We start from the raw sequence: 70,695 nt of genomic DNA on the forward strand, positions 1-70,695 counted from the left end.
AGCTCCCGAACGGGCTGTTTCTGTGTCTGTAGCTTTAAATATGTAAATGAGCTGTGTCTGACCACGCCCCCCTTCTGGAAGGGCTCGGGTGGCTGCTTGAAGGAGTTCTCGGGGGGGAAAGACTGAAGAGACCAGATTTGAAGAATGCTGGAGACGCAGAAAGATACGTTGAAAGTGTTTTTTCATGAACATGCAGAAAGACGGAGGGATGAATGAGGGAGGACGAGGACAGCAGAGGGACATGTGGACACAACCTGGAGACACCTTTTGTTTGTCAGATCTGTCCCTCTTTTCTTCTGTGAAGTTTAAAACTCAAAGGGCGGGGAGAGGAGGGGATGTGCAGCTCTCCTGTGACTCATCGGTCTGGAAATATCGGGTCACTCTCCCCTCGAGCTCATGCACGGGTTACTCTGACTCAGAGTCGGCGTGCACAACCGTCCCTCGGCCACGTAGACGTCCTGCGTGATTCATGACAACGTAATCTGGGTTTAATCTGCCGTGACACAAACTCAAGCTCCTCCTGATGCAGAAGACTTTCTCAAACTTTACTCCAACATGGGGTCGTAGCGGGGTTCATATGTTTGTCCCATTCCTGCATGTCACCCCCCCTGACTCCTGATTCCTGACTCTGTCTTCTGTCCTATCTCTAAAATAGCAGCAGAAACTCTTATTCAGTGATTTCGTGGCTCTCTGTAATTCCCTCGCTTTCTCTCCGTCAGAACTTCCTCTTTCTGCCTCAAAAAAAAAAACAAAAAGCAGAAACGCAGACTCATGAAGTCGTGTCAGAGCACACGGCAGATTCTCCATGTCCACTCGTTTCCTCGCACTGGCTCAGAGGAGGTGCACGCTGGGTTTCGAGGAGCTCGGGGAGACGACAGCTGTGTCTGCATGAACGCTGGCTGAGAATCAGCCGGCTCCGAGCCTGACGTGACATCACAAACATTTTTTAATACAAAGTGCGAGACAGAGCGGACCGATTTACGCCTTCCTGTCCTGAGCTTTAACACGTTTAAATTAAATCAAAAATCTTGAAAAAAAGAAAGAAAAAAAAAAGGTAATCTTTATGAGTGGAAATAAAAGCTCAGGGCCAAGTTTAAGTAACGACTTAAAGATGCAACATGTGAAAGCGTCCCGGCTTCATGATGCAGAACGATCTGATCTGATCACAGGACTGACTCTGCTCTGTTGTCATAGCGACGTGTTTTGTTACTTCGTCATCATACAAACACTGTTGTTGTTCCTTAGTTACAAAAACGAGCAGAAAGTCACATCATGTCACTTCTTCCTGTTGAGGAATGAGTCCTTAGAAACCCTTCTAACAGCTGCTGCTGCATGAACTTCCTCTGCAGTAAATCCCCCGCTCTGTCAGCTCACACACACACACACACACACACTCACACACACACACACTCACTGGACCATGTGTGTGTATGAAGCCGCTTCATTCCCGAGGTGGAGATGAGGCCAGATTGCATCATGTAAGATCCACGTTCAGTGATTGAAGTCGAGAGTTTGACAGAGGACAGCTGAGGGGAAGAGAGGTTTTGGTCCTGATGGACCCGCCGGGAGGGGGGGTGGGTCTCTCACAGTCCATGTGCAGGGTGAGAGGGGCCGGCCAAGCTCTCACCTGTGTCAGTACGGAACAAGGTGGAGGTGATAAGTGACACGTGTCAGTCCTCATCAGTGTGAGTCTGCACTCTTCTGTAATCATGGAGGGAGAAGTCAGGACAACGACGGCTACGACTCTGAGTAGCCGTGGATTGAGGCAGTTTGTTTGAGACCTGTGATTGGACAGGGACCGTCCCGTCTTTCATGCTGTGCATCACGAGTCCCCACAAAAATCTCTCTAAACAACTCAAACGTCCCGGGTTGGATAGTTTCACACCTCAACAAGAATCCTGCAGAAAAGGTGCAGGAGGGTCACGTGTGTGCTGTGACATCATAGTTCACCGCCACCTTCTCAAGTCCTTTCTCTCTGTGGAAGTGTGTCTGGACCTTACTTACTGTATGCTTTAAAGTTAGCTTAATCATGCCTAGCTTAGCGGCATAGCCTAGCTTAACGTTATAGCCTAGCTTAGCAGTATAGCCTAGCTTAGCGCTATAGCCTAGCTTAGTGTTATAGCCTAGCTTAGCGGTATAGCTTAGCGCTATAGCCTAGCTTAATGTTATAGCCTAGTTTAGTGTTATAGCCTAGCTTAGCGGTATAGCTTAGCGCTATAGCCTAGCTTTAGCGTTATAGCCTAGCTTCTGTTCAGAACTTGAGTGTCTCCTTAAAGGAGCCACGCTGATCTGCACCTCAAACAACCGCCACTGCACGAACTACTCCTCTCTATGAAACGTCATCGTGTGCTTAATCGTATCACGAGGACGAGAAGAAAAGTCAGGAAGAAAAATCTGATCTTTGACCTTTGACCTTTGTGAGGCAACAGAGCGAACAACAAGGTGAAGCAGAAAGGTACGGACACAAAAAACACTTTCTGCACACGCATCAAAGTACAAACACATCTACTGCACACACACCAACCTCTCTGTGACACACACACACACACACACACACACACACACACACACATTATGTTATTATATGTACAGATTAACACCCCCCACCTGTTTGCACTGCCGGCAGCGACATCTGGCCTCCAGCAGTGATGATGATGATGATGATGAAGCAGCAGAAAGCTGAACCTGATATTTGACTCTGTGTATTTCTGACTCTTTGTGATGTGGACAAACATCTGTGTGTCTCTGCCCAGACTATTCATAGATCCACCACTTCAACACTGAAACCAGGGGCCTCCCATGTGAAGCAGCAACGACGTGCGGACTGTCACACGGCGGCACCATGAACACACAATCCATCTGCTCGTTCCTGCTTCGTCCAGCCAAAATAACATTCTGCAAAAGGCCCCGAAATATTTCCCAAAGTGCAAAAACATTCGAGCTAAATCTAAAACTACAGAAGCAGCTGCAGCGTGTTTTACAGCACGCTCTTTGGGTCTCCTCGTTTCCCACACTTCCCTCTGCTGCCGAGGCCAACACTTCTACAGGACAGACCCCTGCTGCCAGAGAGATGCCCCCTTTCTGCCAAGTGGGAAGCTTGTTTTAGAGGGAGGGGGATCATGTGTTGTGTCAACATGGTCCCTCCGCTCAGTGCCAGCTGCCCGGCGTCCGGCCCAAACCCGAGAGGTGTACTCGGAGCGAGACTGTGCCCACAGCTTCCCTCCGCCAACTGTACTGAAGAAACAAGACGGGCCGCCTCCGTGCCAGCTTCCTGCCGTCACATTAACACAGTCTGGCATGCGCTCACAGTCGGCTGGCTGGATCCACCGACTGTGAGCTGCAGCCGTGCACAGCTGTCGGGGGCCCGACGTTTCTCATTTGAGCGCTTCGAAACGTGAGACTTCGTGAGAATATAAAAGTCAAAAAGACTGCAGCCGAATCAGCTCGGATGCAGAAACAGGCTGTGAAGGAGGGGAGGGGGCGTCGTGATCTTTACCTGCAGCTTATTGGACGAGTGTGGACCGCTCAGATTAACACAAGTACATGAACAGGAAGCCCGTTGAAATGTTTCGTGCAATCTCGTTTGAAGCTCTTTAAGTTTCTAAAGTGATCTCTCGCTCTCTCTCTCTCTCTCTCTCTCTCTCTCTCTCTCTCTCTCTCTCTCTCTCTCCTGTCTGAAAAAGGCATATAAAAAGCTCAAAAATAAACCTCAGGAAAAAAAAAAGAAACTCCTGCAAACCCGTGAGAGACACAAGATCCTGAACATGCCTCGAGTGATGCACTTTTTTTTTTTTTTTTTGCTTTTGAATGGATGTGCAAAGTTTTTCGGTCAGATGAGCGTAACACCGAACAGCTTGTGTTTCCACGCCTGTCAGCCTCTGTATCTGTCCGCCTGACGGCCTGTTTACTCATCTTCAGCTCTGTGTTTCAGTGTTTCTGAAACTCCATAATAAACTCGTCAAACCGGCACCTGCCGCTCCTGCTGCTATCGAGCCATCATGGAGGCCCAGACAGAGGGGGGGGGGGGGGGGGGGGGGGGGCTCTGACATGAGACCACTTGAGCCGCACCTGCTGCTGGCCCCGTAAGAGGTCACACCCTCCTGTCTCCCTCCGCCACTGGAAATAGACCCTGTTGCTGCAGAGGTTACATAAGTGTTTGATTGTTGAGAGGTTGATTAATGTGCACAGAAGGTAAGTGACGTGTTGGATCTATTTCAGTGCGTCTCGCTAAGTGTGTGTGTGTGTGTGTGTGTGTGTGTGGGCATGTGATTGTGAAATAAAGGCCCAGCTCATCATTTTTTGTTGCACGATATTGGTCAGAATAACTTTTCTTTTTTTTTTCCTTTTCAAGGTGCAGAGGAGAGACGCTTCCTCGAAAGATCTCTGCAGCATGCTGCAGGGACACGTTGACTCGAGTAGGAGAAATATGAGTCTGAGTTTGTCTGCACTTCATGCAGATTCTCATGCAACGTATTTTCAGAAACTTTTAGTGACCACACTCAGAAAGATGATCTGAGAGCTTCTCCTTCTGTAACCCGAAATAAAAGACCAACATCTTTTAGAACTGCCGTTGACAGGTCGAGTTTTCCTCAAAGATTTTGCATAATTTGTTCTTCTCCTACTCTACAGCATCATTTTCCTTTGCATGTCGTATTCTTGCTTTATTGTGTCCATCCTGGTGACTTCTGTTCTTTTTTTTCCCCACATGCATTGTTTTAATAATTGCAATGAGAGGCACGTTTGGTTGCATGTTTGTGTTTCTCCAGATTAGCCAGCAGCAGTCGGACGTCGTCTGCTCTCTGCAGCAGAACAGAGAAACCTGTTCTTCCTGCAGGGACTTGATAACAGATAAAACGTGCGTTCTGCAGAATATCCAAATTTAATGTGATAAAAAAAAAAAAAAAAAACAGCTGCTGTGTTAAACTTTAGATAAACTCTTCCGCTCTCTAACTCCCGCCCTGCGTCACTGACACGAGCTGACAGCAAACGTTGCAGTCCAAAAGAAAGAGCGGAGTCGAGTGTTAGTAAAAGAACAACGTTTGGTACTTTAATATCTCTGGCAGGAATTTGCTGTATTAAATACACGTGAAGCTTTCCAGATTTCTCCAGAGAGGATTCAGTTTATTCCAGTTAATCTGAACGTCCTGTTAATACCGAGGCAAATAGAATTATTATTTACACAAGATACAAAAATATATTTTACACAAATACAAGACAATAAGGAGCTCTATAAAATTACAAATATATTCCTATTATAAAAAGCTTTTTTTTTTTTTTTTTAAATACTCTTCCAGCTCAGGGGTTGGAGTGTGATTTGACAGTAAATGTTCCAGTGACTCTTTGCAGCGTTTCATTGGCTCCTGTGAGTCCGCCGCATCACGCTGCGTCCTCAGGTTTCCCGCTCCGCTAATCTCGGCGTCTCGGCGTCTCCGCGGCCCCTCGCGGTATCCAGGTGGTTGAAGTGAGCAGACGGCTGACGGGTTAAATTTAGGAGCTGATGGCTGCTTGGACGTCGCTGTGATCCAGCTGTATCCTGTTGGGTGGTTTTGGGTGTATGCTGCTCGGGGGAGCGGGGAGGGGGGGGGGACATTCTCTCCCTCCTTCCCTTCGTGGCTGCCCTCCAAGACGACTCTGAGGCCTCCTCGTCACATGCCTGAGAACGGAGACAGACAGACCTGATTAGAACCGGACTCTCTGGCTCCTCGGCTCTATTCTCAGAGCGGCGGGCTCACTTTTTTTTTTTTTTTTTTTTTTTTTCCTTCTTTCTTTACGAACCGGGTCATCGTAAACAACGGTGGCCCTAATAAACACACCATCCTGCAGAGCTGCCAACAGGAGGCTGGCTGACGTCCCGCCCCCAGAGCTCTTTCACAGACGAGCCGCGTGAAAGACGGACATTCAGCGGCAGAGCGGAGGGCGAGGAGAAACACGGCAACAACTCCCACTCTCCTGCCTCATTCCATTCCTGACATTTACAGTCGGCAGCAGCAGCACACATTCCTCAAACTGGGATGCAAGTTCAAACACTCACAAGCCCCAAAGTACAGAAGTCCAAAACAAACGAGCCTGGAGCGTCTGTTATCAATGACGCCCTTCATGTGCTTAAACAAACATACTGCACATATCTATTTATACGCAGAGGTGGCAAAGTGCTCACTTTCCTTCCTTTCTCCTGTTGAAGTCGCCGTGCTTGTTGGACTTGAACGTCATCGTATCTCAAAGTAAAAGTTTCCCCCTGAAGGCTGGTTTTTTTTTTTAAAGTTAAAAGTTTTTATTGGATAGAAGACCTCGGCCCCCCTCGGGCCCCTCGGGCCCCGTCACCGCCTCCTGACTGTTTCTAAGAAAGCTGAGGGGCGGGGCTGCCGTGTCACTTTATGAGCGGTCATTAGCATAGCTGACACAGGGGGGGGGGGGGGGGGGGGGGACGAACGCTCGTGTTAATCCTGAGCAGCGGGCGGCGCCAGCACACACGCTAATTCATCAAGAGTTCCGACAGCTCGACGGGCATTTAGCACTTACTCTCTAATGTCCTGTCGAGGTCGGCGATGAAGTCCTCCAGCTCCTTCGTGTCGCCCAGTTTGGCTGCAGGGGGGAAAAAGAGACAAGAGCAAAGATTGAAGTCAAAACAAATCTTCAGTTTAAAGAGTAAAATGTGTGTTTGATCGTCTTTGTTTTGGAGTTTTTCAGAGGATTTATTGAAGTGTCAGGTGTAAACATGAACGTCAGCCTCGTCCCCTTTAGCTCAGGAAACATCAGGAGAGTGGGGGAGAATGAGCACGCTTCATCCTCCCGTCCACATCTTTAAACATCAGAATCACTAAACGGGACGAATCGGTTTCTTTTTGCATGTCATGAAGCGTGATGAGAAACTGATCCTGAAGCAGGAGCACGTCGAGCAGGTGGACTCTTTGGGGACGAGACGAGCCAACGTTTGCTAAAAAGTTTAGACAGAGACGAGAGTCTGAAGAAGACGGAGTGTCGCTCACGTTTTGGTGACATGAGGGGGGGTGAGGAGCTGGCCGGGGAGAGCACGGTGGGGGAGTTGAGCCGCTCGTCGCTGAAGCTGAAGCTGTTTCTGTTGAGGGACTCTGCACCTGTCAGAGAGAGAGAGAGAGAGAGAGAGAGAGAGAGAGAGAGAGAGAGAGAGAGAGAGAGAGAGAGGACACATTAGATCAGGTAAGTGTCCACCTCTCTGTGAACACAAAACACACATCTAGAATCTGTGTCAGTGGAGCAGCTTCAGGGTGTAATCATCACATTCTCCTTCCTCTCCAGCCTGTCACACACACACACACACACACACACACACACGTATGCTTATAAACAAACACACTTTGACATCAGTGCAAAAACAAAACTGGGGCATGTCATGCGCTCACACTCAGAAAAAATGAGAAGTGAATTATTTAATTTGCAGTCTGTAACTGCAGGTCAGAGGTTCGACATGTGACAGTCAGTGACGCGTGCCCCCCCCCCCTCCCCCCCCTGACACGTTTAGAGTCTGATACCAGGCTGCACTTTCTATCTCTTCTGTAACGACCCAGACCTTGAACGCACGCTTACATAAGTGAGCTAATGAGCAGTTTGAGCGTGCCAGCTCAGATTTGATGCCACCGCGTCACATATTTTCACTGTCTGTTTGTCTGTGACGATGTGGAGGATTTCTGCAGCGGGAGTGAAGTATTGAAGGCTCATTCATTCATTAAAAACACCGTTTTGAATTCTCTGTTCGAGGTGTCGACGTCGATGTCCCAGATATGGATGATGTGATTTGGAAGTAAGTGTGTGTGACTAAAAGTCGATTAGGCAGCAGTTAAAGCTGTCCTCGCCTCTCTCACTCCTCGGCCCAGACCCGCAGCAGATCTTAACAGGGTCTCAGATGTCGACCACTTACACCCCCCCCCTCCCCCCAGACCTGTGCCACTCCCAGCACTCAACACAGCACACACAGCAGGAGAGAGGAGACGCCACACAGCGGGGCACACACACACACACAGTCGCAGCCTTTTGTTCTTTTTTTTTTTTTACTTGGAAATGAAGTCCTGCTGTTTTTGTTTTTGAACTGTTTTCACACACTTTCTATTTTCTCCTCTTCACTATCTCTCCCCTGCACTCTCGTCTCGGGTGGATCTCTCGGGCTCTGCCCATTAATCTGCACGTCCAGCAGTCGGCCCATCCATCAGGCTGCAGGACAAAAGGTGCGTCCCTGCGTGGGACAGATCCCCCTTCATCACACTGCCATGGAGAGGACGGAGCTCCTGCAGGAATCTGATCCCGTCAGATCAACACGCTCGTTAGACACATGTTCAAACACCTTCCCCTGCTATGATCACACGAGGAGCACGAGGGCTGCAGGATCTTTAGTGCTAATGTGCTCATTAGGTAAGTCCTACCTGCTGCATTGAATACTGCAGCACAGCCACAACTCTGTGCAATAAAAATCTCTCCATCCAGGTCTCTCAATATGCGTTTTTTTTTTTGTTTTTTTTGAAGAACAAGTTTGTAATTCAGACTTTTAAAAGTATCCCAGGCCTGTTTGGAAAATTAATCAGATCTTTTCCCAACTCTTCCCAGCAGACCTGCTGCGCTCACGTGCTCGGGAAACTCCAAAGCATGTTTTTCTCTCGAAGTCAGCGTATGATGCTATCACACATTTATGCAGCCTGAGGACTTTAAAAAAAAACAACAAAAAAAACAACCCTGTGGAGTAAAACAGCAATGTATGATTTGAAAAGTCGCAGCCACAATTCAGAGGCGGGTTTGCCACAGTATGCAGCAGAAGCTGAATATCATGGACTGAGATCAAGGAGAAGACCAGCATGCAGCCTGCAGGCCTACGTGCATGGATGCACGCGCAACAATCCGACCCGCTGCCCCTCTGATGACACGTGATGAGAAACCTGCATGCAGGGGGGGTAACAGCTACAGAGGAGGAGAAACACGGAGCTCAGGTGAATTCACAGTTTTTGATAAACGTCCTCAGTAGAGATAGAGACGCTTTAGAAACATCAGACATCGAGAGAGGACATTTCTGCAGAGCCTGATCTCCATCCTGGATCCCTTTTGAAGTCACGTGCTGAAGTCACCAAGAATCATTTTTCTACGGATCCTGAAAAAGTCTCTGATGTCATGAAATTACCCAAAAGTATATGATTGACGTCATTTTTTCCCGCCACATAAATCGACTCTCCCTGCTGCCTGGTTAAAGGTTTGAAAGTTTAATTGAAGACACACACACACACACACACACACACACACACACTCACTCTCTGAGTCGCTGATGCCGCTGTCGCTGACGCTCGCGCAGCTCCTCCTCTTCGCCGTCTTCAGGTGCTCGTCGTACCTGAAGTGACGCTTCTCCACCGGCGACGTGAAGTCTTCGATCACCGCGTCGAACTCGCACAGCACGTCGTCCAGATCCTCCTCGTTCACGAACTTCGCTGTGAGAAATAAGTTCGCGTCACAAACCCCCATAAATAAACTCCGTGTTTTAAACCCGACAATATGTTTTCATAACGTGAACAATCAGGACCATAACGACCTGTTTTATTTGACTTATTGGAATATTGATTAGGCCAAAAACAATCTCTGATATATAAAAGCAAACAAAACCTTACTGTTTTGTTTTAAAATAAATATTTCTCTTTTAGTTAAAAAAAACAAATAATGAAACAGAAATAATCAAAATAAATAAATACCTTTGGCTCTCAGTTTTGGAGACTTCATTATTCCAGTGATTTTAGATTTCCCGGTCTTGAAACGGTCTTAGTTTGTTCTTGAACGTCCCTCAGAGTAAAGTCCAGCTGTGCTTTCTACGAACCTCCTGGAAGTCTTGAACTGACCCCTCTGAGTCCAGGACTGACGCTTTTAAAGGAGCCACGCTCAGAGAGGGGGCGGGGTCAATCCGAGCAGAGGGGAGGAGGAGGAGGTGGTGTGTGTGTGTGTGTGTGTGTGTGTGTGTGTGTGCGTGAGTGTGTGTGTGTGTGTGTTTGCGTGTATTTCTGTTTGCATGTGTGCTTGTGTGCGCGCGTGCTCACCTCAATATTTATAGTCTCTGATAGTGACCGGTTGGGGTTACACTCATCTGACGTCACTCTCATGTTTGTAAACATCTTATGTGTCAGTGTCCAGCAGGCTGTGATCCAGATATTTATAATCACGAGCCGGTATGTTCATCATTCATCTCCGGGCACACCGTGACTCAACGAGCAAAAACACTCTGATTGACACTTTGATTGATTGATTTCTTTTAATCACATCCGGGAGAGATGAAAAGTGAAGAGCAGGAACTTTAAAGTGCTGACTCTTAATTAAACAGAGACCAGAGGAATTAACTTCATACTGTAGCCTATAAATAAAAACATTTATTTTGAGATCATCCAGCTCCCAAATGTCCTGTTGTTAAAAATAATTATGATGCATATATCTGAATATTCATGATCCTTTGAATACGGACTTTTATAAGTGAGTTAATGTTTGTAAAAGCTCGATGTTAATTTGAGATAATGTCATTTTTCTCAGGCTACATTTCATTTAATCCAAAGCGTCGTAAATCAGAGAGAGAGAGAGAGAGAGAGAGAGAGAGAGATAGAGAGAGAGAGAGAGAGAGAGACAGAGAGAGAGAGAGAGAGAGAGAGAGAGAGAGAGAGAGAGAGCAACACAAGATTTGAAACCTGAAAGTCTTCTGCCTCTGTGCAACACGTTTCTTCTCCACATGAGATCTTATCATGAGGACAAGAAACATCCTTGAGTGTTTGTCGGCTGACCTGCAGCAAAGGTGAGGCTGGAGCGACTCCTGCTGGCGATTTGTAGCAACTGCATGTTTCTACTGCACCGGTCATTCAGTCAGAGGGTGATTGTGTGGCGCTGTGACTTTTCCAACATGTTCAAGAAAAAAAATGCATTAAATTAAATTTGAGAGCTGTAAGAAAGCATTAAAACAGCAATCACAACGTCTTTGCTTGTTTCTCTCTTTTTTTAAATATCTTCGTGGTTGAAGCCCCGTAACGTTTCCCAGCTTCTGCAGGTGCTCCACCTGGACTCTGAGGTCGGACGAGTCACCGATGACTGTGTGCAAAGAAGGAACAACACTTCTTCTCTTTCCAGGGGAATAAAAGTATGACCTTGCACTTCATGCAAAACAAACCCCCCCCCCCCCCTCTATTTGGATGTATTTGAATCCACTCATTGCATGTTTTATGTTGCACTTTCTCGCCCCCAAAGAGTAAACACCCAATATTTGGGGTCTAAGATTTCTATTTTGTCGTATTAAAGCGAGTATCTACATCATTTAGTTTTTATTTGTGATGTATTAATAGACATTTCAAGTCGCCAAATTGGCTTTAAAACATATGTGGAGTCTGAGCAGGTGATTTCCTGTTAAAATGTTCATGAACAAACTCTCTGCAACGAGATGAAGCGTCACATTCTGATCACGTTGAGTCTTTGTGCAGACTCACAGCTGCTTCTCCTCTCAGCGCTCCCCAAAGCATCCAGACAGCAGCTCGTCCAATAAGACGACCACTTGATTTCTTCTTTCGCAGATCAGTAGCACGCCGGGCGGCCATGCTGGGACTCTCACACCTCCAGTGCCCACTTCGACATGATCAGCAAATGGATAAACACGGCATGTGTTTGCAGCTGCACGTGTCTGTTGACTCTGGAGGCCCCCCCCCCCGAAGCTCCTCAGCGGAGGTGCTAAAAGTGACGCCTCCTCACCATGAGAACATATCAGTGTGCACATCCTCATACTCAGGATACCAAAACGTGAATCACTGAGCACGACGCTTAAAATAAGAACAGCAATCATTTTTATTGACAAATAAATTACAGGATGTCTACGTACATATTTACACTCATTTATAATCATTTCTGATGTCAGCATAACTCGTATTTCAAACACATGACGCATGGGGTCGGATTACTAATAGTGCACTTACAAAATGAGTTTGGGATTAAACGTGTGCATCTGAAAACGTAACAATCTGTTAACTTGTAAAAATCGTTTTTTTTTGTTTTGCTGCAGCACCTAAACCTGACGTTAAAGGAGGGAATGCTCCTCACCTGCAGGACTCCTGATTCATGCAGCAGCTGAATGATGAGTTCAACAGATGCCCTACTACACCATCCATGTACGTATATTCATGCATACAGCACCCTTAATGAGTGACGTGCACGCACCACATGTATGCTTCAGTTTGCGTTGTTGTCTTTATGTGAGCGTGCAGAGCTGACCAGCCAAACAAACACACATCGTCATGAGGGGCATGATGATATAAAAAATACAAAAAAAAAGTGCAAATTCCTTTATTGAATTATTTCTTTACCCTCTAACCACCATGCTACCAGTATTTCTAAAGTGCCTAATAAATAATTCTCTTTTGGTTGATTTTGGCGCCCCCTGTAGACAAAGTGATGCATCCTATTCCTTTCTGTACACGCGTGTGGGTGGTGTGTTTCTTTTTCCAGATCAGAGGGAAATTTGTGATACCACCCGAGTAAACTCTTTGTTTTAACTTGCATTTATTGGGCGCTATATTTCCTGTATGACAAACAAAACTGCAGCGTGACGGCTGCCGTGTTCATACTCAACATTAAAGGTCAAATATTCTCCTCCTTTTTCAATCAGTCTCAGAGCTCAACATTTCTCACTCAGTGATTCTACTTAGTCTCGCACCCCTCTGAATTGTCATATTGTTGTTTTAAAGGTGTGTGTGTGTGTGTTTCACTCAAAGTCGCAGCCCAGCAGTTCTACCCTCATCATGATGGATCCCAGCCAGCTTGTCGGAACGATCCGGATGAATCGGGAGAAAATTGGAGGGTAGATGTAGTTCTTGACGTGGTCGTGGTTATCTGTATTTCCAAAGAACGTCTGCATTTGACGGAGAAAAGGACATTTTTAGTTTCCCTCTCCGACTAAAACTCCAATGTGGCACACTTCATGCATGTGATTTTCCTGCAGCTCACCTTGCAGGTGACGGCCTCGTCGTCTGTGTACTGCTTCCATTGGAGCCCGTCGTCGCTGTACAGCAAAATGTAGGAGACGACGTACCTCTGTTTCCCCAGAACCATGGCACCTTGTGTTACGATACCTGTAATCTTTTTCACCTGAGGCAGCTCCACCTGAAGCCACTGGTTCATGTCGTTAAACTGAGAAAGATCGGTGACAGACAGAAGGTTTCACTACAGATATTTTGTGTTTTTAAAGGTAGAGTCAGTAGATTTTTCCCCCCAAATAAAATGCAGACTGATACAAAAGTAATGACGCTTGATCATCCCTTCTGGGCCTCCGTACATGTGTGCCGGAGTCTGCAGAGATCCTGGTCCTCTGACTGGATTTCACTGCTCTGCTTTGTTTGAGTTGACTGTGTTTCCCCTCAGCCAATGATAGCGAAGCAGTGAGTTTAGGGGTGAATACAATTACGCAATTGGACGCGATTTAAACCGGTGAAAATTGAAGTGTTTAAAGCTTGTTCCAAAACGAGGGTGAATCTCGTGTTGGTCTTTCACCTGCGAATGTGGAGTTGGCCTGATTTCTGTAGGACAGGTTGATGCCAAACACCGAACGTTAGCTTCTGCTAGCTAGGGTGTGTTAGCTTGTTAGCTGGTACCAGCAGTAAACATGCACTGAGTGAGCTTCTGGAGGTAATGAGCCCAGGAGGAGGAGCCATGTTTAAATATTGTTGTTAAAAGCTGCAACGAAAAATCCTACCGACTCTACTTTTAAAGGTTTTAATAGGCTGAACGTAGAAAAGATCCAGTACTACAAGGAGAACAGGTTTGTTTGTCAGAACACTCTTATAGTATTTTTACATTTGCCTGCCACGCGTTGACGGTTCCCTGTTTGTTGAGACGAGCGAGTGAAGGTTTCCAGGGTCCAGAGTACCAGCTGGAGGCTGTGGAGCTGGCTGTGATTCGACGGTCTTCGATGTCTCCGGACTCCATCCCCAGAGGCACCGAGCAGCCTGAGAGAAGAGACGAGGGAGCTCGTATTTACAGAACATCGTATGACGTGAAAACAGTGCAGTTTGTTTTAACTGTTACGTCATACTTTTTTGTTTTTCACAGGCGTAATCTTGTTTACATCATTTGATGTCTCAAAGACTGAAGGGTTGAAAATATTGTGGAATAACTCGAGTCGATCGCCTCTGCCATCGGCTGCAACATAATCCTTAGCTAAAAACTAGTCCAGATTAATGGACTTTATCTAAATGGCCTTTTTTTAAATGATTGGCTCAAATTGTTAAATTAAGTGTTTGGCAACATTTCCGGGAGGATCCCTGCAGAGATAGACCTAGACCCCCCCCCCCCCCCCCCCCCCCCAAGTCACGAGACTTTACTGACAAAAGACAAAAATTCTACCTCATGGAACCACAGACTGTAAATAGTAAAGGACGAAGCCTGATTGACGCCACCCGTCTGTTCCTGCAGGGGGCGCTGGAGTCCCACGGATGGCGGTCTCCGTGCTGGAAATGCTGTCTCAGCCTGACTTTGAGTCAAGCTAACGAGCTGAGGCAGGTTTAAAGCCTCCTGATAAACTGTTGCTTTGAACCCACTGCAGCTGAGGTGAGGACCTATGCCTCCAGACTTGGGGCACGCAACATAACGGCTAGGCTATCCTACACTCCAACACAACTAAATGATCTGATAGGAGGAGGAGAAGACCTCCAAGTTCTGTTTCTTTGTGGTGAAATAGCTGCTTTTGTCAACAAAGTTTCAGCTCTTGTGGTCAAAAGGACCTTTAAAGGTCTATTTCTGCCGAGGCATATAGTACAGTATGTACACTGATGTCTTACCGTCGAGCTCACAGCCGTAGAACTCCATGCGAAGTGTTGCCTTGCCGTACCAGTGGACAGGGTGGAGCCTGATGAACCGTCCAATCACAGGAGGAAAAAAGATGTTTTCGCTCACCTTGTAGGCTTCCTGGTTCCCGGTGAACAACTGGAGAAAGAAGAGGCGGACACAAAGAAATAAAGAGGTGATCTGTGTCAGTTTGTTCTTCTAATAAAGAGGGAGATCAAACTCTTCCCACCTTCCGGAGGTCCCTGCTGTTGCCCTTATAGAAGATCCAGTTCCTGCGGTCCGTGCTGTAGGAAATGTAGTACTTGACCACATACTGGGAATGGAAAAGTTGTTTGGCTCCCTGCGTGGCGACCTTGCTGATCACAACTGGCCGCTGGAAGTCCACCTGGACAGGAGGAAGTCCACATGGAGCATGTTGTATTAAGGAACAAAAGAAACACAGTCAAACAAACTCAATCCTCCTTCAACACATACCTGAATCCAGCTGTGGTTCTGCTCTGTGCTCCAGGCGTTGTATTGGCCTGGATTGTTCAGTCTGGCGAGATGAGGTTCCCAGTATCCTTTAAATATGAAGACGTTATCATTCCTCAAGTGATATATCAGATAATGGAGCAATGATGCAATAATTGTACACTGATTGTGGATCCTGCAGGACCACGGGGAGTACGTTTACCTCTGGTGTTGTTTGCAGTGATCTGGTTGTCTTTCACGCTGCCTGACTCTAGACCCAGCGGACGGTAGCAGTCTAATAAGAAACATCGAAGTGAGAATAAAACCCTACATTCTGCAGAGCGACTTTTTTTTATTGTCTGTACCATTATCTAGAACCAGGAAGAGGGTCTGCATGCCCTTCTGTTGGTTGATGCCGATTTCTGTCTCCAGCTGCCACAGGCCGGGTTTGGATGGAAACATCTCCAGAGTGGCAAAGCCTCCTGCAAAAAGACAGTTTGGCGAAGACATTTCAGATATCAAATAAGATTAGCTAGAAACAAGCGCCTTGGACTTAGACCTAAACAGTTGTCTTGTTCACCTGGCAACAACGGGTACACAGCTTGTCTGTAGCTGGTGGTCTTCTTGTGGAGGAATGTCTGTCCGTGAAAGTGGACACTCTGGAAGTCTTTTGGAGAACCCATGTTGATCAGGTGCCACGCCACGAGCTGGTTGGTGTACATCCGCAGGCCTTTCAGGTTGTATGTTACCCCGTTGATGGCTTCAGAAAAAAAAAAAAAAACAGATTAAAAGATGTTTTTAGCATGTACTGTATATTACTTTTTAATTCCCCAGATGATCATACTTCAATGCATCAAAGAAAAGTACAATGCTGGCTATATCCACTTCTTTTAAAAAGTCTACAGGATGAACAATCTGTGTTTAAATTAAGATGTTTAAGGATTCTTTGCATTTCAAAACAGTTTTTGCTATGCTTTTATTTTGAATTGTTTATTTAGTTAATAGTAATTTACTTTATGTTTTGATACAGACCTGCTTTTTAAAACAAAAAAAAAGAAACTTCTAACTTTCAGAAGATCGGAGGTTACAACATTAACTTAGCCACTGAGAAAGGAACCTGTAATAGATCGAAAAACGTCAACGAAAATAGCTCAAAGGAACGGCAAAAGATGGAATTGTTTGATGCCACAAGGTTGAATGTAAATTGTGACTGAGACATCTGGGAGTTGTTGATGTCAAAGTAGACATTTAGGAGTAGCAGGTTGTTAGGTTGTGACTATAGGGAGACGCTGCGTAGGCTTAGCTACGGTGCGCCAAAAGGAACATAACAGCATGTGATTGATTATAGAAAAAGTAATGGGTTATTGCAATGTAGGCATTGACATGTTGCATTACAGTGGAACTTGAGGTTCTCCCTGAAGTAGGGGCTCATAGCTCTCCTTCGACTTTTCCTCTGGATCTTCTCGCGGTTCTCCTCGTAGTACCAGCTCTGGGATTCATCAAAGGTCATAAAGAGCAACACGAACTCCCTCATGTTTGGTAACTGGTTTTCCAGCGTTCCCTGTCGACACACCAGCAGTGGCCCGATCAAGCCAGAGTTGATATCCCTTTCCTTGAAGACAGAACAGAGTTTACTATCAGAAATGCGTGCACACACACACACACACACTCCACTGTTTTGAACAGACTTACACGTAGTTTATATGGAAATAGTTACCTCTTTATGATCTTGCAATATCTCTGAACGGATATATTTGTGATTGTTGAGACATGACTCAAGCCTGGCTAAAAATGTGGCTAGTTACTTTCAGCCGATTCACGTGTCCTACATTGTGTATTTTCAAGTTGCCACAAGGGGGCAGCAGAGCAAGAACCGATCAGCTGTTTTAATGGTTTTAATGCTCCTAGAAATTAACATCGTAAGTGAATAACCTGCTAAAAACAATGCTAAGTACTTACAGGATTAACACCGGAATAGTAGGCCCAGGTCCGACAGTGAGACTCGTCCGTTGTTGGTCCAACCGCAGACTGGACCTTCCACATATATGTGAAGGTGGTGTTGGGCTTAACCTCATCGTCATATTGATACCAGTACTTCGAGCCATCTTCATAGGAGAGACCTTCTGTCTGTTTGGTATAGGCAACGCCATTTGGATGTAGTGAAAAAGGACGTTTGGCATTGTTCTTGAACACAACCTGCAACACCAGAAAGACACAATCAAAGGTTCAGTTTGAAGGAACAGAAAAACGCCCTTTTATACTTGCCAACAGTTCAATGACTGGTAGAACTGATGCTACAGTCAAGATTCATTCTTACCATTATGCTTTGTCCAACCTCTGCTTTAATGACAGGTCCAAGAATGCCTAAATGCTCATCCATCTCCCCTCTGATTTCGGGTGTGCTGAAGCTGCTGTCCATGTAACCTCGGAAAACCACCTTGGTGAACTTCGTCTCTCTGATGTTAAGATTTGAACTGTCTTGCCTCCTGTGGAGATAACGCAACCGTATTTTAACATGTGGATGGGAAGCTGCGGTAGAACTCAAGATTTAAATCTGAACTCTTCTCAATTGCTAAAGGAGCTTTCCGTAAGTCTCACTTCTGTCCGTAGCCAGCATAGTCCCACTCAACCTCTTCTGCGGCGATGAAATAAGTTCTGACATTCGAGTCTGCGAATTTGAGGTAGTACTTGGTTGTCTCGTCCAGGTCGAGATTTTTGATGTCCTCATGATCACTGTAAGGGTCTTTGTAGACAACATACTCATATTCATCCGCTTTGGGATCTGGATCATCCAGCCCTAGATGATGCGGTTCATCTCCAGGAATGTACAGCTCATAGTCACTGAAATCAGGCCTCGGCACACCGATGACGACAGGCATGTTGATGAGTTTCTCCTCATCAGAGAAAGGATGAGGTATATTTGGTCGCGTCCCACGTGGAGACATGCCTGGATTGAATCCTCGCGGAGAGAATGGCAAACCCCTCCTTTCCTGAGGCTTGTATTCCTTCCTCCTCTTTGTTTTCATGCCTTGGCCCTTCTGGGGCCACTGTGCAAAGTTCACCTTTTTGGTCTTTTTTGGCTTTGGCGTTGGTTTGGGGACCTCTTTACCCAAATACTTCATCAGGTCATCAGGAATCTCCAATGGTACCACTTTGTGAATCCCATCATAAGTCCAGTTGTAGTCTTGCGTCTTTACAGGTTTTGTTTTAATCACTGTGGCATCGTTTTCTTTTAGGTAGATAACCACTTCTTCACTGCTTTCTGAAGACATTAGCTCCTCAGAACTACTGTTCCTGGATACGGACAGGTTCCCGGAAATCACGGTCTCCCTGGACAGACTTTGCGAAGATGAAGATGTCGTTGTGTTTGATTGGTCAAGGAGAGCTGTGAGATTAACCCATCCCTCCAAACTAATCTCCAGTGATACCTTTGAGGTCGATATATTCGCCGAGACATTCTGAAAGGGCACAATTTCTCCAAGAGTATGCAAAGTGCTTTCAACGCTGGAATTTGATGAAATATTGGCATTGTCTGAAGAATTCCCCTCCAGTCCATACTCTGGTTGTTCTGCGGTGATCAGGGAGTCATTGTCGTTGGTTTGGTTGCCAGTGTTCTCCACCTTCGACTCGAGGATGGTTGAGTTGAGTCCATCTACACCTTTGATTTCAACCTCTCCAACATCAGTCATTGGAACGGGCAATGAATGGTCTGTTCCATCTGCTGACACATTAGTCGCTGTAGCGTTATCCTCCACAGCCTTTTCCTGTCTTTGTGACACCGAGGTGACATTTCCATTTAGTGTTTCATGGATGTTGCTTTTGGAGAAATTGGATAGAGGCTCAGAGACAGAGGACACATCCCCTCCAGTGAGTCTCTCCTTGGATTTATTCGCCAAGACATTAGCGTGAAAAGTCTGGTTGTCCCCATTTCGGGTTAGATTCATTCCTTCAGCGTCCAAGACGGAACTTGAATTTTCATGTGATGTTACGGGGAAGTATGTTATTTCTTGCAATGATATTCTAAGATTGGTAATTTCTCTCACTATAGCTTCAATCATTGATGACAACATGCTCGTGGTATCATTTGTAGTAATAGTTTCATTCTTTTCCAATGTATACGAGCTCTTAAAATCTGTTGTGTTCTCCATTTTAGATGTGGTAGAATTGTGTGAAGTTGAACTGGCACTACTGATGTTTAAATTTGTCGTATTCTCACTGCTTTGGTTCAACACATTTTCTGTAATATTGAGTTTGTGAAAAAATGTCTCATTTTGTGCATTTGGCTTAGAGGCCTCGTCTTTATGCTTTGTCTTAGTCGTATTCAGGATATCCATATCTCCATCGGGGACGTCAACAACATCATAGTTGAGGAACGACAGGTCCAGCAACTCAACACTAGTGCTCGGAGATTGGTTCCTTAGAGACCTAATACCCCATTCTGCTGCAAACATATCTGTGTAGGCATCAGTTTCCACTGGCTTCTTTTCTTCTTCACGTTTTTCCTTCTCCTCTTCCTTCTTGATCTCAGCCAAGCTCAGAGGGTTCCATTCGGTAAATTTTGGACCCTTTTCTGGATCTTCATCGTACTCATACTGGTAATCGCGGTAGCACTCAACATCCTGAAATCTCACGCGCATCCCTTTCATTGTCTCATGGGAGTTCAGGGAAGCCAGGAGCCAGCGGCCTGGTTCAGAAGAAGCACACAGATTAATCATAAAATTTACATTTATTTAATTTGGTTAGATTTTTTTTCTAAAAACAGTACAGAATGAAAAAAAACCTCTTCCAACAAACCAAGGTTTTCCATGTTCATAGTGATGGTCTCTCCAGTCATGGGGTAAAGGCTAAGGAAGTCCTCTGTCCGCTCATTTAGCGCAAATGGATGTCCGTAAAAAGTAGCTGTCTGGATGTAGTCCTGCGCTCCAACACTGGACACGTGCCATGTCGCAACCTCGCCGTTACAAAAGCCCAGGAGCGGGCCGCTCTCAAACATGTAACCGTTGATTGCTGAGAGGAAATGTGGATAAACATTAGTCGTCTTTCAGCCAGCAAAAAATAATGTTTGAGGTCGACTTTGTTGATTTATTGCAATTGAGACAAAACCTACAATGCATGACGTTGGATTTGTAAAAGTCCGGGTCTGCCTTGTTGACTTTGGATCGGTCACAATATTGTTGAATGTTTTGATCCAGGTACCAGCTCTTGTTCTCATCGAACACAGCTAACATGGCGTGCTGCTCCTTGTCTGCTTTCAGCTGTGGAAACAAATCAATGTAATCAGCTAATGTTTGGTTCATTGGCTTTCTGAATATTTACACTTTTACTACACAGACTCACATAACTGCGACAGTTCCATCATCAAAAACACAAGACATCTTTCATGCATTAAAGTAAATAGCAACCTTTACCTCTATCTGTGATTGCAAGCACGAGATTCATGCAACTTTTGTTTAACAATATGACGTTTTTAATCATTTGTCAAGTTCCCAAATAAAGTCTTTAGCCATTCTAAAAGCTCTTAAATGTCACAATTCATCCAGAACATCAACATCTTTGATAGATTGATAATAAAAATTACAGTTGTATTAAAAAGAAGGGTTAGGGTCAAATATCCCCCCGCAAAAAAATAAATGTACTGATAATGGTTCTACTGGAAAAGTCATGAAGTCACAACAATCAGATTGGTTTTATCTTCTGGGGACAACGAAAGAAACACATTCCACCAAAGTGGCTGCCCAACAGACGTGGTCGAGTTTGATCGCAGAGTCTTTTTACCTGTACATTTCTGACATTGAGGGACTGACTCTTGCAGATGAGGATCGGCCCGATCAGTCCTGAGGCGATGTCTCGTAGCGTGTCCACCGCGCTGTAGTACATACGTGTCAGACATCGAGGGTCTCCTTCCAAAGGCTCATCCTCTTCCAGAACATTCCACACATACGTATGAGTCTCACCCGGCTGAACTCCATGAGACTGGTTACCTTGAGAACACGTTGAAATCAGCATTACTCGTCAGGTGAATTGTTTTAGAAAGTGAAACACACTGACGGGAGGTTTGATTACCTCCTGCTGGGTAGTTGGCTCCCTCTTCTGACTTCTTTATGGACAGTCCATGCGGGTAGATGCTGTAAGGCCTGGAGGCCATATTCTTAAACACAATCTGTAACAGGACAGAGGGATGTGTGAGAGCACTGTCTGCTGACAGAAGCATATAAAAGGACTAATGCCCCGACTACAATCAATAGATTTTATTAGATTTTTACATTTGAGACAATAAAGCAGAGTCCATGCATGTGAACCCCAAAGAAGCTTCTTAAAGTTTATGCAAGAGGCGCAAAAATTAATAGTATGAACACAAAATGTAAGAATTATTGTTTGAAAACCAAACATGAGGATATTTAAGCACTGCAGGTCGCCAAGTTTAACATAGAGTTGCAAGTAGTGGTGTTTTTTTCCAACTTAATTTGGACTCTAAATTTTAGAAATTCTATTATTTTGCATTTCATTTCTTGTCCTGCTTTTATTTTGTACAGTCTTAAGCTATTAGGTTGTTTACTTCCTGTTTGGATAAATACCTGCTTTTATTTTGAAACAGAATAAGGAACGTGTGGTAAATCGAAAGTTACAGCATTTACTTTACGAGGAAAAAAGACAGTCACTATGAAAGTGAATGAAAAAGTGGAACGACTTGTTTGAACTCACGACTTGTGACTCGTAAACTGAGCTGTTTTTCAAAGTCTAAATATTTGACTTTGATATGAACTCACCTTGATGACATCTCTGATTTGCGCCCTGATGACAGGACCCAGTATCCCCAGCTCGTTTTTCCTCTGTTTTGACTCCAGCTTTTCAGTGAATGACTCGTTTTTGTAGAGCGTGTAAACGGCCTTCTTGTACTTCTTACCGATGCGTGTTGGTGACTGCCTCAGGTACTGGACCTTAAAGTCCCTACACACACACACAAAGAACATTTTTTTTCACTTTCTGGTTCAACACTCGATCAGCTTGCATGTAAGAAAGATGTAAAATGTACATTTTGCTTACTCGTCAACGTGGTCATGCAGTTCCGGCGCATAGTCCCAGACGACCTCCTCAGCAGCGATGTAGTATTTCCACTCCCTGCTGTGTCGTTTCTGCACGATGCTCAGTATTCTGTTGGGTGGTGTGAAGCCATCACACTCTTTCACATCCACAAAAGCATGCATGCCCGCTGCAATAGCAGAAACATTTTATAGATTCCCTCGTTTAAAACAAAACAAAACAACCTCTCTCTATTAATTTACATGATGTTGTTGCTCCTACCCTCCATGTGCTTTGCAGTGTGAGAGGAGAGCAGCCAGCGGCCCGTGTGCGGAGCCTGCATGCTTGCCGTGGTGGAGGTGCCACTGATGAGTCCCACAGACGACACTTTATGTCCGGTCTGCTTCAGCACGTGTCCGTTCAGGTGCACAGAAAACACCTCAGGCTCCGAGCTCATTCCCAGCAGATGCAGGCTGACGGGGGCGTGCGCACACACACTGACGTCTGGAGAGAAAACACTGTCTGAGAATTGTTTGGTTTACACAGCACATCTGGGATCAGTCTCTGCACTGACTGTACAACACATGCCGTACGTGATACAGTGATCTACCCACCATCATTCAGAACAGTGAGGCAACAGGCGAGTATTCAAATACAGCAAAGTAACAGTGAAGCAGTTTTCACTTTGGATTGTGAGTAGTGTGATATCGAACTGAATGAGGCTTTCTTACAATCACGTATGATGAACCAGCTGCAGGCAAATATACCCAACATTGGGAACTTAACAAGCACTGAGACTATTATGAGATCTATTCCAAAAAGTGGATCCTCTCTAGAGTGGCTGCTCACGCAGGTCAGCATGTGGTGGACACTGTAGCTTCAGTGTTTAGCCAGCTCTGCATGTGGTGGACCCTGTAGCTTCAGTGTTTAGCCAGCTCTGCATGTGGTGGACACTGTAGCTTCAGTGTTTAGCCAGCTCTGCATGTGGTGGACACTGTAGCTTCAGTGTTTAGCCAGCTCAGCATGTGGTGGACCCTATAGCTTCAGTGTTTAGCCAGCTCTGCATGTGGTGGACACTGTAGCTTCAGTGTTTAGCCAGCTCTGCATGTGGTGGACTCTGTAGCTTCAGTGTTTAGCCAGCTCAGCATGTGGTGGACACTGTAGCTTCAGTGTTTAGCCAGCTCAGCATGTGGTGGACACTGTAGCTTCAGTGTTTAGCCAGCTCAGCATGTGGTGGACACTGTAGCTTCAGTGTTTAGCCAGCTCTGCATGTGGTGGACACTGTAGCTTCAGTGTTTAGCCAGCTCTGCATGTAGAGACACTGTAGCTTCAGTGTTTAGCCAGCTCTGCATGTGGTGGACACTGTAGCTTCAGTGTTTAGCCAGCTCTGCATGTGGTGGACACTGTAGCTTCAGTGTTTAGCCAGCTCTGCATGGGTCTGTAAAGCTTTCTGCGTTCTAACCTCTCTCCATGTTTCATCTCCAACATTGATCCTAGTTTGAGCAGCTTTCTGCTGCTGGAGCTTATTAGAAACATGCAGAGGATTTTTAGCTCGGGTACAATCACTTCTATCTGAAGCAGTTCCTGAATTTGAAGTTTTAATATTTCAACCCGACCGCTGTCAAATTAAACGGATCGCAAAGAGCAATAGTGACCTCTGAAACTATGTGAAGAAAAGCTACAAGAGCTTCAAGAACGAACACTGTGCGGGTGATGATATTTTTCAATAAGTGGACAAACCCACCAGGCAGAGATCCCTGAGTGTATCCGTTGATGGTGTATTTGACGTGGTCATCTGGGGAGTACCTCTTTGGTTTGTGTTTACTCTCGTTCTCGTGAAAAACCCCGAAGAGGAACGTGTATTCGTGGTGGACACCGACCTGCTTCCCTGAGTCATCCAGACTGCCTGCAGCGAGAGGGACAGAATCCAAAGCTGTCATTCTGACGCAAACAAAAAAAAAAAACCTGAAAAGCCCAAACCGCCACATGTTGCTGCTTACCAGGCTTGCAGATGAGTAGAGTACCGATGAGTCCCGAGTTGTAGTCCTCGACAACATTTTGGTGGGAGACGTAAGAGTAGGTGAGACAGGCGGGGTCACTCTTCTGTGGAGAAACCTCCGACGTCACCTCCCAGTTGTAAACGTGTTCGCTGTTGGGCTGCACGACGTCGTCCTCTTTCTCTTTTAGAGAGGTGTTGTCAAAGTAGTGAGCTCCTGCAAAAAAACAACAAATAAACACAATGAGTTTCATATTCAAATGCTTTAATGACTTTCCAAGCAAGCCACTCGACGAGCTCCTCTGCTGTTTATTTGGCTCCTCCAGCACATTTCAAAAGACCTCCTTTTTTTTTTGTATTAACAAATCATACTGTCTGTTTTTTATTCATTGGATCAATTATGTTTGTTTGTTTGTTTTAAGTGCAATAAATAAATAAATAAATAAGCAATGCCGAGGAGATTCAAAGTCAGATAGATGAAACTCTTAATGAAGCTGTTCTTTATTTTAAATCTTTGCACTCTGACTTTTTCATTAAGATCATATTAGGGAATCATTTCCCATATTTTTTAATGATGGCATGAAACGTCCTGTTGTTTCTCTTAATGTGAGTTATGAGGGGCTTAACAGTTCTTCCTGTTGGACTTCAGTATCGTCTGCTCTGCCTCTCCGGGTTAATCTTTGAGAACAAGACAAACAAAGTTGTTTGTTTTGTTGGTCAGTCTTGTGTAATTATCAGAATGAGTAACATGACGAAGACCAGCGCTGACCCTGACACACAGACGTGGAGAGAGTATAGACCCATGCACAGCTGAGCGGGCAGACACCCACCTTCCGACTGTTTCCCGTAAGCGATGCCGTGTGGGTGGATGCTGTGCGCTCCGGTCGCCATGTTTCTGAAAGTCACCACGATGGTCTCGCCCTCCTCCGCCCGCAGGGTGGGTCCGACCAGACCTGCAGAGAGACAGACACAAGGATTTGGTTTGTTAGGTGTCTGCATCACATGTATGTCTTATTACATCATCGTGAGACAGCAGGGCGAATGACTTGAAGGCTGACTCACTTCAACCACTCGCTCGTGTTCTGAAATGTTCACCAACGTGATTCCTTCTCTTTACCTTACTGATGTCTCTTTTAGCAAGAAACTATTGTGCAACTTAAAAAAAAACATTCCTGGAAAACCAACATGGCAAAGTCATTGACTGAATAGTGTTGTGAAAGTCTCACTCCAGACAGTGTTACTCACAGTTATTCACTTGGATGAGGATGCAATCGATAATCAGACAAAATAAACTCAGAGGCAACAACATCACAGCTTTTATTAAATAGTCGCTGAAACGTTAAAGCAACGATATGTGGGACTACGGGTTGGTCCGTTGTCGTGCAGACTGAAGGTCTCTAAACTCCATCGAGTCAACACACGACGACAGTAGAGACCCTCCTCACAGACGGCGTTCGCCCCGTCTGGTTCATTAATATCAACAGATTGTGTCCAAATCTGCAGCCGGCTGTTAGCGAACTGTTCGCATGTGGAGTATGTGTGTGTGTGTGTATTCATCTGTTGCCATGACAACTGTAGGGAGTGGCTAAATCGCGACATTGCAGAGGGTGTTTGTTGCACACTAAATAGTTGAGATAAGTTTGTTAGCGTCCAAACACATGAAGCTAACTGATGCATATCAAACGAGGAAAGCGGGAACTTTTTCAACGTAAGATGGACTTTACGTTTAATTTGGATGCAGACCGGTGACTGAGGCATCTCTGCAGGGATGTACTCTCTGCTTCTCTCTCTCTCTCTCTCTCTCTCTCGCTCGCTCTTTGTCTCTTCTTAGCGGCCTCTTCTTCTCAGCCTCTGTCGTCGTATCAAACAGAACAGAGGCTGCTGTGTGAACGAGTGCCGTGACGCCGCACGCCGCTAAAGTTACACAGTGAATTAAACAGGTGACGAGATGGAAGAGACACAATTCTCCCTGTTCAAACTTATCGTTCCCTTGAATCTACCTTTTAAACTTCTATTTTAAGTTGGGAAAAGTTACATGTCGTCGCTTTGATTCTGGATTTTGAAGCACGCAAACAAGGCAGACACTCGACCCGGTGCTCAGAGTCTCAAGTCAAGATGCTAACTGAGCTAAAAGAAAACCCGTCTGTGGATCAGGAACATGTATGCAGCTAAACCCTGAAGCTGTGTTTGTGTCCAGTAACCCAGAACACCCAGCACGTGGTTTTAGTCATAATATTTTTGTCTTGAAGGATGGTAGACTCGCAGACAGGGTGAGTATTTCTTTGCGGTTAGAGACAGACTCTAAACACGTGATAGTTACCTAGCCAGGAGGGATGAGTCTTGGCCCGTCTGAAGTCTTTCTCATACTCCCGAAAGACAACTTTCTTATAGGTGGGACCCAATCTGAAGCACAAAACAAGAATCAGCACAAATCCAAACACACACACACACACACACACGACTGCATATCTGTGACATGGACTTTAAGATTGGACGCGTTTGCTCAACTGTTTGTCAAAATAACGCTGATACTGTGTGAGGCTGGGGAAAACAGAGTGAGAAAGAAATGTAACGAGGACAATCTGGAACAAATGTTATCAGGTCACAGATACATTCAACAACAGAATGAGAGCAACTGTGGAACGACTGCGTCCAGAAATACAAATAATGGGACAGAAAAACGTTGTTTTTTTTTAAATGTTGCACGTGTCGTTTTTGGATTTTATATCATACATGTTCGGCTGGCGTCCTACCTGTGAGAGTCATTTCCAGAGTAGCTCCAGTCTATCTCCACAGCAGCGATGTAGTAGTGTCTCTCTCTGGGTTGATGCTGCTCGGCTCTGTGAGCGAGGAGAAGAACCAGGACGGGCAGAAGACATCGAGCTCCAGCCCAGAAACAGAGCCTCATGTCTGGGATCGGTCCCTCAGGTGAGCTGGGTCTCTGTTCTGTGAAGTGAAGAAGAAGAAGAGTGATCTGACAGAGAGGTCCCGCTCTGAGCTTTATCCGTTACTCACACACACACCGACACACACACACACTCATGTGCGTTCAAACAGTATGTCCCAGGGCAATGAACTGTGTCTGTGTATTTTCTCTGCCCACCCCCCACCCCACCTCTCTTGTAATTAAAACCTCCTGTATTCGGCTGTGAGTCATCCCTGAGGGTCCAGGGTGTGCTTCTTCACATCATCTCTGAGGGAAAAAAACAACACGATGGGGATGAGTGCGGGAATTTACACAGACGACTTCTCTAACCGCAAAGTTACCAGGAAGAAAAAAAAAACACACTCTGCTCGAAGGAGTCATGATCCAAGATTCAACTTAATTTGGAAGAGACACATTCATTATCCTTTCATACCACGGTACATGTGATGAGTGCAGGTTAAGGTTGTCAGAAATGTTCAGCAGCACTTTTTCAATACAACCTGTTTTAAAAAAAAACAATGCAAATCTGTTACTTTAATGATCAATAGCACCAAAAAGTACAGAAGCTGTAGAAATACGCACGTCGATTTCCTAACACCGGAGGGAAGGAGAGGAAGGAAGCCATCAAAAGTTGCAAGTAAAGCACATTTCAGCACAGACGCGTTGCAAATGTATTTGTGCAATTCAGACAACCTGCAATTTTGGGGGAAATTAAAGCGAAATTTACAAAACAGCGGATGTGTAGGACTATAGTCACATGGACGAACAATTTGACCACAAATAAAAACCTGTAATCTTAAACACGTCTGATTGTATCTTGAAGCTAATGCTTGTAAGGTTGAAGTTTATACACTCTTAAAACAACTTTACACGCTCAAGTTTTTAATTTTGAAATCATCCTCCAGCCTTTTCTGTTGTTTACGTCTTCTTATATTAAAGCTCAGAACAGTTGATATGCCTTTTTGGACGCAGATGAACCTGCTGGTTTGCTTTCAGCCTGACATTATTTAACTCTTATCTTCTTGACGTATTTTGGAGGATCATGAAGGAGATACGTTGCGAATGAAAAACTCCCTGCAATCCTCTGTGTGGCAATTAAATGAGAGAACTTCCAAAAGGTGGTGATCGTTTAAAATGTACTGTATCTCTCAGACGAGTCCTTGGCATCCAGAAGCGTCAATTTAGCAATCCTCATCCTGATTATCGCAATTCTCTGTCATGTAGGAGTTTCTTCTTCTGACACCTGCAGTTCATCCAAAATACAGCCGAGAGAGTCGTCGTGGTACCGAGACGAGCCGGCACATCTTCCCTCCACTGACCTCCCTTTAATTTTTATCAGAGCTTATTTTCATTTTCAGCATTTATTTGTTTATTTTAAACACGTGCGCAGAACTCGACCTTCAAAATCTTACATGTATCGCTGTTACAGATGCATTCAAAGGTATTTCCTCCCATGCATCAGCTATCAGAGCTTGACAGGTGGAAGTCATCCTTCGCTCGGCGTGGTCATCCTCCGCTGGGCAGGGTCAGGTCAGGTTAGGTCTTTCTGTTGTTGTCACCTTGCCCAGGATGTGGACACAGCATGTTTTTAAAGCAGTGGTGTAATATTGCAAATGCTAATCAATTTTATGAAAAGAAAGATGCTCAAATCCACATTTTTTCTGTTCTGAATTCTTTTAAAATCAAAAATTAATAATGTTATTATTTGTAAGGCCACACACAGCTGCAGCAAACCAGATTTTATTTGGAGGGGGAAAAAACCTGAAATTATTCCAAAGAAATTTAAAAATGTTTAAACTTTATGCTTTCTTGTTGAACCTGTGGGTGATGTGGCGACACCCTACACTTCACTGAAACCTAAGTTCATCCCCCACGCTTCATTGATGAAAACCTGATAGTCAGGTCATACTTGTTGAATGATAATTCAGCCAATCCGCTTAAAGATGAAGCACAATAAAGTAACATGCATTCAAAGACCAAAGAAGTGTGAATCTTAGCAACTATACGTTTTTTGATTGAAAACAAGATTTAAATTGGTACAGAGAGTCTGTCATATATATATATATATATGTAGTAATCTGTAGAAATATATACTGTATATATGAATAAATAGTTAAATTAAATTATAATCATTTTTAATACTTTTTATTTCATTTATTTTCATTCTTGTATTTACAAAAAAATAACATTAACCTGCACACCTCTGTTTATTGAATAATTAATCTGTAGATATAAAAGAAGTTAAATGAAATTATTATTCTTTTTTGTACTTAAAAAAATATTGAATCTTTCATAATCTTTAGTATTTGTACGTATTTTGTGTGTTTTATTATTAAAAAGCTTTAGGAAAGTTAACGTATGTAGTTCACCGTTTCACGCTGAGCTCTGGTGCTAATACGCTAATCAGAAATCCGGGGGTCTGACGTCATCGCGGCACCTGTGCCAGTGCGCCTGCGCAAAACATCTAGGAAGCAGGAAGAGCTGCTTGAAAACAATGCTTCAGAGTCGTAGGAAGGAAAGCTACAGGTGAGTGTCTTTTAAAACATGATTTCTGTGCATCTTGTGAGTATTCATGTCATTTTAAAGTGAAGAGAAGGATGGTGATTTATAAAGTGAAAGATGTTTTTATTTAGAAATATGACAAAGAATCAGGAACAAAGATGCTAATGTAGCTCTGAGCTAACAGCTGTTGTTTGATTGTTTCCGGACCAAAACTCCCCAAAACCTTTGACTTCTTACATTCAACCTTTGACTTCTTACATTTAACCTTTGACTTCTTCTTACGGTCCGGATTTAACCGTGAAGGAAGCTCACATGTTGTCAGAGAGTTTTCAGGTTTGTTATCCTTTAAATGTCAGAAACACAAAGAGTTAATCATTCCATCTACAGCCCAACTAAAAAGATCATTAATTTAAAAGTTAGAAAATAATCCCTCTTTTTTTTTTTTTTAAACTAAAGCTCAAAAACTTTGTATTTGTATCTTTAGATGAGATAATCCTTTATTCATCTCACAGATGGAGAAATTTAAAGTGTTACAGCAGCAAAGCAGAAAAAAAAATCACATAGTGCAAAAATTAAATTGGATAAAAATGTACAAAAATAAAAAAAATACTTTAAACGAGCGGTAACCCCTAATCCTTCAAGATGTAAATGTACCATTCTCCGATTCCGACTAGCTGGAGAAACACTGTAAATATGTTTGCATTTAGTAAAAGCTTTAAAAACAAAGAATGATTAAATATCAGGAGATTTTGAATTTTTTTCTTTTTATCGACATTCATCTGAACCCACGATTAAAACTGGTTCGTCCTGAATTTACTGAGGATCTTAATCCAAGTCGAGCTGACCTTGGCATTGCGCTTCGATGATGCAGGTGTTCGGAGTGAATAAAGGAAAATAATTAGGACAGCATAACTGAGCTGTTATAGTCTATAAACAGACTAACACAAATTAGATTTTAAGCCCAGAGTCATTGTCAGCTCCTGAATGTCCCGCTGAGCTCCGACTTTAAAGATGTTTGTGTAGAGCAGAGACGAACCAGTTTCTCCACTTCTCTTTGTGACTCAGATCCTGTCAGCCCCTGATGACCTACATACTGAGCACAAACTCTTTGTTTGTTTTTTTTCTGTGTCCTGTCAGGTAGCCATGGTGTGCTGCACGCCGTCCCCCAGGCCGTGCTCTCGCTCGTTGGCCTACACGTTGGCCCTCGGCCTGGGCTACGTGATCGTGGGGACCAGTCGCGTCCTGCTGCTCAAATTCTCTGCAAACGCTGGTGATTATCACAGAGCGGATATTTTTTTTTTAATATCATAAACCTTTTCTGTAAACCTCAGATGTTGAGTGTGTCTTTTTTTTTGTTTGCAGACAACAAGTACGACTTCCTCCCTGCGTCGGTCAATCTGCTCGCTGAGCTGCTCAAACTGATCTTCTGCCTGGTGATGTCGTTCAGAGTCATAGTCCGAGGTAAAGGCGTGAGCGGGCGACGTCTCAGCACGCGTGTTCTCCTGTGTGTGTGTGTGTGTGTGTGTGCGTTAAAGTGACTCCCCTCCCTGTGTCTCTTCAGAGGGTCGATCGTGCAGAGAGCTCGGCTGGTCCTCCAGTCGATCGTTCCTTAAGTCTCTGAAGTGGTCGGTCCCCGCCTTCCTCTACTTCCTCGACAACCTCATCATCTTCTACGTGATGACGTACCTGCAGCCGGTCAGTGAACGCCTCAAAGCTTCACACATTATCATCATATTCAATTTTAGCATCACAGTAGGACGTCTTTTGTTGCACACATTAACCACATTGTCTGTATGAATCATAATTTATATCACAAACTTTTATCACATACACCTGTGCAATATTATATTTTACATTTTTATATTTCTGCAATATCTTCATAATTTATGATGCTGCTACCTGTCAGTAACTTTAGCATACAGAGAGTTAGTTTTTTGCATTCTTGATGTGACCTGCGTTCACTGAAGACTCGCCGCACGTCTCGTCTTCCGTGTCTCTAACCCGGCGTGTTCTGCCTCTCGTCCTCGTCCTCAGGCCATGGCCGTGTTGTTCTCCAACTTTGTCATCCTGACCACAGCGGTGCTCTTCAGAATCGTTCTCAAGTAAGTGACTCATCGCACGACTCTGATCCGACCACTCTGTCCTGTACAGTGAGATAGAGAGATAGTGGGCGTGTGTGTGTGTGTGTGTGTGTGTGTGTGTGTGCGTGTGTGTGTTTGACTTGATAAGATAGAGAGAGAGAGGAATGAGCCAAGTTTGATACAAACGACCGCACCTTTAACTGAAACACCTCGTCGTTCGCCTCTCCCGTCAGGAGGCGTCTGTCCTGGGTTCAGTGGGCCGCCTTAGTCGTCCTCCTCCTGTCCATCGTCTCCTTGACGACAGGATCGGGAGGCGGCCAAAACTCCATCGCTGTGCCCGGCCTCCACCTCAACCCGCACTTAAACCGGCTCTCCACGCCGTCCAACTCCTGCCTGCTCTACACTCAGCTGCTGGAGCAGATGAGGAACAGCAGGTAGCGTGATGGACAAAATAGCCACTCGAGTCTGGTTGTCATGGTAACATCGGCAATGTATTTAAAAAGAAAGAAAAGGTCACGCTCTGATTGGTCGCTTGTTTTCCCGTCCGCCGCAGTGCGAGTGGATCGTGGGTGTCGACTCTACCCGGTCAGGCCTGGAGGGACCGCGCCGTGGGGAAGCTTCGGTCTCTGGGTGTGGGTCACGTCCTGCTCGTCCTGCAGTGCTTCATCGCCGCCATGGCCAACATCTACAACGAGAAGATCCTGAAAGAAGGAGACCAGCTCACCGAGAGCATCTTCATCCAGAACAGTAAACTGTGAGAGGCTTCTCCTGCTGCTGATCATCAGCTGTGAGTTCATTCTTCACCCTTGACCCTTGACCCCCGTGCTCTGTGGGTTTGCAGGTACGCCTTCGGCGTGGTGTTCAACGCTCTGACCCTCGGGCTCGGCAGTGAGGCGCGCGGACTGACGGTGCACTGCGGCCTCCTACACGGACACAACGTCTACTCGCTGGCTCTGGTGCTGGTCACCGGTGAGTCATCACATCCATCGTAGCTGAGAGATCGAAGAGAGGGGGCGTGGTCAGACACAGCTCATTTACATATTTAAAGCTACAGACACCGGGTGGTGTTCACGTTCCCTGCAGGGCTGTTTGATTAATGCACGTCTTTTTTAAATCTGTCCCCGCCTGTCTGCAGCTGCCCTGGGTTTATCTGTGGCCTTCATCCTCAAGTTCAGAGACAACATGTTCCACATCCTGACTGGACAGATCACCACCGTCCTGATCACCGCGCTCTCCATCTTCCTCTTCGACTTCCGGCCCTCGCTGGACTTCTTCCTCCAGGCTCCCACGGTCCTGCTGGCCATCTTCATCTACAACGCCAGCCGGCCCAAAGACCCCGAGTACAGCCTGCAGCAGGAGAAGCTGCGGGTCGTCAACGGGGAGGTGTTCGAGAGGTCCAGAGGGGTACGGGGCAAATCACACACACTCTGACCTTCTGCAGTTTCACACACACACACACACACACACACACACACACACACAGTCTCCTCAGCTGACCCCGATGTAAAGCCCCGTCCTCCCTTCGCTCACACACCCACGCACATACTGGAGGAAAAGTTGGCCCTCGTGTCTCCATAATGTGATTTCTTCCATGCAGGAGGAAACACAATCTGTGCGTTCAGACTCACACTGGAGACTCTCATAATTTCATTAAGTTCGATGAAGTCTGTCGGATTGTGAAAGAGGAAGCTTTTACACTGAGCAGATGTCAGCGAGGCCTTGTGAGGACATTATTCTGGACTCTGCACAACTCTTTTTTTCCACTGGATTTGAAGACTGATGCTCAGAGATCTTTCTGACCTCTGATCCTCCAGTTGATTCTGCTTGTCGTCACTCAGACACAACTTTCTCTTTTCTTTGCCGTCCAAACTCACGTTTCTCAAGTGGCGTCCCATTAAGTTACCACATAACTCTGCTTCAACTGAAAAACCAAATATGATGTGTAGAGCTCCTCTGCAGCTGTCTCTCTCTCTCCTCAGCAGGTGTCTCTCTCTCTCCTCTGCAGCTGTCTCTCTCTCTCTCTCCTCTGCAGCTGTCTCTCTCTCTCTCTCCTCTGCAGCTGTCTCTCTCTCTCTCTCTCCTCTGCAGGTGTCTGTCTCTCTTTCTCCCCTCTGCAGGTGTCTCTCTCTCCCTCCTCTGCAGGTGTGTCTCTCTCTCTCTCCTCTGCAGGTGTCTCCCTCCTCTGCAGGTCTCTCTCTCTCTCTCTCTCTCTCTCTCTCCTCTGCAGGTGTCTCTCTCTCTCTCCTCTGCAGGTGTCTCTCTCTCTCTCCTCTGCAGGTGTCTCTCTCTCCTCTGCAGGTGTCTCTCTCTCTCTCTGTCTCTCTCTCTCTCTCCTCTGCAGGTGTCTCTCTCTCTCTCTGTCTCTCTCTCTCTCTCTCCTCTGCAGGTGTGTGTGTGTGTGTGTCTCTCTCTCTCTCTCTCTCTCTCTCCTCTGCAGGTGTCTCTCTCTCTCTCTCTCCTCTCCAGGTGTCTCTCTCTCTCTCTCCTCTGCAGGTGTCTCTCTCTCTCTCCTCTGCAGGTGTCTCTCTCTCTCTCTCCTCTGCAGGTGTCTCTCTCTCCTCTGCAGGTGTCTCTCTCTCTCTCTGTCTCTCTCTCTCTCTCTCTCCTCTGCAGGTGTCTCTCTCTCTCTCTGTCTCTCTCTCTCTCTCTCCTCTGCAGGTGTGTGTGTGTGTGTCTCTCTCTCTCTCTCTCTCTCTCTCTCTCCTCTGCAGGTGTCTCTCTCTCTCTCTCCTCTGCAGGTGTCTTTGTTGCTTTGTTGCTTTGGAATAAATGATTAATGGACTGATTGATGCTTGATGCGTTCTGATGGTTCTGTTCTAATCTCTTCCTGATTAGGGTTTTATTATGTTGCAGGATGGCGAGGAACTGGAGCTGCTGACGAAGACGAACACAGACAGCGAATCGGACGAGGAGTCTTTGTAGGACTGAACTCGCAGTCAGGACAGAAGCTGCTGAGTGGACTTCCAGCCCTTTAGTGTCAAAGTGTTTCATTGACTTCCTGTCAGCAGGGTAACCTTGAATCCTGTGGATCAACTCTGGTGATTATTCCAACTATTGTGTACATTATTGGAAATGTGCCTGTTTTTGTATAAGTGCTATTATTGATTGAAGGGGAATCGCTGTACTTTTTTAATTTCAGCCCGATGTTTACGTTTTCTTAAAGCTCCAGGGACGAATTTGTTGTTTTTTTTTGCTCTGTCCGTGAACAACAGCAACTTTTAGTGGAAAGACTTCGACGTTGCATCCGTTACGACCAGTTCTACTATAGCATTTCCAGACCCTGATCCTAAAAGACAGGTCGACGCCAAAGCGTGTTTGAGCAGCGCCACGGTTTAATTAGGCGGAAGAAACCGTGGACGGAGTTAAAAAGGGAGTGTGCCGATATTAGTCTGCTTGCAGGTGGTTGTACCAGCAGCATCCTCCCGTCAGACAGTCTTATGATTGTGTGTGTGTGTGTGTGTGTGTGTGTGTGTGTGTGTGTGTGTGTGTGTGTGTGTGTGTGTGTGTGTGTGTGTGTGTGTGTGTGTGTGTGTGTGTGTGTGTGTGTGTGTGTGTGTGTGTGTGTGTGTGTGTGTGTGTGTGTGTGTGTGTGTGTGTGTGTGTGTGTGTGTGTGTGTGTGTGTGTGTGTGTGTGTGTGTGTGTGTGTGTGTGTGTGTGTGTGTGTGTGTGTGTGTGTGTGTGTGTGTGTGTGTGTGTGTGTGTGTGTAGGATTTGGTGTTAACTGAAACCTTGAGGGAAATGTTTCTGCAGCACAGAAAAGCACAACGACTGAACACACACACACACACACATTCCTGTTCGATGTTTTCAAACTGAAGTATCGGTATGTTTTATTCTGTGGAAATTCCTGTATGTGCCGTGAAGTCCGACCTTTGACTGCTTGTTATTCTGCAAATAAACAGATTTTTAATTTGTCTTCTTGATTCTATTCAAACTGTTTGAATAAAGAACGAACGTGTGTAACTTCGCTCTTTTTGAACGTCTCAGACTGGACCGACTACGGATTTTAAATTGAGACCAAAACTGAAAGATATTACTGTGATTACAAGGAAAAGAAATCTTTAAATAAATGAGTAACTTTTTTACATTTATAGTTGGATTTTTATCCCCGACATTATGGCCGTTTTTTTGTGTGATATTTAAGGGCTTGGTCTCGGTCTCGACTCGTTTTGACCCCTAAATCCGTTGGTCTTGTCTCGGTCTCTGTCCTGGTCTCTGTCAGCGTGGTGCCTCATACACAGCTCCAGCAAACATCTCATTGGACCACTAGGAGGAGATGTAGCGTCAGAGATGAGCTGCAGGTGACTTTGCATGTATCTCATGTCTTTCATATATTCTGCACAGGAAACAAAGAGTGGTAATGAACACGTTTTATTCGTCATAAAGCACAACAGAGTATAAATAAGAACAATGGATAGCAACGGAAACTTTACAGAGGAGGAGAAAAAAAAAAAAACCTGCAGCTCAGAAGTCCAATAAATACAAACATGTTTACTGTCAGCCTGTCGTCTCCAGAAAGAGACGGACGCTTACACACAAAAATAAAACACTGTCGAGGGTGTCGCTGCCACGCCTGAAAAAGAAACGGTTCACTTCATATCAGCACATGCAGAGCTGTAGTTAAGACATAAACACGTTTTTTTTTGTTTTTTTTACCCGTGAACGTGGAGTTGGTCTGCTTCCTGTTCGACAGGTAGATGCCAAACACTGGCGGTTAGCTTGCGTTAGCTGGTAGCTAACGCTCGTTCGCTAACGCACGTTAGCTCTTAACGTGTTAGCTGGTTGTTTAGCAAGCTGAAAAACGCCACCGACTCTACCTTAAGTCTGTACGTGCTATTCGCATCAAAACATCCTCTTCTCACATGATAACAATCACATTTTTTCTTACTTGGTGGCAGCAACACCCTCTGTAGAGAAATGACCAAACTAACACGGAGAAAATCAAAATGAAACACTTGGGACAATAAATCTCCGAACCTCGAGGCTCATCTACACATTTTAAACACTAACCAGAGTTAGTGTAACGACAGAGTGTCTTCACTTGCAGCGATATAAACCGAAATGAAAGAGCTTGGAAAAAGGTGAAAGCAACCGTTTCGGAGGCTTTCGTTAAGTGCTACAAAACATTCAAGGACATCGACGTGTCCGAGCCAACTGGAAAGATTTAAGAAGAAGTTAAGACGCCGCGCGCGGGGAGCAGCTAGTAGCCGTATCCTTGGTGGTACCCGTCCTGATAGCCGTGTTCGTATCCGTGCTGATGGTAGCCGTAGCCTCCGTACTCGTCCTCGGGGCAGCGCATGCCCAGCGACTGCTGGATGGCCATCTCCTGTCTGCGCAGCTGCATCGAGTCCACCAGGTCGTAGATGATCGCCATGGACCACATGGGCGACGGGTACCAGGACTTGACGTTGCCGTCTTTCCCCACCAGCAGCATGGAGAAGTACTCCGGGCTGATCTGGAAGTAGTTCCTCATGTCCTTCACCAGCATGCCTGACAGTCCTTCACGCTCCACAGTGGCGCTCCCTGAGGAGACGGAGCAGATATTCAGGTCAGGAGTAAAGTATTCAGAACACACCGAACCCCAAGTGAACGGTATTGTTTGCTTTGAGGCTGTTTGACATTTTTCCATCTCCACATGCTGAGCCTCTAATGTGAAAAGCAGAAATGTCAACAACAGCAGTCCGCTGGTTACCGCTCCAGAACCTGGAGTCTTTTTTTCCCCTTCTTTTTCCCAGAAAGTCTAACGGCATATTTTATTAGGATTTCTCTTGAGCAACATCTTGAGTGTTGGTGCAGCTGTGACGGGGTACAGTGTTGTGGATTTCCCTTTTCAGGCCGGTGTGTTCAGCTCCGTATCTACCCGTATCGGCCCCTCGTCTACTTTTTACCTGCTGATTCGACATGTTGAATCAACGTCGGCACGCTCTCTCTGATTGGCTGTTCAGCGAATCAGTGCACAAGGAAGAAAAAAAAAACTTTTGCTGGGGATGTGATGGAAAGACCTCATTCTGTTTTTGAGTGACTTAATGGTGCAGAGAGTTTTAGAATAGGTCATGATGGTTTGTTAAAGGAAGCGTGTGTGTTCATTCAGATGATGTTTGACAGGTGTAGCATGTGTGTGTGTGTGTGTGTGTGTGTGTGTGTTCATCGTTCCTGACCTACAGTCCTGCACTTGAAGTTACAGAGGAAAGGTTCTTACCGTTGATTGGATACAGTTCCAGGACTCCTCCCATATCTGGCAGCTCTGTGCCGGCCAGCTTCAGGATGGCGATGTGCCTCAGACCTGTAACCATGGAAACAACAACGGCGATCAGGGAGAAGCAAGACCAACTGTTCTTTTATTCAGCCGTCCTGCTGCCCGTCCTGGCTCCGAGTCCTGCGTTTGTTTATTATTGGAACCATCCCGGGCTTGTTTTTTTTTTTTTTCATGTAAAAGGGAGGAGATCGTGGTCGCACGCCGAGTCCAGCCAAAAACAACCCGTCTCCACCGAGGCAAGAGAGCCCACAAGAGGACTCCCTACTTAAAGAGAGAGAGCCAAGTGCTGACTACCAGGATCAGACCTCGGAGGTCTTCAGCCCTCTCAGCAGGACGAGCCTTTGTCTGCGGAGCAGCGGAGACGTCCCACAGTACCGACCCAGCCAAGAGCAACAAACCGGGGGGGGGGGGGGCCTGGTCTGGACCTGCTGATAAGCAAGAGAGGCTGACTTCCTCCAGCCCCCCGACTCCGATAAAATCTGCTTTTTATGAACAAACTCGTGATCATGAAGTGACCAGAGCAGCGACGTACAAATCTACATCCACCTCGGCTTCCCTTCAGAGTAATAATCCCCGATCATCATACGTTTAACCTCGATAACCAACACTCGTATGTGCAACTGAATACAGCTTCCATGTTGTTTTCATGGGATGCATTTCCTTCACTCTTTCGTGCCTTTTGTTGTCCTGTAAAGGCGGAGCAACTGGGCACCCGAGTTTCCTTTTGTGTTTTCTTCTCCGGTACATCATGAAGAGAGCTCTTTGTTTACACGTGTACACGCTCAGCTCCTGCTCTGCGTCCCACAGCGCGGCGAGCACAGCGCTCACTTCCTCCGAACAGGAAGCCCAAATTCTTCAAATGTTCATCACTTGAACAAGATGGCATCAAAAGAAGTTCTGGAATTTCGCAGATTGAGTAATCGTAAACTGCAGATCGGAATCGGCGGGAAATGTTTTTGTCGGATTCATGACTTTGACCCTTGCACTTTTTAAAGTTGTTTTTTTTTTTTTTATGAAAGGGGGCTCGGGGGAAAGACGTAAGAGCCAGAAAGAAATGTCAGATATGTGGAATTTGTCTAAACAAAGCAGAAGCAGAAGGTTGGAGTGAGGGAGAAACTCCACATGAGAGGATTTATTTGGTTTAGCTGAGGGAGGCGAGTTCACCGAGCGCTCTAAACTTCACATTAATCTCACATAAATCTGTCACGACACATCGGGGTCGTTGAGATCTGGAGAGTTTAGAGTCTTCATACGTGCAGCGTTTAAGTGACTGTGGAAAAGTTGAGTAACAGGCTCGCTGAAAAGGCCGTCGAGGGAAGGAGCTTGTTAGCTCGACACAGAACAGAGCGGCTCTTTGCCAGCTCTGTCATCTGGGATCTTTCTGCACACACACACACACACACACACACACACACACACACACACACACACACACACACACACACACACACACACACGCTAATATCTGGAGAGTCGCAGCAAACAAACAATACTGGATTTAATGCTTGATGTGATTTACAAATTGTGTCTCATAGGCGGTAAGAGGAAACATCCCAGAGTGACATTTAAGGGGAGTTCAGGTGGTTTTAATTCGATGCCTTTAAGAAAAAAACCATATTTGAAAGTTAAAGTTTCAGACTAAGGACCTGGACCTGGACCCGGCCTGAGTACACTTGACCCTAAAGAACAAAAAAATCCCATTCCAGACGCATTCCCTGAAAACCGTGTCCGTGAACGCGTCTCGACTTTCCCCTGCAATGAACATTTCATTTACAAAGTCGTCCAATCAGGCGTCTCTGCTCGTTAACATAGTGGGAGACTCACTGTGTGTGTGTGTGTGTGTGTGTGTGTGTGTGTGTGTGTGTGTGTGTGTGTGATCACACTGATCTCCTGTAAACTAAAGTGACAACGCCGCACGATGAGGCCAAACGGAGGAGAAACCGGCTAAACATCAACATTAGAGGACACACTGGGCTCAGGCTAACGTTAGCATGAAGCTAGCAACCGTTACAGCCTGGCGTGCATCTGAAAAACAAAACATCCAGAGCAACTTTTAGACCAAGCAATGTTGGAATTTCATAATCTAACGGCATGTAAGTGCAGATTAAAAAAAATCAGATGAGGCGTTAGATTTCAGCCAGTTTCAATTCCACAGAACTTGTATCCGTTCAGATGAAATAATAAATAATGCAGTGTTGATATTATTCGACCAATTTGAGCTCACAAAGGTGAATCATGCTGCAGGATTGTGACATTTTCTCTTCCCCCCCCCCCTTCGGCATGCTTGGGAAGTAAACTCTCTGTCCTGTTTGTTTGTTTCTCGCTGCAGCAACAGGAAATAGTTTGGAGCACAGAAAGAGCAGTCAGCGTGTGCAGAGAGCACACACACACACACACACACACACACACACACGTTGGCCTACAAAAATACATCAACACTATTCCAGTCTTTATGTTTCGTCCACATTGTGTGTTCGTCCTTATAATTTCTCTTTTAACAGACGGAGTAAATCGACCAATCACAGGGTTAGATTTAGAGACGCTCACCGAGGTTGCAGGCCTGGCTAGCGAGGGAGTAGAGCTGCTGCTGATAGGCCCACTCCTCGTCGCTGGGGGCGGAGATGATGAAGAGGCGACGTCTCCATCTGAACCTGCAATCACAGAAAACTTGAAGTGATAGTTCAGAGCTGTTTGTGCTCCGCTACACTTTCCTGCAGCGTCACTGCCAGAAGGTGACAACCTCCAATTATGGTCAAAAAACCACCAGACTGCTGCACTGAGCTGGAGCTGGAGCTTCCCATGATAACAAAAAGACAGACTTTTTCTTGCTCTCGACATCCCATAAAAATGTGTGATTGCAGTAATTCAGCCCTGAGGTGTAGCACGGCTCGATTAAAACGACTACCATCTGAGGAACACACACACACACACACACACACACACACACACACACAAACAAACTGCTGCAGAGCTGCATAAAAAAAGGCAATAAAATGCAGATTATTGAGCAAAGCGACAGATGTTTCACGGAGGCAGAAACAGCCTGATGAGACAAACCAAATACAGATTTTCTTTTTCAGATCATCAGCAACATAATCAGAGACATTTTAGTGTTTAAAGGTTTTGTCTTGGTTTTCAGAGAGCTGCTGCGAAGGGCTCTCTGTCATGATTTGAATTTAGACTGCAGTACTGCAGTACTCGTTTTAAACACTAGGGGGTCAACGTTACATACTGCTCCTTTAAGTGGCTGAAAATGGGTATATCGCCAGACATACTTCAGCTCCACTTGACTGTGCATGTAAACATTGTTCCCTGGAGTCTCTGCAGAAATGTGTCTCCTAGCTGTGAGGCACGCTGGCGCTCACGGGTGCATGATCGTCCACGCCACAACTTTCTACCTGGAGAGGAAGTTCTCCAGGGACCGGGGCTTGTCCTCCTTCTTACAGGCGACCCCGTCCCTCTTCTGCTGCTCCATCTCTCGGATGCGGGACGAGAAGGTGTCGATGTATTCGAACACGGCCTTCATGGCGATGGGAACCTCGTAGGATTGCTGAAATAAAAAACATAAATTCTCAAGATTAATGCCCCGATATGTCAGTGAGAAGTGATGACTCAGAGGCCATGAAAATAAGAGAAGTGATGAAGAAACTGTTTCCCATAAAGTGAAGTTTGGAACATGAGAGCAGACTCAGCCACATCACAGGAATTCCTTCTAATAGTTTCTGGGAAGCAGCACAAGACATATCAGTGTAACATGACACACAATTCATTTTCATTTACCAAAGGCTGGAAGATCTCAGCGTGAATATCGAATACACACACACACAAACACACACACACACACTTTCTCAGGGTCTACTGATTCTGCAGCTCAGCTCATTTTCACTTTTTCACACCTTCCCCTCTCCTCACCCCACCTTTCTATCTCTCTCCCACACACACACACACACACACTGTCTCTCTGCCTCTGTCAGCACGGAGCGAACACTGGCCTCTTTGACGGACCGGTCCAAAAACAGCCGGGTGATTTACCCCGGCGTGTACTCTCTCACTCACAAACACACAACCACACACAGGTGGTGGGTAAATGTCATGTTGGGTGAATTAAAACAGTGTTCTCGTGAAGGCGGCGTGTTTGCACGACAAGAACAGGTCAGCCCACCTTTGAAGAGAGAGAGAGAGGAGATTAAAGTGGAGACATACTGACGGACAGCGGTGCCACGAATAACTCCGGGAGGTAAATGAGTGAAACGTTCAAATGGGAACGCTCTGGGCACCAGTGGCCTAGTGGGTCGCCTGTGCGCCCCGGGTACAGAGGACAGATTCACCTCAGCCCAACGAGTCTATGCAGAAAGTCACATGATGTTGAGGCTGTACAAATCCCTGAATGTTTCACTAAACATTTACCTGTGAGCAGCGTGAGGACGCGGACATTTTTGCCCCTTCTGATTCTTTACGTACCAGTATTCATATATACACGCCATTTTTGCTGTTACACCGCTCGGAGGCTGGTGGATCAGAATTTTGTCCTCGTTAGGGTAAATATTAAATGGACCACCGGGGGGCTCTCAATCAACACATAGAGAAAAGATGACGTTGCGGTTGGCGGGGAATCACGGGAGTGATTCTTACTGCTACTCCCCCCGGTGAAAACAAACACCCGGGCGAAACCGACCTCATAAGATGAGATGTTTACAGATGAGTTCATGTATCCGAGTATAATTCACGTGACGTTTTTATCAGAATGTTCCAGTGGCAGCTCATCCGGTGTTTCCACGGCAACGACAAATATGCCGTGTCTGTCATGTCCCCGATTTGATAACTGCTGACGACGCTGCGGGAGTACGTCGGGGTCACGTGTCTTGCCCGAGGAGGCGTCGAAGAAGCCGGAGATCGAACCCCCCCCCACCCTTCCCAGTTGGGAGACGCTAAAATTCAACCACTGAACCACAGCCGCCTCCGACACATTCAGGTACGTACGGAAGATGGCGGATAAAAGTTGCAGTCCTCACCTTGACCCTCATGTCGGTGTCGGTGAGGACCATGTAGAAGTCCTCATATGTCATACTGAACTCTTTCCTCAGCTCTGTGATCAGGTCCTGGTTCACCAGATCCTCCTGACGAAGACCCTTCATCGGCTTGTCGTTTTCTGGAGGAGACGAGAAACAGGGAAACAGATAAACTGAGACTGTTTAGATTCGATGACGGACACTTTTTAAATACAACGGTCAAAGAATGAAATGAAACGGCGTGCGATGAAAGCTTCTTGGTTTAAAGGTTTGTTTGTTAAACAACCATGAAGTCCCCGACGCACCAAGCGATCTACAACGATTACCTGGTTCCCATTGTTTTTAACGTCGTTATGATTTGATTTTTTTTATTTTTTCTTTATTATGTTTGGACTTTATCTCCTTGCCTGTCGAATGTTTATTCGTTAGCCTTGCAAATATAAATTGCTTGTAATTATTGAAAGAGGTGGAACGCCTGTACAAGTCCGATGTGCTTCGTTCCCTCCTTACACCATTTTGATTTTTTTTGTTTTTTTGTTATTGGAAAGTTTGCTAAACAATTAAACTAAACTAAACCAAGCAGACAGCAAAACAACAAGCGGTGACGAAGACCAACTGTGGCGTCGCCTCCCGTCGCCTTCGACTTGTTACACATCGCAAAGACTGCAAAGCTGACGACCAATCAGCACGTACGTTCTGAAAAATGACTCTCCGTGCCAGCAGGTGGCGGTAGTCTGTCGTTAGAACACGAGAGAAGATCGTTGTCTAATCGAGAATCATGTGTGAAAAAAAAAAATAATAATTTAAGACTTTCTATCCGTCTGAACTCTTGATGAGATTTCCATAAAAACAGACGCATCAGGATCTGGATGTTTCCGACACTGTTCAGCTCAAAATAAAGTTGCTTTGGAAAATGTGTCCGACTTGAATGACTAACGAACACACAGGTCAGCAGCAGAGCGGATGTTTGGTCTCCTGATCCGGCAGGGTTGGACAGCCTCACTTTTACTGAAAATGACTGCAGCTGGGTTTTCAGCAGGCCGACGTGAAAGCCTCTAATCACAACTACGTCCAGTCATGTGTGAGGACTCGCAGGCCGCAGAGCCCTGTACTTTGGGTGGACGGTTTCGCCCCACTCCGTGCTGTGTGATGCGTGTGAGCAAATCAGGAAAACCCCAGCACATGTTGGGGAGACAGCATACTGAAATATCCAACTCACAAACCCAAATATGTTCCACCTACAAAACACGCCGCTCGCCAAAAATCACCATGAGGTCAGCGCAAAAGTAAGGGAGGGGCCTCGCTGAAAGAACCGCTTGTTTGTATACAGTACACACACACACACACACACACACACACAGACCCTCTGGACCGTGAGTGGAACAAAAGTGTACATGCGAGTCCAGGCGTGGGTGGGTGTGTGGGCGGGTGACGTCACCCTGGAAACTTTTTCCAGCATTCCAACGGGATAAACCTCGCCGGCGTCGTGCAAAGTGACGGACTGATAAAGGTTTTTAAAGTGGGTTTGAATGTCCTGGTGTTCACGTGTTTCCCCTTCATCCCCCCCGATGAGCATCTGATACAGACACTTGGAGGATCACCCACATCCTCCCGTAGAAGTCTAAAAATACAATCAAAGTACATCCCTTCACAGGAGAACATGCACATTAACATCCGAGCGCAGCGGCGGCCAAGATCACAGGAATGAGAAGTCGGCTCCGTCTCGATCACCTGCTCGCACAATGCTGTGGGTTTTTTTTCTTCTGGCAGCGAGCCTGCGCTTTCTGAAAAGTTCAACTTGGAGCTGCAGAAATGTTCTCGTCGTACGTCACGTGAGGAAGGTGAAACAAGGACAGGACAGCAGACGTGGCAGGACAGCCTCGAGGAGAACGTTTCGACGTTACTTATTCAAGGTTCAAATGTCAAAATTCAAGAACGCATCGACTTTTTTTTTTCTTTAACACAACAGGTTAAAGGTTATTGAAGACAATACTGAAGTGCATCTCAACCCCAACGCTCTGGATTCTACTAGAGGAGCTTGCTGTTTGTCTTTGTTTGTTATATCATTCTGTGATATATAGAAAGAAAGAAAGATGTGCATTATAGCTGAAAGTTCAAATCGACGACGTTCGATTTTTTAAGACTCAACTTTTCAGAGCATTTTAGAAAGAATCTTCTTTTTTATTTCTTTATATTTCTTTAGTGTTGCAGTCCTGCTGTTATCTTATTTTCTATTGTATATTTTTATTTATTACTACATTTATAATGCTGCAGCAAGACACAAACTAAATTCTTTGAATGCATGAACACATGTTATAATACACTCTGACTTTGAGCCTCATAATGTGCGATAACTAAAAATAAACACCTTGACTGAATCTAAGTGCAGGTTAGTCCTCTTGTACATGTACTGTAGGTTTTAAGGTTAAAGATAAAACAAAGAAAACCTGCTGCGTTTACCCTCAACCAAACATTCATTCATGTAACGAGAGATGTGTTTGGATGTGAGACCTCGACTTGACTTGAGAGGAAAGAAGATCTCGTTACTGCGACATTAAAATGTGCAAAAAAAAAAGCATCACAGGATACATTTGATTCTCACAAAGAAATATTCAGAGATGATGTTCCAGCACTGCACGTGGAGAGTCACTCACCGAGCTGGTAGTGATCTATTTTCATGGTGGAGTTGGTCAGGGAGCCAAAGATGGTGATGATGGAGACTTTCCTGATAGCCATTTCACACACAGACTCCAGGTACTCGTCCCTCTGCTGGGCATACATCCTGTTCTCCTCGCTGGGAGATGTAATCAGCTGCAGGGAGGGAGAGAGAGGGAGAAAGGGTTAAAGAGTCATCTCTATGAAATGAAGATCCCACACATATACATACGCGGTGTGTGCGGGGTCAGTGTTTACATTAACCTGCAGGCGGAGGATGGGGCATATTTTCCCATCCTGCCCACATCACTGACGGGATAAGAATCTCTGCTGGCTGCAAAACAGAGACACGCAGTCTGCAAACACACAGCTGTGCAGCCTGCCAGAGAGCTGCAGGATGGAGGCTTCACATAGTTTATGCCTACTCATGTCAGATCTCACAGCAGATGGTTTCAGATTTAAGACTAGAGCAAATAAAAGGGCGGAAAACTGCACAAAAATGTTGACATAATCCAGAATACCAGAAACTGTTATGCATCTGTAAAACCACCAGGCACCACTGATACAAACATGAAGTTAGCTACACAAATAATCAAAGTTACTGGTTTGTCACAGCGACGATGGTTTGTTTTATATGGGTGTTTTAAATCAGTGGTTTGGGACCCAGAAGAGGGTCACTAATGTGTGCCTTGAAAAATCTGTTCCAAAGTCTGTAAGGTGCTTTTTATACGTGTTTCTTTCAATTAAATTCTTGCTTCAGTGACTTTTTATTTTTTTGCACTGACTGAGATCCAAACTGCCCAATTCTTCAGAAAATAAATCTGATTGGTCGAAAACTATTTCAGAAATTGGGGCTATGTTGGGTTTTTTTCACGGCAGGATTGAAAGTGGGTCCTGAGGTCAGACGAGTCCAGAACTTCTGAATGTTCTCAAACTGTCTGTCGGATAAAAAAAAAACATTGACAGCAGTCTCATGTACGACAAGCACCAGTTAGCTTAGCTTAGCATAAAGAGTGGAGACGGGTTCCAAGGGAGCTGTTTATTAGTAAGCCTTTCATGTGCTTCAACAAACAATGCTACAGAAAGCTAAGCTAACATTTAAACATTAGCCTCAGACTAAACAGAAAGATTTGAGTGTTGTATTTGTCTTTTCAACTCTTATCTTAAATTTATATAAGCATGTAATGCTAGCTAGTCCTTCACGTGGCATGTGTACAGAGAGCTGGTAGTTTAATATTTTCCCTCTGTTTGAAGTCTGACACTGGAGATTTGCTATGCAGAGAGATACCGAGTGTGTCGAGGAGTGTGAGTTTTGTTATGCTCTCACCAGCAGCCGCCTCCTGTTCTCAAAGTAGTCCAGGAAAGAGGCCAGGGATCCCTTCGGCGGGGGTGTCGGCTTCTTGGTGGGCTTCGGGTAGTCCTCTTTCTCGGGGTACTTTGACAGCTTCTTTCCATTTTTCTTCCCCCCAATCTTCCCCGCCTTTCCTCCTCCCCTCCTCTCGGCTTTCTTGGCAGCCTTGTCGCTCTTTTTCTTCTTCTTGTCGTGCTTGTCGTGTTTGCCTTTCACCCGCTTGGTTGGACTTATGTCTGTGAAGGTTTCTGCCTCCCCAGGATCGCTGACTGTCGGCCTGCTGGCTTCAAACTTGTCCTCGTACTCGTTCGTCAACACCTGCACGGGAGATGAAAGTTTGTTAATTGATAAAAGAGGAATTATCTTTATGCAGTCTCTGTTATTAATTCCCATTTTCATAAAGAAAAAAACTGCATGAGAATAATCTAATTCTCATAAACATTTTCTGGCAAATAAATCTGGCAGCAGTGTCACATTGGCAGCCATAATTACCAGTCAGGATTCTGATCCATCAGAGTTGGCACTTCAATTAAAATGTCTAGCCAAATACGCTCCATTACCAAGAGCCAAATAGACATACATGTCCGTGTAAATGTGGTAAGAAACAACATTTTGGGAACAAACTTCAAGGCTGCAGAGACAAAGAAAAACTACAATAAAAAATGGAAACTCAGGAAGGTTGATTGTTGTGCCCTAATATGATTATTTAGTCACGTAAATGTTCACGTAAATCACCTTCTCTCCGCCGTTCTTCCTCTTGGTGGGTCGGATCTTTGAGGGTTTATGTGTGGCAGGAACCACATTCCTCCCGTGTGGATCTCTGCCGTCCTTGTCAGTGCGATTGTCTCCGGCCGGGGTGGTCTTAGCCGGGTATTGCTCCCGGTCTCTGCGGTCGTAGTAGTGAGGGTCAGCAGTGGTTCTGGGCGAGGGGAGCCACAGGGCTGTGGTCTGGGGTCTGGTTGGTTTCTGGGTGGTGGTGGTGGTGGTGGTAGTGGTGACAAGTCTTTTTGTGGTGGTTCGTCTGGTGGTGGTGGTTGTAGCTTTGGTTGTTGTTGTCGTTGCTCTCGTTGTGGTGGTGGGCCGGGTGGTGGTTGTTGGAGGGGTGGTGGTGGTTGGTCGTGTGGTCGGTCGTGTGGTTGTAGCTGAAGTGGTGGTCGTGGCAGCTGTGGTTGTTGTTGACTTTCTCAGGATCTTCTTTGTTGGTTTTCTTTCTACTGGTGTATCTACGGCTGTGAACAAACAGGAAGACAAACAGCACAGTGAATAATTTCCTCCACCACCTTTCGATTCATCTAACTTTGTTAGTGCTTCTGTATTTTTCTTCTGCCCGCAGCAGGGAAACAGGCTGTTATGGTGGTAACAGAATCCTTGATGGATCAAAGTGTATCCACTAAAAGTTGTTTTGTTTGTCGCTGACAGGCTCAGATTGTTGTTTCACATTGCAGAAAACATCCCGACTACAAAAAAAGAACTGTTCATTAAAGAGGAAGATGAAAATTACATCACAAGCGTCAAAACTACAGAGACAAAAGGAGTGATGTTAGCTAACTGAACACAGGTGTTTCTGCTCAACTGCTTCCTCAGGCACTAAGTTAAATAGTTTTATTGGGTGATTCCACCGCCAAGGATAATTTTGCATCCACTACAACTTATTTTACTGCAGCTAAGCGTCCCAGGTTAAAGGTCACACATCCTTCTCCTCTTCATCAGGTGAAATCAGTGTCCTCGCTCCTCTTCATCACGTGTGTGAAGTGTGTTGTTGTAAATCCACTCTGATCCTGTATTTGATCATGTCTATAAACCCCTCTATTTCAGCCCTGCTCAGAACAGGCTGTTTCTGTGTCTGTAGCTTTAAATATGTAAATGAGCTGTGTCTGACCACGCCCCCTCTCTGGAAGGGCTCGGGTGTACTCGCTGCTTTCTGGCTCCATGTCCTATTGTTTACGGTGAGAAGGCAGACTCAGAGGGCAGAACAAACACCTAGCTGTGGGAGTGTCACCCACCTGGGGGAGGGGCTACTGCCCTTTGTGATGTCATGAAGGGAACATCTCCAAACAGCCTGTTTGAGCACACATTTTCTGCTTCTCTCTTCCTTTAATGATGATTTAAAAAAGATAGAAACTCTTAACTAGTCGCCCCCCTCTCACCTGCGAGCGTGCCCTCCTCCACCTGGCCTTCCACACCTGCTCCTCTGCACTTCTGCACAAAGCCTTTCTGTCGGAGCTTCTCCAGCTTCCTCATTGGCGACTGGTCGATCACCTCGTACATGGCCTCCATCCTCACAGGGTACGGGTACCTCTCCTCCACCTGCAGGGTCTTCTTCAGCAGCACCATCCCAAACTTACCTGCAAGTCACACAAGAGTCAGGTAATGTTTTGGAAAGTATTTGACAGTTTTTGGTTTGGTTTTGTGGAAGATAATTTTAATGGATTTGTTTTCAATTTGCCAAAAGCGATTTATTACAGTGTTTCTGCAGAATTTGATATGGGCACTAACCCTTTATAGATAACAATAACTAAGAGCACCATGGGTCGGCTGTAGCTCAGTTGGAGTCTGTCAACTCTCAACCGAAGGTGGGGGGCTCGAACCCCGGCTCCCGCAGCTACGATGTCCGATGTGTCATTGGGAAAGAAGTTGCACCTGTTTCTTGCTATGAGTAATTTGAAAGTGCTGTTCAAGCTCAAGTCCATTTACCATGTCTCACTAAAGTTTGAGGAATTATGTGGAAATCCTGATGCAGCGCCCCCTCCTGGACTCTGCAGGAGTCTGACTGATGGACTTTATAACAGCTGTGTCAGCTTTGGTTTTGTATTTACTCTGCAATAATAATAATATTTGGAATTTGGAAGCTTTGCAGTTATTTCGCATATTTAGCATCTGAAGCTGCATCATTTCAAGCTCTTGTTCTTTAAATGAATTGGAGACATCTTCTTAAGTTAGATATGACATTTAGTGGAATCTAATAAGATTCATTTTGCCACCCCTTCAGGACCTGGACCCCTTCCTCACCTTTCTCCAGCTTGAGGAAGCTCATGAGTCTGGGATGAGGGCAGTGTCCAGCGGCTCCTCCATCACCTTCCCCTCCGCGGTGATCCTCCTCACCTTGCCCCCCATCTCGCCCTCCTGATGAAAAATGACTATCTGGTGAACGTGCCTTTCTGCCAGCTCACAGTAAACATCCGGTTTGAGGAGAGACATCATGAGTCTGTAGTATCCATCCGAGTCATGAGGGGCTGAGATCACCAGGACGCGGTTCTTTCCAGCAAAACTGGCCAGAAGATTAGGTGACCCGGAGCCGCTGGGCATTCGGCTCACCCTGGCTCGCGCTCCTGGTGCGCCCTCATCCTTCTGCACGTCCGACTGACGGGGCACACCGAGCTGTCCGGCCACCCCTCTCCGTGACACGAGACCTGCTCTCCTGCCCTGCACAGTCCCTGACCTGGCGGAAGCTGGAGTACCTTCATCAGCTTGAACGTCCTCCTGGCTGCTGGCAGCGTGCACAGAGAGAGCTGAAGCGAACCCGGGACGCGAACGCTCAACAAGGCCCCCCTTGTCCGCTGCGCCCAGCTGGGCTCGCCCGGGTCTCGTGCGCCTTTGCAGTTGCGGTCGTCGGAGGTGATTCGGTTTGTCTGCCTCTCCAGTCCATGTCAGCAGATAGATCAGCGCTAAACTGAGCACAAAAGCCCCCCGCATGATGTCGAGATGTCCGAAAATAAAAACAACAACAACAGAAACAGATCAGTGGCGGAGCTGCGACGCACGCGCGTCTTTAGTGCATTTGAGGCAGTTAATCAATTAATTCCAGATGAAGATGCGCAACATGGGCACATTAACATCCGACTTAAGTGTTTCTCAGCATGCCTGCCTTCTGTGGAAGAAATCCACTTCACTGCCTGTTCTTTATTCGACAAAGCAAGGCGAACAAGAGCAGAGTTTGTTGTGCGTAAACAGTTATATCCAAAACTTAATCTCAGCAAACACTTCCGTTTTCAAGCAGCCAGTGATCCCAGAAGATCAGCAGAGTATCTCATCTCTTACACAAACATCCAAAAACTCTGAAATATTTCCTCAAAAACACCGGAGAAATGAATAAAGTCTGTCGGCAAAAAAAAAAAAAAAAAAAAAAAAAGTTTGGACCACTTCACATCTCCAAAAATACACTCACGCGCACGTCAGGACACTAATAACTTAATTTATCCAATTAATCCTCGGGCATTGTTTATTTCCAGTAAATATTGTGACGATCTCCTGCACGCAGGAAGGAGGAAGAACGCAGAAAATGCAAGAAATGTTTTTCTGTGTGATCCTCGCTGGAACTCTTCGCTGAGTGTGCACACAGAAAGAAAAAACGCGGCTGTGCTTCCTTCCAGGTTCTCCTTGGGGAAAAAAAAAGTCAGCTTTGAAGGCTATTCCAGAAATGTCCACACAAACCTCTGGACTCTTGGCGACTCAATGGCACGACCTGGCCCCGGACTGTTCGCTCTGCTACACCCCTTTCACTGAGTGTCTGCCCCTCCAGCGCTCAGAGAAGTTTCACTAAATGACCAAATCTTCGGCCGCTGCCTCTCAAAGATACTTTTTTAAATTAATATGTAGGAAAATTGAATCATGTTGCCCCCCTGCTGGCCGGATCACCAGGAAGAGAAGTGACCATATCAGACTCACAGCCAAGTTCCTCCTTTAAAACGAGCACAGAAACGCCCCCTCACTCGTCCCTGTCCACCATGATTCTCTCCAAGTGGACCGTCCCCCCCCCCCCCCCCCCCCCCCCCCCCCCCCTCTCCCCCCCCCCTCCACAAGTCTGCTCCATGTTATGGTGCGCAGGAGCAGCACAGGAATAGATGAAGAGGAAACGAAGCGCTGGTGCGTATTTCTAACTAAAACAGGGGTCCGTCTATGTGCTGTTTAAAGTGAGAAAAAAGATAAATTGGAAGTTGTTTTAACATGTTTCTGACCAAAATTATATATTTTACAATGACTGTCTTTGCTCTTTTATGACAGCTCGGTCCTTTGACTGCTCTGACAGAGTTTCCCAGTCATTAAATCCTAAGTAAAGAAACGTTAAGCACTACTTTGGAGCCACATTCACTCTCACTGCGGACACTGAAAACACAGTGCAGCGTGTGCAGAGACAGAAGCTTCTAGTTTGCAAGGCAATAACTTCATCTTGTATCTGGGTTAAAACTGTCTCCATGTCACGTGCACTCACACGACCTTGTCAGGATGTCTCGGCTTCCCAAACTTTTCAGCTCTTAACCTAGAAAAATAAAAGCGCAGGAGACATGGTGACCTCTAAATGTGCCCAAACGTTTAAAAGCTTTAATACAGTACTTAATGATTTTTGAATCATTTTTGCTTGTCTTCGCTGCAATAAGAAGCCATAACCATTCGTGCAGAGAGAGTGGGCGCGTGCACGTGAGCCTAAATGATCTTCAAGTGTCAGTCAGTTGTGAGTCATTGCAGTGGTGAGATGCAACACTGAAAGCATCTGGAAACACTTTGTTGATTCTTCCAGATTTTTCTTTTTTTTTTTTTGGGAAAAGTGAGGCTAAAAATAAAGTTTTTAAAAGTCTCCACTGTGAACAAGCTCGTGCAGGATTCAGTTATGAGTCTCAGATACAAACCAGAAGGGGGGGGGGGGGGGGGGGGAGAGGATGTCAGCTGTTTGTTTGCACGATTACAAGAGCAACATACACTCAGTATAAGGTTGTTGTTATATAAATATGTCAGGGTCACATGTGGATCGCTCACACAGTGAAGCTACAGTTGCAGATCTTTGGATTTTTTTTAATTAAGTTTTTTTAATTGGACCAGAAAAAGGGTATCGGGCATCTTGTGTTCCTCCTGATGTCAGCAGATATAAACAGCTGCAGGCTCATGTGATCTCAGCACATCACGCCAGCATGAAGACCTGCTAATATGTTTGTCACGTGTCCAGCCGTTGTGCTTAGTGCTGTGTTTTCCACTCTCACAGGGAGCACTTTATTTCTGGAAGCATCCTCATCTAAAGTCTGCAGAAGTCTCTACATTTGACTCTGTAATTACTCTGTGTGTAAAAGGGAAAAAAAATCTGCAGCTCTCTCTCTCTCTCTCTCTCTCTCTGCCCACTTCACAGACTGCTCACTTCACTCTGAATCAGCCCGAGGACAAATCCCTCCCAGGTCTGCCAGCTGAAACATATGTTTTACTTCCATCCGGATTTTTCTTTATTAAAGGCCTTTTAAAACGTTCAGACAAACCGGTAACATCAAATAAGCACAGCAGGCCCAAAGAGGGGGGGGGGGGAGCAGATGCATACACCACAGCAGCATGTGGGGTTCACATGTGCGGCTGACGCTTGTTTCATCCTCAGGGAAGCTGTGCCACTTCAACATCCGATCAGAACATCCAACACCTGTGAAATAACTGGATGTATAAACACCTGACTTATGAACGGACAATCGACTGGAGGAGTGACGACGTATTTTTGGAGGCCAACCAGGAAGCAGCTTCGACATGTGTTTGAACGAGAGTTCTCTTGTGGATTATCACAGATTTAAAGTCTGCTTTTCTTTAAGGAAACATGAACATTTGTGTCCCAGAAAGGGTTAAAAAAAAAAAAATCCTAATCTGGAGCTGGTCGGATCAACAGCTCAGGAAATGTTTTAGAAAGAACACTTTTGGTTTTTCCTGCACCGCCCTCCTGTTAAAGTTTATAAACTCTGACATCCCGTCGAGTTTGAACCCATCTGTGCCTCACATGTTCCTTTCAAAGCCTTCATACGTCTCTTAGATGTAGAGCTCCGACGGTCCTCCTGGTCCTAACGTGTCAAAGAAAGCTGTTCAGAGTGTGGGGACGAAGGGCGTCGTCCGTGCCACATCCTGGAGCTAAATCGACCTCTCGTGTTCGCTCGTCTTAAACGTGCTGAGGCGACGCAGACTGAAGCTCAGACGCCTCGGCGTGCGTCACGTCAGCCGACCGACCTGATGGAAACACGACACGCTGTTGTGTCTCGCTCCTCGTTGGCATCCCGACCCTCGTGAAGATTTGTTGACAAAGCTCACCCGTGACCTCTGATCTTGCCCCATGACCTCTGACCTCTGACTTTGCCCCCCCCCCCCCCCACCCCTCCCTCTTGGCCTCTGATCTCTCCTTCTGTTTTATCCGGTCAGTCAGAGGTTCACCTTTACGTGTCACAAACACACATGACTCACACGGGCACGGATGATGGAATCACGAAGGGACTGCAGGAGCAGGGGGCGGGACTACAAATCGTACTAATGGTGCCTTTCTTAAATCCCAGGTCACATCAACGCCTCGCAGTGTGCAGGTTTAATGCAGCTGAAAGTCCAAAGTCACGCAGAAACAGTTTTTATTTTGCACAAACAACAATAAATAAACAGGTCGATGTGAGGTATGAAAGTGTAGCTGGAATCTGCTGTGAGGTCTCCAAACACGGAGCAGACTGTTCCTGGATCCACCCACGGAGGTCTGGCCTTCAAGCACATGAAAGAGACGCGGTCAGGATATAAAAAGCTCGTGTTTACATCCGACAGAAAAGAAACGAATGACTCGCATGTTGCCCATCTTTTTAGCAGAGCTCAGCAGGGACGTCGTGTTTGACTTGTGAGCACGGTGAAGCAGATACAAGTCAGACGGCGACTCTGGAGACGGGGTTGTGTCTCCTTGTCGTCATGGCGTCACACTTTTCTTCTCACCCTCCTTCGATTGTTCTTTTCTGGGCGGTGTCCTCGGTTTTAATAAGTCTGACTGCTTTTTTTTTATTCCTCGCTTTAGCAGACCATGACTTCACATGTGGAAACACAGAGCAGCTGTGAAAGTATGTGAGCATGCATGAATGTGTGTGTGTGTGTGTGTGTGTGTGTTGAAGGCTCCTGGGTGTGGAATTAATCCCAACCACAAGTGTTTTTGCTGAGCGCAGAGACCCCGTCCGCTCCTGTCGTGAACACCTTGTGCAAACAGCGCCAAACGGAAACCCCGACTGGGAAAAAAAAAAACAGGATTGATTTATCGTTTTCTTATTTGACAGGTGAACACTTAATGATGTTCAACACGGGGACACAGAGAGACGCAAGTCAGGAGAGGACACGCTGCTCATCAGGTCGAAAAGCAGACACGGATAAACTTCACTCATCATTCCTTTAAAGTGGTTTTATAAAGTTTACCAAGCACGTCAAATATCTGACTTTGTCTCATCATCAGATTAATGGCCAAATCTTCAGGGCCATTTTTTATTTTATTTTTTTGGGGGGGGAGGGGGGGCATTTTAATAGAGAGATCTGTTTCAGGGTACCCTAAAGAGTCATCACGTCAGACACGTTAAAAACGAAATAGCATCCTGTGTTGTGTCCATCATGTTTGCACAGGTTTGATTTCCTGAGTGTGTGTTTCTACCTCAAACTGTTCAGTGTGTTTCCAGCTCGTCAAAGTGGACCTTCGACATCCTGGAAGCTCAACAAGGTCAAACTGTCCTTTATCTCCTCGCTCTCGTGTTTGTCATGTAGACGAAACCTGTCGTTTTGTTTTATTTTCAAGGAGCCAAAGATCGACTAAATCATCGATCGTGAGTACGAAACATTTCGTCTTGAATTCTGTATTTTCACAATTATAAAAAAAATAAACTCATCGGTCTCAGGGTGCAAAGTGTCGGAGCATACCTTTTTTTCCGGGGGGATTATGGATCCGAAAAATCCTTCTGAATAAACCGACTCGGTGTGCAAAAGCCTCAAGAGTCTTACGAGAGATTTAAATCTGACATTGACCTTTTCTTTTGTGTCAGGTGGGTTTGCTTAGTTTAGTTTGTTCAGGCAACTTTATATAATATATGAAGGTTTAGAAAAACATGGTGAGCAGTCCTTTGTTCCATAAACCCTCTGACTAAAAACACCAAATTCTCGTTTGTCTGAAAAACCTGTCAGGAGTCGTTTAAAAATGACGTCACTTAGCGGTTCACTTCTTCGTCTGCGTTCACAGACAGAACTCGAGTTCAGGTAGATTGTGCACGACTCGGATGCGGTCGCCTCTCAGTTACGTTACGGTTGTGTTCACGCCGACCAAACGAAGTGGACTCGGATCTCCATTCTGAAAAAGGCTTTGTTTACGTCCACCAACATGGCAGACAAGCTCTCCATTGATTCATGAGAACAGATTCTCCAGGAACGTTTGCTCAGCTAAGTAGCCTCGAAGTGTGCTAACCCACTGATGCCTTCAGGTGTGTGTGAGGATGATTATGTTTTCATGTAAACCAGACTTGGACCGATGACCTCGTGGCCATGACTCGATTTCCCCGAGAACTGCAGGGTGAGGCGGCGGCCATTCATCATGCAAAGGGAGCCTTTCATAGGGCTGAGACATCATAGAGGGGCCTGCGGTGGAGGAGGACAGACCATGACTCAATCCCCACATGGGTCTGCACAGACCGCGGCTTCCCAGCTAATGACCTGAACATGTGGGGCGTTCAAATCCCACTTGTTCAGCTTCCTCTGTGGAGCTGTTAGAGCGATGACTTGTTCAGCGACGAACCTGAGACTCATCTCAAGATACGTCACGCACAGACACTGGACGTTAAATCAAGGGGGTCCAAAGTGTGGCCCGGGGGCCATTTGTGGCCCTTGAGGCGATTTATTGAAGGCCTCATTCTTTTTCATGTTAGCGAGGTTTGAAAGATAGAAATAGAAAATGTTCAGTAAAAATATTGTTGTTTTTTTTCTTTTTATTTAAACAGCTTTGACTGTTTTCCACGTTTTTTATTAACTATGAAAATGAACCCGTGCATAATTTTTTTGCAAAGAAAGCCGACTGTTGTTTAACCATTTAATGACCTGAGCTAAAATACTGAAAGCTTTTACAAAAGGTAAAGAAGCACCGAGCTCAAAGGAGAGGCGTTTTAGTGGGAGGGGTCTCCCAGATGAGCATTACTCGATTGTTGTCTTAGCGTCACTGCTTTCATAAGAACATCAAAGCTGGAGGTACTCTCCACCACTATCTACAGCTAACAGGAGCTTTTTCAATGAAGCAAACAGGTTATGGTGACAAAGAACCAGATCAGATGTGACAGACTTGCAAAACACTGAAAAGAATAATCTGTAAATTGTACAACGTGCAACGACGGCGGAGCCTCAAACTCTCTGCAGGACAAAAGCACATTCCTGCATTTCATTAGAAGTGAGAGAAGCACGAGGGGAGCGGGGGGGGGGGGGGAAGAAAAGGGGGCGTGATTTATCTCGAGTACAGGAGCGACTCACTGGGAACACACTGATTTCAAAATCAGCTCCATGTGCAGCTGTTCCTCCTGGTATGCTGATGGTTACAATAACATGGGAAAACATTAGCATAGCCGTCAATTCCTTATTTGTTGCATCAAATGCTAAAACACGGCGGGGAGAGGGAGGGTGAATACGAGGAACGCAGAGGATGCTACGTTCAAAATCAAGCTAGCAAATTACCTACCCTGCCTCTAACTGTTCCTCTCTTAGTGATGAAGCGTTTTCACGAGTGTCTGATGGTTTCAATCAAGCTCAAAAGCTTCGTCGTCTGACTCAGCCGTTGTGTCTTTAATGAACTGACACCAACACTGATCTAGTTTCCGTTAAATGATGCACGCTGAGGATATTCACAGAAACAGAGACGATAAATGCAGAATGTGCACGATGAGCAACAAATGCATGCAGTATTAAAAATCAGCCGTGTGTCTTTCCTGTACTGGGAAGCCTTGTTGTTACTGCAGCATAGAATGGATAATGACTTACAGACCTCCATGTTGGGAGAGCACAGGGACTATTAACCTTGAATACACACACACACACACACACACACACACACACACACACACACACTCCCAGCATTTCTAAATCCAAATGCATATCAACATAGAAATCCCATGCCTTGTGAAAGGAAATAGCAGATTTATAATGGAGCACAGATGAGGATGATAATGAACTCTGGCTACGTTTCAGCCTAAAGAGATCCAGAGGCTGAGATCAGATCCAGGCCGGATAGCGGATGTTTGTCTTGGATTTTAAGGTTGATGAAGCTTGATATGCATCTTTAATAAGACTGTAAATGTGTCAGGCCTTGAGCTTGTTGAATCTTTGGATAATAATAACCGAGGAGGAAATATCCCTCTGACCAAAGCTGATTGAATAATTACTCCATGTTTTAGTGTTTTCAGTTTTTCAGTGTAAACTCAAATTCTTGATTTACTGTAATGTCCTCACAGCGTGCGGTCGAATGTGGTCGTTCATGAACCAGCTGTCAAATTCAAATAGTTTGAGGTTTGAAATCTGTCTGTGTTACCTTTGACTGAGCTACCTCCCACAGTAGAGCTAACTTGTCTGATATTGTCCCATTTAGTTCTGATGATTTGAAAGTAACTTATGTTTCAAAGCCGTGTTTATTGACCCTGCAGCTTCATGATCATAAAGTTGAATCACCTCAGAGTCACGCTGCGTCTTTGTTCGGTCCTAGCATCCTTCTGTTCGAGGGAGCTGTTGGAAAGTGCAGGTCATGGTCAACCAAGTAGAAGACTTCCCTGACCTCCCTCAGAGATCTGCGGGTCAAAAGGACAAAGTCTACGAGGGAAAAACCGACCTCACAGTATGTAAGACAAACAACACGTTTCCTACGAGTGTTGAGCCGGCCGTCGTCCCTCAGAGAGTTTAAGAAACGTGACGTGTTTGGGCACTTCAGCATGTAGGCCTGATGATGTGACTCAACGATCCATCACCTCAATGGATTGAATCGATGGATGGACTTTTTTGATGTTTTTTTTTCTTCTTCTAATACATGAAATTCAGTGTCCAACAGCCAGTTTACTTTAAGCTGTTAAACTATCTGTATCTGCCAAACTGAAGGACAGAAAAAAACAAATCAAATGTATCTTTTCATGCGAGCTCACCCAACGCTTGTCTGACATTACTCATGTTGGGTTGGCTCAAGTTCATGGTGCAATAAATCGAAAATGGCAGAGCGGTTCAAATCAAGACAAATACTTAAAAAAAATAAAAATAAAAATGTGTAATGCATTACTTTATGTGAGTAACTTCCGCTGCTGACAACCTCGTAGAAAGGAACCCTGCAGGGACAAACCGCTCCCATAAGGAAGAAGATGCTCTGTTAAACCACAAACAGCTGTTACGCTGCTCTCTTCAAAGACGCCAGAATCAAAAACACTGACCTCGAAAAACTCATGAGAGCTGCTGGTCCCCTCTACACGATCGTTTTCTTTGGACTTTTTAAGGGCTTTGTTGTCCGTAACGAAGACTTTAGACCAAACTGATTGAAGCAGGAGTAAAAAAAAAAAAAAAAAAAAGGATTCCTAGATTTGCGTTCTGAGCTACTTTTTGTTTTTCCTAAAATGTTGAGTAACGGTTGCAATGAAAACAGCATGGCGGGTCAGAGTTGCAGCAGGAAGCCCTGAAACTTTTAAAAATCTAATAAGAGCTCGTTAAAGGCTTTAATGAGCTCAAGTTTCTCCTTCCAATTAAGTGCTTAAGATGAAATAATCAGATAACGGGGTTCGCCTTCGACGTGTGCGATCAGTCACCCGGAAAAGAAAGTTATCTGTTCTGGGAACATGTTCCATACATGTTACATACATGTTCCATACATGTTACATGTTGTCACTCTTTGACAGTTAAATGATGCTGCATGATTATGTCTGTGCACGCTTGTTTTCTCACTCTCAGGGAGACCTGATGTTTTCTTACACACCAGGGGCAGAAACAGACCCGGGTGAGTAACATGATTTTATACTGCACAGATTTGAACCTGATGTTCTGTGAAGGAACGCTGGAGCTGTGAGTCGGTCAGCAGCAGGTCGGTCCTGTTTGAACAGGGAATTCCACAGTCAGCCTGTGGAAAAACATTCCCTATAGAGCCGCACAAAAGAACTCCAAGTGCCCTGTCAGCTAATGACCAAGGCCTGCACACACACACACACACACACACACACACACACACACACACACACACACACACACACACACACACACACACACACACACACACACACTGTACCTGCAGACTCACACACACACACACACACACACACACACACACACACACACACACACACACACACACTGTACCTGCAGACTCACACACACACACACACACACACACACACACACTTACACACACACTGTACCTGCAGACTCACACACACACCACACACAACACACACACACACACACACACACACACACACACACACACACATACACACACTGTACCTGCAGACTCACACACACACACACACACACACACACACACACACACACACATACACACACACTGTACCTGCAGACTCACACACACACACACACACACACACACACACACTGTACCTGCAGACTCACACACACACACACACACACACACACACTGTACCTGCAGACTCACACACACACACACACACACACACACACACTGTACCTGCAGACTCACACACACACACACACACACACACACACACACTGTACCTGCAGACTCACACACACACACACACACACACTGTACCTGCAGACTCACACACACACACACACACACACACACACACACACACACACACACACACATACACACACACTGTACCTGCAGACTCACACACACACACACACACACACACACACACACATACACACACACTGTACCTGCAGACTCACACACACACACACACACACACACACACACACTGTACCTGCAGACTCACACACACACACACACACACACACACACTGTACCTGCAGACTCACACACACACACACACTGTACCTGCAGACACACACACACACACACACACACACACACACACACACACACACACACTGTACCTGCAGACACACACACACACACACACACACACACACACACACACACACACACACACACACTGTACCTGCAGACACACACACACACACACACACACACACACACACTGTACCTGCAGACACACACACACACACACACACACACACACACACTGTACCTGCAGACTCACACACACACACACACACACACACACACACTGTACCTGCAGACTCACACACACACACACACACTGTACCTGCAGACACACACACACACACACACACACACACACACACACACACACACACACACACTGTACCTGCAGACACACACACACACACACACACACACACACACACACACACACACACACACACACTGTACCTGCAGACACACACACACACACACACACACACACACACACTGTACACACTAACATCCTGTCTGCTGCACAGCGTCCTCAGGCCTCGTCAAATCGGGTGGTCAAGTTGACTTTGGGAGGGATCACAGCTAAGAAAGTTTGCGCTCTGACTCAGCAGCTCTCGAGTCCTTTGGCGTCTCCTCTGGGGCTCAGCGGGCGTCTCGCCGTGCCAACTCTCCCTGCGGCGAAAAACACAAGCACTGGGCACCGAAAACATGTCTGACGTCTGGAGGAGACTGAATAGAAGACTAATGCCCGGCTAAAAATCTTATAAAAGATCTGACCGGCTTGCAGACGTCACACTCGTACACACAGACTTGCAGGCGCACCTGAGCAAACACACACACACTTTAACACACACACACACACACACACACACACACACACACACACACACACACACACAGACTTAAAGAAGTCAGTCAAAACTAAATGTTCAGCCAAAGAGCAAAGAGTGGATCCTGTTTAAAAAGCGTTTTATTAGCTGAGACATGGCACACTGTAGTTTAGTTTTTATTTCTTTATAAGTTTGAATGAGTCAGAGTTTAAAACAATCGCAGCACTGTTAATGAAATCATCCGGCTTAACCACAACAGCAAATTATCACATCTTTAACTCAAGAAGCAGAGCAGAGTTAAAGACGAAATGAGTGCTGACGTGTTTCCAGAAGGATTTAAACTGTTGTAATCTTGGAGAAGGGGACATTAAATAAAGCAAAGAGGCCTCTTAAAGTTGCCTCATCAATCATTTTAAAGTTCAAGAGCGACCGGGGCCAACGAGTTAAGAACAATGTTGATGCTCTGTGTCTCTCAGCTAACCAGTTAGTGATGAAGAAAATACTACCGCATCGCGCCTTCTGACCCCCACAAGTCAACCGTGCAGACGGATGAGGCAAGAAGGGAGATCTTAGGAGGAGGTAGAGCCGGGGTGAGATGCCCACATGGGGGCCAGCAATCACCCACGCCGGGTCGGGCTGTTGCTCACGAGGGAAGAGAGGAACACAAAGGAGAGGAATGGTTTTCATCTACTTTTATTTCGGCCTCCAACTTTCATTATTCAAATCCACTGACTGACACAGAAATGTAAACAACCCAGTCAACAACACAGGGATGGGATGAATTCCACTTTTTGTTTGAACCTTGTAAATTGGCCAATGGAAAACATTCCTCATGTGAAACATGTGTGTCGTAACATTTTTAGGTTTCATGCGTGTAATCATTGACAAGCTTTAAGGGAGTATAAGATCCTCGAGCCAGAAACGTGACATATGAATGATTATCATCAGTTGCTGTACATTTAAAGGCTAAACAAAGATGTTTAATGTCTCCCGTCTTATTTTAATACAAAGAACAGTTCAGACTTCACAGCTGCAGTGATGCTATGGCATTATTTAAGACTACAGAATTCAGAACAGAGCTTTAAATCTTCCACAAAGAAACACTGTCATAGTTTAAAGCCGAGCCAGGCTAAGCTTTCCAAAGTGTCCCAGCTTGAAAGGCTTTGTCGTGTCTTTGATTCAGCCGTCTCATTGTGGAGCCGAGAGGCAGACAGTCTGTGTTGTACTAATGTTGACATTTCACAGAGACAGCAGCTACAGTGACAGATCCAAAGACCACAGAGTCTCTTCAGCACTGACAGCGCAGCTTTCACACACAATTAGACAAACGACTGTGTGAAAATATCACTTATGGGGTTTTCACACTTGCAGAAAACTCCTGAAAAAAAATCCTGAGATTTGCAGGAACAGCCGAATGTGTGAACAAAAAAACAGCCGAATTCGTTCTCCTGCCAGACCTGCAGGATTTCTCCTCTGCTCGTCTGGATGGCGCTGAAGTGAGAACACGGCAGGAGCTAACCGGAAGAATTCACCTCGAGCGAGTGGGCGGGACTCGTGACGTTCCTGTCCTGGGACCGCTGCACGGTATAGAGACTAAATACTAGAGACCGCTACGATCTCCGTGCATGTAAAGAAACTCCTGCATGATGGTTTTCGATCTGCAGTATGTTGTTCTCGGCTCTTTTGTTGACGTTGGGATTCTGTCGTACCTCCCACTGATATCAAGGCAAATATTCTCATTACAGTGCTGTATATAGCGGACTTAGTTTTTTCACTTCTGTGCCTCAGAAGACCCCCGTCAACCCTCCCATCTGAAAGGGCAAGTAAAACATTGGACATTGGAAAAATAGAAGAGGCAGCTACAGAACGGCAGGAAACCAGGAAGCCTACAAAAATCACTTTTCCAGTCTATAGTTTTCCTTGCTTTTCTGCCCAATCACCAACATGCTGCCTTCTGTCAGTGATTCTGTCACACAGTAATATTCACAGTACAAACAACAGTCTCGACAGAAATCCAGTAACACAGGAAGAATGGTCTTAACATAAATTAATTAAATTCTGTATTTTTATTTTCAAATTGTGCCGAATCTTTTAATTAGGTCCAAATTTATGCGTGGGAATAATCGGAGCGCCCGGAGTAAAACCCACACAGACGCAGTGGAAACGAGTCCTGACAGACAGAAACAAGAGGACTTCTGTTCATCAGGACTTTACAGTTTCCACTGTGACTGCTTGGCCTGCTACAGCCTTTGTGTTGGGGGATCGTGTGTGTTGGCGGGGCGGGGCGGGGCGGGGATGGGCGGGGCGGGGATGGGCAGGAAGTTGAGGTTGTCAGATCTCATTCTCCATCCGCCACTTCTGCTGCTTGAATTGGCGATGGCTTGTTGGAGTTAAGTTCTTCTTGATCTTTCTCCACGTAGAGGGCTCCACCTGCATACTTTTCTTTTGAAGCACCTTCACCTTCTCCTCCTCTACTGTCAGTTTTTGGTGCACATTGATATTACTGAGAATCTCCATCTTTAGCCGGCCTCTTAAGGCCCTCAACTGATCTTCGTTCTGCCAGGCCTCTTTCTTCAACGCCTTCACGTCCTGCAAAAGGGATGACTTCTTCTCTTTGAGACCCTCAATTACCAACAGATCTTTCTTGGCTGTCTCCTCATGCTGAAGCCTGACCTCGCTCAGTTCTTTATCAAGGCCATCAGCCCTGATCCTTTGCTCCTTCTCTTGGATTTGGAGGTCCTCCACCATGAGCTGTAGCGCCTGATTGGTCTCCTCTTGAACTGTAGGTTTGGAGGACAGCTCAAGACAGCTGTTCTTCAAACTCTCCAGCTGCTCTGCTTTGGACACTTCTTTACTTAAGACCTCTTCCTTCATGGCCTCCATCTCATTCTTCAGCGTCTCATTCTCTGCTGTCAGCCTCTCAACAACAACCTGGTTCTTGTCGGATATCTCCAAAAGCTGATGCCTGACCTTCTCCTGTTCTCTCTGGAGAGATTCAGCCCACAACGTCTGGTGCTTCTCTAGCTCTTGGAGGTTCACCTTCTTCTCACATGATATGAGGTTGGAGGAGAGCTCCAGACAGCTCCTTATCCTTTCTTTTAGCAGGTTATTCGAGCTCTCCAACTGCTCTGCACTGATTGTATCCCCGCTAAAGGCCTTCTTTTCCAACTGCTGTTGTGGGACTTCATCCAGCTTTTTCTGGAGACTGTCATTGCTCAACATTTTGAGTTCCCTTTCCTTCTGGAGCTCCTCCACTGTCTTCTGCAGGTTCTGGTTGGCCTCCTCCTGTGCAGTCAGTTTGGAGGACAGCTCACGACATCTTGTTGTCATTTCCTCGAGCTGGTTCTCCAAGGCCAGTGTCTGGTTTGCAGTTTTGATGTCTCTGCTGATGGTCTCTTTCTGCATGTTGGTCATCTTTTTCATAAGGGCTTGTTTTTCAGCCATCAGGTCTCGCTCACTTGCGACTGTCTCCTGGAGCTTTTCGCTGAGTTTTTCATCGTGCTCTATCTTCAATCTTTCCTCCAACTCCTCGATGACATTCTTGCTGAGGACACATCTTTCACACCCGGCTTTGTTCTGCTCCTTCTCCTGCTTAAGAAGCTCCTTCAGTCCCTGCACTTCATTGTTCAAGTCTGCGATCACCTTCCAATGTGGTGGACGTCCTTGATGCAATGAACGATGAGGTCCGTCCTGGTTGTGCCACTGGCGCTGCCTCGAAGCTCCCTCCCTCCTTTGGTGGAAAGTTTGAGCTTCTGGCTGAGCAGGTTGTTGCCTGTAGCGGGTCTGTTGGCGGCCCCTGCTGTTGGCTCCATTCATTGAGTTTCTAAACTCCATCGTATCTTTTCCTTCTCTGGGATCTGCGGTGCTCTATCACAGTTCTGATCTGAAACAGTGGATCAGCTGTTTGACTGTTTGTGTCCTTGCTGAAATGCCTCCAAAGATGTCGACTCTCAGATTGGATCAGTGAGCTGAGGTTGCCTCGAGTCTCTCTGGTCTCTGAGAGCAGAATGAAGGTTCTAAGTGGTTTTGATGATCGGAGGTCTGGAATGCCTTTCATCTCATCCACAGTCCGTAAATATGACATCATAACATCGTTCCAACGATTGTTTTTGTTTAAAAAACATGAACAAAATGGCCGCCCCCCAGCATTTACATTCTGTTGGAGTTGTTCTTGGAATAGCTTTCTTGCACGCTCGCAAATTCACAATCCGATCGTGATGTAGATGAAATGACTATTTAAAAATATTTAAAATAATAATAAAGACAGTCACTCAATACTGATTCAAGGTTTATCTTTATTCCTCATGTGGTATAATCCTCACGAGCCTGCTTTGTCTGCTGATAAACCGTCATTTTCAATGTGTAGAGCAGTAAATCAGAAGTAGCAGAAGGCCAAGAGACTGTAAGGCGGACTCGTGACAGCGATCCCGGCGTGATGACGTTTGATGTCACTGACTGTCATGGTTTGGTTTTGTTTGTTTTATTTCAGAGAGACAGAAGAACTTAGAGTTCTGAACATGGGATTTCTTAATTTGTCATTTTCTAACAACTGAAGATGTCAAAAGAAGAGCTTAAAAAAAGGACTTATTATTCATAGACCTTTAGAGACTGGACTTGGACTGGCTTGTCAATGATTTGAACCTTGACTTGGACTTGTCTGGATCCATTCGGAATGATGAACCAAAAAAAGTGTCTGACAAAACCAGAAGTCTTGGACGAAGGAGGAATCATTTTTTTTAAAATATGTTAAATCCCCCCAAAATTCAGGGTCAAGAATCACTTCTTTTAAATCAGCTCCAAGAATTGAAGCATTGTGCAGTTTTTTTTCCCCGCTCATCTCCAGATCTCTTTCCAGGGACATCTGCGTCTGACTCAAATCTCGGCGAGGTAGAACGCCAGCTCCACAGCTGGTTTGGCGGACGAGCGTCGCGGAGGCTGCTCAGTAACGGCGGCGACAGATTGAAGAGAGGCGGAGGAAGACTCTGGCTGAGTCTGCTCTTCTCTGCGCCGTAGAAACGAAACAGATGGCAACGACAGCTCACTGAAACTAAAACAAGAAGTACACAGAGAGGCTCGATGTCCACAAGCTATTAGAAACTGATTGTTCTCATCTACTGTATATTGTTTCACAACAGTTACATTAACAAGCTGATTGATAACATGTTGAATGCTTGAGCAAAGGAAGAACTTAGTAATGCTAAAAACGTATAGGGATGAAAATATGCATTTTGAATATTGAACTGAAAAACTGGACATTTAGTTCAGATACTTATGGTTCATGTGTCAAGACATCTTGGGTTCAAGCAGCAGAATCTACAATGTGGTTTAAAAACTATCGGGCCATATCAGAGATTCATCATTGTGGAGGGTTTTCGAGAGGCTGTTGCAATTGGTCGATTGAATGAATGAACCAAAGTCTCTTATTTTCAACATTTCTAGATTTGAACTTTGCATCGCAAAGGACTCTGCATGCAGCGACTTTGACGTCTCGAATGAAAGTGACACAACCCCCTCTTGTCTCATCTTCAATATCCCAGTGGAGGGACTCCTGCGTCCACACTTTATGTGAAAAGTTTAGCAAAAAGCAAATGAAGGAATTCTGCTAACCGGCTCCATGACTTTTGGACAACTGCAGGGGATTTCTCCCGGGACTGCCTGAAAGTCATTCAATTGTACGGACCCTGAGGCTACATCTCGAGGTCTAAACACATCACCTGAAACTAGTCAAAGCAATGAGGCGCTGTGGCTGACATGGGGTAAAACAGGAGAGAATGGGTTCAAATCCCATCAGGGACTCATCTGGGATAAGAAACATCCGAGACAGAAAAATGAAGTTGAGGTAAAAAGATAAAAACATCTGTGAGATTTGATTGGTTAGTTTGTTTTGGGGCCATGCATGCCTTAAATTTGGATTTAATAATCCACGAACACTAGTACTGGGCTCATTTGATCCACATCACTAAGCAAGTGAAGCTTTTCTTTAGTGTTTCAGAATAGACTGAAAAAGGAGCAAAGACTTTTAAAGAGCCGAGGAGTCCTGAGTTCAGTCCCACGAGGACCGCCGTCAGCCACCAGCTGAGACAGACCTGAATCATTTCACCAGCACTTCCCTCCCAATGTTTCCACTGACGTCAGCTCCCATGCAGGACCCTCGGACAGGCGTGGGGGGGGGGGGGAGGAGGTGAAGGATTACAGCATCCTAAAGCTATGAAGTGCTACTGCACACCAAGCTGCAGTGAGTCACACGCTGAACACTTTCAATCTGCACGGCCGTTTGTTTTTTTAAAGCATGGATTAAGTGAATCACTTTGGCCACTAGATGGCGGTGTGAGCCTCCTGTGTGGCGTGCTGTAGTCAGGTGTTTAAAGGTCACAGGTGAGCAGGATGTTAGGTTGGTGGGAGCCCATTGGTTCTCCTTGTGAGCAGGGCAGCGTTCATTAAATATTTAAATATGGCGGGATGTGATATTGACTCTGAAAAGGTTGAATGGATCCTGCAGGTTATGTGGATGCAAGGTGCCTGAATAACACCAAAGAAGAAGAAGATTCACTTAAACAGCACAAGAGATGAAACAACAATGAAGACGTCTTCATCGAGGTAACCACGGGCGTGTTTGTGCTTTCAGTTGGACAGGAGACAGCAGAGTGATTTTTGAGGTGTCGTTTGGCACGAACACCTTAAAGGGTTTAAGATTTAAGAAAACATTTTAAAAAGTCAAAGGACCCACAAACAGACTGTCTAATTGTTAAAGTGTTTTTGTTGTATTTGTTTGCAGTATTGATGGTTGTGTAACAGTGGAAGCAGAATAATTCAAATATTTGAATGAAGTGACGTCATACAAGCTTTTCGCTGGAAGGACTAAAAGCTGAAATAGACCTCAGGGACTTTTTCTCTCTCCTGTTGAACCACATTTATACTGAACCGTGACTCCAGAACCAAACCAAACAGTGACCCCTTTGGACCGTTACAGTCCTTCCAAACACATTACACACCAGAAGAGGGACACGTCCCATGAACCGGCTCAGGCCGGCCTCGCTCGCTCGCTCGCTGACCAAACACAGGAAGCAGGAAGTCCTTTCTCTTTGTACCTGTGATGAGCTCAAGCTGCCACCATGCGGCTTCTTTTGAAGTGTTTTCTCTCTTTGACAAACTCGAGAATCTTTTTTTTTTTTTTGAAAACTTCCCAAATGTTGAAGCCCTTCTTAGATTGCACAACGAAGCAGTGAATAACGGACTCTTGTTCATATTTCCTAACAGAATTTCTGCACAGCTGTTTGTTTTCTGGAAATAGTTGAGCAAGCAGAACATCCACATCACACACACACACACACACACACACACACCTGAACTTCTTCTGAAATGTCAGAGTTTCAGCTCCGGCATAGACGGATTTTGAAGGCTGTTTTCCTTTCGCAGACACGACGGCCGCAGGAATGCACCGCTGAGGCGCAGAGGTCAGAGAGCGTTCAAAATAAAGCTGTGAAGAGCCGCGGAGGAAAAACACAGCCAGTGTGGAATAGATGTACATACATATATATATATATATACAGCATGCACACGGTCGAGCGTTACACGCATGCATAATTAATAATAAGCACTGTTTATCCCTGCAGGTACATTCTGTTCACTGACTCAGAGAGAGGTCACAGTGGTGTGTTCGGACTCGACAGCACGGCACAAACACTGAACACAGAGAGCACACACGCGCGTCAACGACGTATAGAAACACACGTCAATAAAGTTTGTATTTGTTTGAGTTTGGCGCCTAGTGGAGTTTTAATGTACATGCAGAAATCTAAGGAGTGATGGGGCGATGTCCTGAACCCCCAGGGGGAGCCGAGCGAGCGTGCAGAACTGGTGCAGGTCAGAGCTGAGAGAGAGAGAGAGGAGAGAGAGACAGGGAGGGGGAGAGAGAGAGAGAGGAGAGGAGAGAGAGAGAGAAGAGAAAGAGAGAGAGAGAGAGAGAGAGAGAGAGAGAGAGAGAGAGAGAGAGAGAGAGAGAGGCCTGTTAATAGAATCCCTAACGATGCCGTGCTGGCCTGTGGATCAGTGTGAACATATCAGGGTGTCTGCAGATTTTTTTTTAACACACTTATCAAAGTGTTAAAATCTCACATGAGGGACGGATGAAAAAGGTTTTGCGCTCTGATTTATTTCTCTAAAGAGCAGCAGAGTCGTCGGCGTCCCTCCTGTCACTCACTCATCTATCTATCACGAAGGAGAGTCTGAGCGGCCCTGGAACACACACACCAGCGTTATCCAGTCTTTCCTGGAGGGATGTTTCCGTTCATAATTTCCTCTTTGTGTCTCTCTACCTGCTCTGTGTGGATCAGGTGCGTGCGAGCTGCTGTGAGAATGCAACACCTCCATCTATGGGCCGTGATCCGCACACACACACAGTTCTTCCTCCGGCTGCTCTTTTGGCCTCACTCTGCTCTGAAGCCTCCTGAAACATCGACCACACGCCGGCACTAGAGGGCGCTGTTAATCCAATAATTCCTCCTTGACCTGGAGTGACCTTTTCCAGTAGCTGCGAGGCAGGAAGCCTTTAAAGCGAGCACTGGGTCATTATCATACAAAGTGAGTCTTTGAAGAATATTTTCCTACACGTCCTCTCTCAGCTGCTCGTTTTTTTGTACCGAACGGTCACTTCCATAATTGTGAGTCTGATTGTGCTTCGGGGCTGGTGACTCTGATAGCAAAGTATTTTAAAACAAATGCACATCATTCTCCACAAATTGCTCTTTTTCTTGTTGCTGCACGTCTGCTTTGAGGGCAAGTCGGGTTTTTTCAGCTTCCTGCTGCAGAACCTCCAGGAGACTTTCTCCCGACGCGAGACCTAAATGAATGAATCCTCCTGCATTAAAGATCTGTAATTGAGTTCAGCAATTAAGCCTGGGATGGTTTATAATTTCCCCTCGTCCTTATGGAGAGCACTTCAGGCGTCTTAAAGTGGAGAGCGTTCGTCAGGTTCTAATAAATTAGCGGCGAGAAAAATGGATGTGACGTGAAAATACCACGTCGAGCTCAGGAGACAGAAACCGATTTTTAGTTCTTAAAGGATGCAACGATGCAGAA

General features: G+C 45.6%; 4 protein-coding genes and 1 long non-coding RNA gene across 6 annotated transcripts in view; 2 read left to right on the forward strand and 3 right to left on the reverse strand.

Annotated features, from left to right (window-relative positions):
- Window positions 1-5,019: 5,019 nt before the first annotated feature.
- rgcc (regulator of cell cycle) lies at window positions 5,020-9,853 on the reverse strand (the record flags this gene model as incomplete). Of its 2 annotated transcripts, XM_079357565.1 has the most annotated exons (5): window positions 9,699-9,853; window positions 9,267-9,440; window positions 6,987-7,094; window positions 6,520-6,582; window positions 5,020-5,653 (listed from the first exon to the last, which is right to left on the reverse strand). In XM_079357565.1, exons 1-5 carry the CDS (start codon window positions 9,724-9,726, stop codon window positions 5,646-5,648), a joined length of 381 nt encoding a protein of 126 aa, XP_079213691.1. In that variant the 5' UTR covers window positions 9,727-9,853. The 2 variants fall into 2 exon arrangements, with proteins under 2 accessions (XP_079213691.1, XP_079213690.1); XM_079357564.1 differs by lacking the exon at window positions 5,020-5,653 and having other exon boundaries at window positions 6,509-6,582.
- A 1,940-nt stretch (window positions 9,854-11,793) lies between these two features.
- f5 (coagulation factor V) lies at window positions 11,794-27,307 on the reverse strand. The gene is made up of 25 exons (XM_079357214.1): window positions 27,022-27,307; window positions 26,589-26,671; window positions 25,099-25,221; window positions 24,273-24,485; window positions 24,017-24,178; window positions 22,555-22,776; window positions 22,297-22,462; window positions 22,020-22,200; window positions 21,316-21,412; window positions 21,028-21,233; window positions 20,360-20,507; window positions 20,047-20,259; window positions 17,851-19,936; window positions 17,570-17,738; window positions 17,212-17,448; window positions 16,648-16,864; window positions 15,833-16,012; window positions 15,618-15,734; window positions 15,476-15,547; window positions 15,277-15,362; window positions 15,032-15,187; window positions 14,796-14,940; window positions 13,813-13,964; window positions 12,967-13,149; window positions 11,794-12,871 (listed from the first exon to the last, which is right to left on the reverse strand). The coding sequence occupies exons 1-25, from the start codon at window positions 27,174-27,176 to the stop codon at window positions 12,725-12,727; spliced, it is 5,916 nt and encodes a 1,971-aa protein (XP_079213340.1). The 5' UTR covers window positions 27,177-27,307; the 3' UTR covers window positions 11,794-12,724.
- Window positions 27,308-29,600: 2,293 nt separating this feature from the next.
- slc35a5 (solute carrier family 35 member A5) overlaps window positions 29,601-70,695 on the forward strand; it is a 102,830-nt gene continuing 61,735 nt past the window's right edge. The window contains exons 1-10 of the mRNA XM_079357570.1: window positions 29,601-29,720; window positions 30,834-30,966; window positions 31,059-31,157; window positions 31,258-31,391; window positions 31,731-31,798; window positions 32,011-32,211; window positions 32,331-32,531; window positions 32,619-32,746; window positions 32,913-33,181; window positions 34,631-34,959. Coding sequence (XP_079213696.1) covers window positions 30,840-30,966; window positions 31,059-31,157; window positions 31,258-31,391; window positions 31,731-31,798; window positions 32,011-32,211; window positions 32,331-32,531; window positions 32,619-32,746; window positions 32,913-33,181; window positions 34,631-34,699 — 1,296 coding nt within the window. The 5' untranslated portion in view covers window positions 29,601-29,720; window positions 30,834-30,839 and the 3' untranslated portion in view covers window positions 34,700-34,959. The remainder of the gene's footprint in view (window positions 29,721-30,833; window positions 30,967-31,058; window positions 31,158-31,257; window positions 31,392-31,730; window positions 31,799-32,010; window positions 32,212-32,330; window positions 32,532-32,618; window positions 32,747-32,912; window positions 33,182-34,630; window positions 34,960-70,695) is intronic.
- On the reverse strand, window positions 36,134-51,689 carry ccdc80 (coiled-coil domain containing 80). The gene is given in 11 exon segments (XM_079357569.1): window positions 36,134-37,301; window positions 37,978-38,061; window positions 40,582-40,685; window positions 41,433-41,584; window positions 43,047-43,183; window positions 45,698-45,854; window positions 47,026-47,367; window positions 47,785-48,278; window positions 49,197-49,394; window positions 50,059-50,088; window positions 50,091-51,689. Coding segments are annotated over 11 exon segments (2,673 nt in total). The 5' UTR covers window positions 50,743-51,689; the 3' UTR covers window positions 36,134-36,978.
- The window catches only part of LOC306833126, a 13,047-nt gene continuing 10,381 nt past the window's right edge, over window positions 68,030-70,695 (forward strand). The window contains exon 1 of the long non-coding RNA XR_013780303.1: window positions 68,030-68,214. This is a non-coding gene — a long non-coding RNA (uncharacterized lncRNA). The remainder of the gene's footprint in view (window positions 68,215-70,695) is intronic.

Source organism: Symphodus melops, assembly GCF_947650265.1.
Source record: "Symphodus melops genome assembly, chromosome: 12".
Taxonomy (NCBI): Eukaryota; Metazoa; Chordata; class Actinopteri; order Labriformes; family Labridae; genus Symphodus; species Symphodus melops.

Excerpts from the sequence above, each read along its gene's own strand:
- f5 (XM_079357214.1), bottom strand. The coding sequence starts at position 27,176 with ATGAGGCTCTGTTTCTGGGCTGGAGCTCGATGTCTTCTGCCCGTCCTG. Across the intron at positions 22,201-22,296 it reads CTGCATGACCACGTTGACGA|GGACTTTAAGGTCCAGTACC; the intron begins GTAAGCAAAATG and ends GTGTGTGTGTAG. Across the intron at positions 15,735-15,832 it reads TGTGTACCCGTTGTTGCCAG|GAGGCTTTGCCACTCTGGAG; the intron begins GTGAACAAGACA and ends GTCTTTTTGCAG.